Here is a 63,235-nt window from a genome sequence, read left to right on the forward strand (position 1 = left end):
AGACAAATCTGTGAGAAAATTGTCCCACGCGTAATTGTGTAGGATCAATTTGGTTATTTTTTTATCAGGAAATAACTCATTCATCTTAAATCAGTGCTGAATGCAAGTGAAAGTTCATGTTTACTAGAACCAGAAATATTGGGTTTAGTGGTTTGCTTACATTATATCCACTGCGCGTGGTTCTAGCATTGAGAGAGTCACCGGGTATAAATATGTTGGCATCTGGCTTGATTAGAAATTTACATTTAAATGCCATATAGACAACCTTGCCAGCTAGTTGCAACAGAAAATTGGCTTCTTGTACAGAAACAGAACCAGCTTTCCTTTGATTAGTAGGGAAAGAATAGTTGAAGCAGTTTTCTTGCCCTGATTTGTTACTGGTGACAGGTATGACACTCACCATTGTCTCCTGTTTGATAAGGTTAGTCGGTCTTCTCATGCAGAGAGGCAGATTCATCGTTGGTATTTGTTTATATACAAAGCCCTTATTGGAAGCTGCCACCTTACATCATAGGGTTGCTGGATTGCAACTTTGGGCCCTATCCGACTCACTCAAATGACTGGCTTCAGTGGCTTGTGTTTAAACTTCCTCAAGCTTGTTCTGAGCTTGGAAGGTCTGCCTTTTCTGTTGATGCTCCTGACTCAGGGAACATTCTTCAACACACTTTAAAGATCAATACTCTTCCAACCTATGCACACTGCACAGTTAAAAAAGAACATGATCACTAATCACTGTGTATCAATATGTAACTGTTGTAGCTGATTTTCTTTGTTTTGATCTTAGCTTTTAGCGAATTGTTTTAACTGATTACTTTTAACTGCTTATGTTTTATTGTTATATTCTGTCTGTTTTGTTTTTATAAATGAAAATGGTAATGAGAGCCACCCTCAATGATTTGAATAAATGTTGAATGAAAACAATTCAGCATGGAAATTAACTCACTGATAAACAAAACCCCGACCGATGAATAGACTAATAAGAGGCCGGGGGGGGGGGGGGGGGGGGGGGGGGGGCTGCCCTAGCAGGATCGGCCACTTCTGAGTCTCTCCTTCTTCCCCACTTTGATCTGTCTCCATGGCAGACAGGGGAGGATACGCCTCAGTTTCTGTTCATCATCCTCCCACCCCCACAGTTTTAGGCGATGACACCAATCTCATAGAGGAGCAGTCAATCTCTAGGATGGATGGACGGAGGGGGAATTAACTTTTTAAAAAATTCCATCAGGGTGCTCATAGGATTGGGGTGGAGTCCTCGTCTCACAGTCTCGGCCACGCTCGCTGCTGCCCGAAGGGGAGTGGCCATTTGAATACTGTGACACCAAACTAGTATTCCAGAGTTGGACTTTCATTTTGATGTACGAGATCTTTCTACTCAGCCATTGACATTAGTTGAGTAATTTGGATATTACATTATTCTATAATATAATATATCCTCTCCTAACACTCCGCAGAAAGACATCGGGGCGTCAGGAAGCCAAGAGGCAGAACTAAGGCAGCTGCTCTACATCAAGAGTTAAGCACTCCGCTCCAGATATCTAGCGGGCGGCGCTCCTCCTCATAAACCCACCGGACGACTCTCGAGTTAAAGAAAACCTCCTCGGTTTAACTGTGCGACTGTAAACACACAATTTAGTCTTTAATGACCCAACCACTACAGAAAAAAACCGCAGAGTCTACCAGGGGAATTACCAACAACGCACATCTGAACAACGCACTCCACGAGGGCAGCGGTGGGAGGGTTTTTAATAAGCACCTGCAACCGTTGCCGCTCTTTTGGCGAGTAAATGGCAAATGAGGCACAGGAGAAAGTAAAAGCGTTTGAGGCACACAGGTGGAATAAAATGAGCCATTCTCCACGGAGGCCTGATGAAGGAATGCACCCCACAAAGGAGACGGTGACGGAGGAGCCTGCACCTAATATGACAGGATCTGATCTGGACGCTTACCCATAGCTGTCTTGGGAGAAATGGATGGAATTAGTGTAGTTGAGAGTGGGGGGGGGGGGGGGGGGGGGGTAGTGCCAGTACCAGTGAAAATGGAGTGAGAATGGAGAAAGGAAAGAGAGGATAGAAAGACCAAGAACAGCGAGAAAAACTTGCTCACGAATACTCCTCCGCACCATCCTAAATCTGAGCATCACTGCGTCAACTTGAAAACAAAATGCCATGATTTGAAATTAATTAGGGGGGGGACTGCTTGAAAGTCCGCTGCTAGGAAATGTGGAGAACAGCAATGCAGCGAAAAAAAGCAGGACGTTTTCCAGTGGAACTAAAGAAGCCAACATCTCCTACCTGCATGTGCTCCGTCGAACTGCTGCTCAAGTCGTCCCCGGACTCCGAGTCGTTCCGCAGCTTCTCCGACCCCTCCTCCCCCGGCAGGTCGCTCGACGGAGGGGGTGTCGTCGCGTCCCCGTCCGGGCTAACGGCCGGTTTAGGCGGAGGAGAGTCCGCCCGGGTCCGCGGCAACGTGGAGTTGTTGCCTAGGTGATGGTTATTGTTGTTGTGGAGGAGGACCAGCTCAGCCACCACCTTACAGTGGTGGGGGCTCCCCAAGTTGTGGTTGGCGTCCTTGGACAGGGCGGGGGGCGTGATGCGGTCGGAGGACGGCGACGGGGTGGAGGAGGGCGACGGGCGGCCGAAGCTGGACATCTCCTGCTGGGGCCTGTTGAGGTTCTCATTGGACGCCCGGCAGATGTCCAGGACGGTGGGCTTGGTCCTCGGGGTGGGCTTCGGAGGGGGCATGAGCGCCCGGCGCACCTCCCTGACGTACTGCGCCGGCACGTAGAAGGCCTTGGTGCCCTCCTCCTTCCTCACTTGCCACCAGTCCTCGTTGGTCTTCCTCACCAGTGTGTAGCACTCTCCCTGGCGGATGGCCACCATCTTGTCCTTGGCCTTGTACTCATAGTCGTAGTCCACCTCGATGTAGACCTGGCCGGGGGCGACGGCCAGCACCTCCCTGTCAGCCATGGCTGCTGCTGCTGACCGCTTGGACTCCCGACGTCAAGACGCTCAGCGACCAGCGGCCGGACGGATCCTCATCTCCGACTGCTGAACTGCTACACTGTAAGAAACGAGAGGGAGAGAGACGGGGAGGGTTTTTTTTTTTTTTTAGACGTCGCCGGATATTCCTCAATATGTGACTCAGGCACAAGCCCTTGGGCTCAAACTCAAGAGACGCAAACGTAGACATACCGGTGCCAGACGACACAAACAACCCCCTTGTTGTGTGACTCAGCACTTCATCATCATCATTTATTTATTTATTCATACATGGAATTACCACAGTCCAACAGTACATATTAATATAATCCACCAAATTCCATGGCTTGGTGGTGTAGGAAGTCAATCCCTCATTACTCACCTACTGTACCACCAGTCCACCACTACAGCACGATCTGCTCTACCATCATACCCAGCCTCACATCATGTCATAAGCTGTTGCCAGAGCAGCCAGACATAAGTGAAGAAAAGAAAGAACAATCCACCACAACTCCTCCCTCTCATAATCGGATAACCACAACAGAGATTCGACGTGCAGGAGGTCGTGGTAAACCAATACAACCACAAAGGATACCGTGACTGTCCGATATAGCCACCAGTAGTAATCTGACCCACCCTCGCTAAGCCACCAGGTGAGGTGGCGACAACACTGCTCTCACACACACAGATCCCGCCTGCGATCCGATGACAATAGCAGAGAGATTTGACTCCAGCAAGAGGCTGTGTCCTAAATAAAAGTTTCCTCTTGCCATCCAAGTACTGCAGTTCTACACCATCACTCATTCGTCATGCAGTTATATTGTTTGTGTCGTGAATTTATATACCACTGCTGTGGGCTATGCATGGCAAATTGTGGTCACTTATCCACTTATCAGTCACTAGCTCAGTCAAGGACGATCTAGCACAGGTAGCGCCACGGTTCTGCATGGTTTCGAGCTCGTTCTCCCTCCTTGTCACTGAACCAAGGTCTATGCGTTGCGCCATTCTGTATGTCAATAACTTGCGTCCGAATTTTTGCTGTCTTTTTTGTAACGACAAACTCTTGTAAGTATCATGTTGTCGTTATTTCTCTCTACTCTTTTATAGATAAAACAAAACATAACTTTAAAAAAGGAACTCCCTTCTCCCCCCTTATACATTTCAATATTTTGGAATCAGCAAACAGCTGGGGTCTTCCCTATTCCCGTCGTGTTTGTTTTGGGACGAGGAGAGATGTGCTGGCCATTGATCTGTCAGAAAATAATACCCCCACCCCCCAACAGTGAGCCCTAAAAATACCCCTTCTTCATTCAGGATCTTCATTACCCCCCCCCCCCCTCACAGAGAAACTGCAGCCTCGCCGCGCGACTTGCTCATATCAAATTCTCTTTCGTCCTCCTTTAAATAGCAGCTCGACTCGGACCGACATCCTGCCAGCGGAGGCAGCGAAGGGCAGGTGCTTTTAGTGAGCAATGAGAACACGCTGCAGAATCTATAACGGTGTCCCTCCCTCCCCATGTAAAGAGATACGTACACACAGACACAACCACTCAGACGCTCCCGGGGCAGATAGACAGCTACCAGACCCCGAAGAGATTTATGGCTGTCCGGAGGAGACTCTGGGCCAGCGTGGTACGGGGGAGGCACCGAGGGAGGGAGGAGGGGGATTGGAGAGGAGATGGGGTGCATATGAATAATAGTCCAACATGGTTTCTATCCGTCCCAGCACTATAATAAGTAACAGACATGCACGACAACACTCACACATTGTGTGTGTGACAGGACTACTTACGTAATTCTAAGTGTGTGTGTGTGTATGTATACGTGTCTGACAGTACCTTGGGCCTGTCCCAACAGAAGCCTCAGCCATGATGTCAGCTCACACGTCCCATGTCTTTCTGAATGACTCTCTCAGTCATGGAGTGAGAGAACACTCATCCTCTCATCCGTCTGTGTGTGTGTGTGTGTGTGTGTAGGTGTGTGTGTGTGTGTGTGTGTGTGTGTGTGAATGTGTCTGCACTTTACGCACACCTGCAAGAATGTACACGTTTTGTATGACTGTAAAGAGGAAGTCCGTCAATCAGTCAAGCATCCTTATAAGCAGCCAGACACCCCCCCCCCCCACCCCCCCCCCCACCACCCTTTTTGTGCCCTGAAGGAGATTAATTATCCATCTTTAAAGATTACTTTAAAGATGAAAGTTACACCGCAGTTTCAGACAACACAGCTCCGTGTAGCGGCCATATTGTATCACCTGACCTGGATACTATGCGTCGATGCTACGCCGAGCTGTGCCATCTGAAATTGCAAGCGAATGCTGCGGAGCCGAGAGGATGACGTTACAAAACCTAAATAGTCAAAACAACAGATATAATACACTATTGGAATTATATACTCATGATTATTGGACTTGTTTGTTTGTAAATGCCGAATTTTTTTTTGTTTTATTGATGGCTAAAATGAAAACAAAGACGGCAGCGAATACCACGATGAGAAAGTCATGGGATACCGTCAGAGCAGTTGTGCAGCTCTTATGATTGGTCGAAAATTGGCGAGGCTCATCTTTGCTATTATGGGTATTGTAGTAGTTACCATGGAAACGAGTCAAGATTACGATATATTAATAAAAAAAAACATTTTCTCAATGATTTTGTTAAAACCGGTTGTAACAGTAAGAATTAAATAATCTATACCTCCGTCCAAGATTATGAAACTACACAATACGGTTTGGCTGTAATACTTAACAGTTTTGATTTTCAACGGGTGGCTCGTGGCTACAAACAATGGAGGGAAAACCACAGGTGGGTACAGCCTGCAGCGGACAAAGTTGCGGCGACAGTTGCTTGTTGAAGTCTATCTTGGCCTTTAGACTTCTTACACCATCAGGGCGGCACAGCCGGAGGTGTGAAGTAGGTGAGACCAGTGTCTGCTTGGGTTTCAGTCACGCAGCACATGAGAGGTCCAGTGTTACAAGCGAGTGGTGTGGCACGACAGCATAGCAACAGCCTCTACCTCGTCACGTGTCACCCGTGACCCCAGCAGTTCATAATGCTGTTCTGTTGTGAAGTTACAATGTGTCTTTCTGCTTTGACTATTGTGTGTTGAGATAAAGGACAAAGCCTGTCATTAAGTGACATCATGGTGCCAGTGTGTGCGTGTGTGTTGCTGATTGTCCCCTTGCGATCATAGGACTCTTGAGAACGACCGGAGAAACATTCAACTTGTGGGTGTCGTCCTCGAGGTCCTTGCTGTACCGACAGTCACAGGTGCACTTTGCAGTTTTGGGGGGGGGGGGGGTAATTATAGACCCTCATCTGCACCTTTGTTTACACCGTTTGTTTTTCTCATATTCATAGGTAATTATATTGTTTACACTGTTTATTTTATCTCATGTTTTTATATTCAGATCTAATTGTATTACATATGCATGTCTTTCTACTATTACCCTGCCCATACCTGTACCTCCCCTCCCCCATGGTGCTACTGCTATGACGCCCAAATTTCCCCTAGGGGATCAATAAAGGACCATCTTATCTTGTGTTTGCATTTTATAGAGCCTGCAATCAGTTTACAAAACAAACTGTATAACAAGTCGTTCTTTTAGAATTATTCATTATCTCATCATTCTCATGTCACCATGAATCAAAACAAAATCATTTTGAGGCACTGTGTACCAAATGTACAAACTCGAATCGCATCGGCGACCCAACTAATTCCATGTGTGCATGTTCCTGTGTGTGTGCCGCCCATTGCATGTGTGTCTGCATGCCGAATAAAGACTTCTCCAAAAGTCCATTTATTATTAATATCATATATACTGTACGCCTAGAAGATGCTTTGTAAACAATGCATTTCCATAAATTGCAGTAGGCTAGCTGCTTTCTAGTTTCAGAGATCCAGGCCCAGGGACATTCCCCTGAGGACAGCTTTTAAAAATTCAGTTATCAAATGTTTTCACATCTTTCTTTTTCAACGCCAACAATAACTAATTAGATAGACATATTAGACAACATCACACGCTAAGAATTAACCCTTTCACTACCACACTACAGAAGGTTAACCTTTCATGACTATACAGACAGTGTGGTAGTGAAAAGGTTAACCTTCTGTAGTGTGGTTGTTAACGGGTTAACCCTTTGTCGTGTGGCAGTGAAAGAAAGGGTTCACATTTAAAAGCACAGCTAACGTGGAATTAACCCTTTGCTCACTGGGGGCATATCATATTGACTTCATTTTAGAGTATGGCAAAAACATAATTGACATCCTGTTGTATCAAACAACACCAGAGAGGAGCTGCCTAAACCACACAGGAGGAGCAGTCATGTGGCTGGAGAGCAGTCTTAAACATAATTTATTTTGTCTGGGGCCCACTTGAGTCACCCCACTTCCACAAAACTACTGTTAACCATAAATGAAGACTGACTTCTTGGACATAATATAACTATGAGTTACACTCCCCCGGTCGGTGTCATTTACTTAGCTTGAAGGCTGGCAGAGTACCAGAAAGTGAATTCCATTGCAAAACGAATCCACTTCACAGTGCGTAGCCAGAACACAAGTGAAGAGTCTCGTAGGAGCAGCTCAGCAGACTTGTTGCTCTGTGGAAATCAACTGTGACACTTTTTAATCAAGTATTCTATAGAATGGCTGTTCAAACACACGCTGGCGTGGCTCAGCATTGCGGAGGATGACAACTATGTTGTGTTTTGTCAATTCCCCGTTGTTATTCATTAACATTCAAGATAATTACTCAAATGATATCCACCCACACAATTCAGATATTGTTGGAGCTAATCATGGTCAACATTTTAAAATATTGTCTACATTTTAGAACAGTGTACTTAAACGCTGCTGTAGGCTACGGGATGCCTGGGTAGAGAAATGTCCATTGTACGTTTTATGTTTCGTTTTCGCCACAATTGTTTAGAAAACAATGCTGTCTGTCATAATAGACGTCATGATGGATTATCACGAGAGGGGGGAGACACATTTCGTGCACACTACTGATTACTATTCAAAAGAAGCATTTATATGTCACAAATCAGCATGTGATTGTTGTAGCGAAACGGGGATCTGAGATAAATAAGGCTACTATCGTGTACGGAGCACGACCTGTGCTTTTGTCTCCATGCATCTGCTGGCCATGGCCACGCTGAGCACCAACACACTGAGCTTCTGAGTGCCTTTGTCCCAGTGGTTCATTCAAAACAGATGTCTGCAGGGCAGCAAGCCAAGCATCCATTCCAGCATGTGCTGCTGGCTGCTGCATTTCAACGGTTACCTATGCGGTGTGTGAGGATTCAGCCTACTGCTGGGCTCGATCTGTAGGCATATGTATGGTAGGTAGGTAGGTAGGGAGAAGATTATAGCCCAATTGAAATTATGTAATGCAAAGCCTGACAACAAGCGGCTTGCTTCAGGCTGAGCGGCCCAAGAATGCACAGGGTAGGGGCTGCCTGCTACCCTTTGGGGGGGTGGGACATAGGAGGGGGAGCAGCCAGGGTCCAGCTCGGCCAAGACTCTCTCAATAGAGACTGCTGAAATACAACAAAAGAGTTTAATCCATATTCATTTACAACAAAGGACTCCGATTCGACAGAATTCCCAGGATCGAAAAAAGCAGGACAGGAGGACACTGTCGGGAAAACACCTTACAACTGACTGAACACCCCCTAGCTGTTGTTGTGGGACAATTTGGAAAGCTCTCTAACTTAACATCAACTGCAAGAGAGAGAGGGAGAAAACACCACTCTACGTATGGAAACAAAGATAACAATCAAACACTGATCCTACCAAGTGGATCATTTAATCGGCTACCAAATTCTAAATTACCACCAGCCAACGACAGCAACATATTATTTCGCGGATGACTACAATCTACAAACACTCTCACGGGTATGCTTTACAGCGCCTGCATTTGCGTGAACAGTAGAGACAGCAGGTTCATTCGCGCTCTACTGAAATGACCACAGGCACCACAAACAAGGGTAGCCACCCGTTTTTGCAACACCATGCACGGCAACAAAGTAGTAACTCTGGAGGAAGAAGCCAATAGCCTCTCAGTGATCAAACGATGGGAAAACCCGTCAAAAAATTTCCAAATACAAACCTTCCGAACGGTATCCCTCCGTATGTCTCCAAAGTACTGCGACCTCCGAGGTAGCTATTGCGACGGAACTTTTCCTCCTATTTCAATATCGGTTGCGATCCAGGATAGCAGCAGTCTGCTGCAACCGCGGGGAGATTCAGTCAATAGTCTGTGTTCACAATCCCCCGCCTCGCCTCGTCTCTCCCACCAAACGTGGTGCTATTTGCAGGCAGCACTGCGCGCCACCCCACCCGTCTGTCTGTAGCGCCGCTGATACACCTCGTCCACGGCAGCACGGCCCACTCCCGGCGTGGCCCCCTCGTGGTTCAATACCTCATCATCACCCATGAATGGGAGTGGGACCCACTCCAAGGCTAGTTTCAAGTTTTGTTTAATTTGTCGCATGTAAGGTACATTGAAATGCTTGGTTCTGTATGAGCCCCCCCGAGAATGTGCTTCATACAGTAAAAAGAATAAAGTCCAAACACTGTACAAAATATACAATAAGATAAGATATTCCATTATTGAGCAGCATGGGGGGGGGGGGGGGGGTACAGGTAGTAAAAACAACACAAGCAGTGTAAACAAATAAGTCAATATAATTTACTATCTAACTAACTGAAATGTACAGTATTCACAGTATCACATAAGGATATACAGTATTCACAGTATCACATAAGGATACAATTATAATATACAAACTAAAGTACAAAATTAAATACAAAATGCAAACAATGAGGTACAAAATGCAAACCTTTAAAATGCAAAAATTAGGCAGGGATGTAGTGCAACTATGTTTGTAAGACATAGATACAAATATGGTGTATAGTGTTACAGTAAAAAGTGGCTACAAAATGTTCTGTTCACACAGTGAAATGAATAGCTTAATTAGGAGTGGACCTGACTTAAATTTTCATATATTTGCCATAACATATTCTATACAGTAATATATGTATTTAAACAATACAATTTAAACCTGTATATCTAAAACTCGAAGAGACCATTGAGGTTGCCCACATGTACAATGATGTCAAGTGTACAGAGGGAAAGAGTTACACACTGAAGCAGGGTGGTCTGTGATCATGGATTTAAACGGTCCGTATAGGTTAGGAGAGTATTGATACTTACAGTATGTTGAAGCTCGTTCCAGGGATTTGGAGTAATGAAATAGAAGCCTGACGTTCCAAATTTAGATGTGCTTGGGGGACTTCAAGTACAAGCCAATCATGTGAGTGGGTTAGATAGGGTCCAAAATTCCAATTCAGCATTATTGTGATTTAAGGTGGCAGCATTCCAATAAGGGCTTTATAGATAAACATGTACCAAATGTTTATCACGCCTCTCTGCCAGAGAAGACCAGCCCACCGTATCACCTTACAGCCAGGATATAGTACAATGCTGAGTACCATATATTACCAGTACATCTGAGGGAGGAATGATAGACAATATCGGGGCGACAGTGGCTCGGGAGGTAGAGTAGAGCAGTCGTCTGGTAATCCGGAGGTTCCCGGTTTGATTCCCACTCCTCCCGCGCAGTGTGTCAAAGTGTCCTTGAGCAAGACACTTAACCCCTAATTGCTCCTGATGAGCAGATACATGGGTAAAAATGTGAGCAACTAATTGTAAAGCACTTTGGATAAAAGCGCTATATAAATGCAGCCATTTGCCATTTATCTGCTTAACCCATTGCTCGCAATCATCTTTCTTTTTTTTAAAGATATTTTTATTGTTTTTTTTTCCCTTTTTACACAAACAACAAACGACAAAAATACATTGAAATTAAAAGATTGACATTGAAATATGAATAAGGAAAAATATATAATAATAATACAAATTACAAAAATATTGTGAGGTTCGCCTTTCCCTTGACCTTTAATTCCCTGTCTCCTCACCTCACTAGCCCCCACCCTCGCGTTCGTTTACTCTCGTTTGCTCTTCAGCAGCCACACCCTTGGACTACCTGTCATTTTGTGTTTGATTGGTCTGGTGCCGAACACACACTTCTAGTTTGAGTATCAATTACCATCACGCACCTGATGTGTATTCTAATTAGCGCCCCTGTTGGGCTTTAAGTACCTCGCTCTTCCCCTCAGTCCTGGTCGGGTCGTTCCGTATCATATCTCTATCACCAAACTCCTACGGGAGGTGCTCTGTCTGTAGGCTCCTACGGGAGTTTCTGTTTCTGTCTGTATGCTGTTTTATCACCGGCGTGAGACGAGGTGCAAGCCTTGGCCACCTGTCGCTGTTTGCCTGGAGGGAGACATTGTACTGCGCTCTCTAATCCTCTACGGGAGGTATTCCAGTGTTCCACTCCAGACCTCCGCGCAGCAGACGCGCACCACTCAGACCTCCGCGCCAGATGCGCTCTCCGTACCGGCGCATACTCGCAGCAGACGCGCATCCAGACCTCCGAGCCAGACGCGCTCTTCACTCCAGACGCGCATCCAGACCTCCGAGCCAGACGCGCTCTTCTCTCCAGACGCGCATCCAGACGCGCATCCAGACCTCCGAGCCAGACGCGCTCTTCACTCCAGACGCGCATCCAGACGCGCATCCAGACTCCGCGCCAGACGCGCTCTTCACTCCAGACGCGCATCCAGACTCCGCGCCAGATGCGCTCTCCGTACCGGCGCGTACTCCAAGCAGACGCGCACCACTCAGACCTCCGCGCCAGATGCGCTCTCCTCCAGACGTCTAGCCTGCGCCTTCCTACTCCTCCCTGTAAGCAGCTCCAGCCCTCGCCCTGTTCCAAGGCCTTACCCTGTTTTCTCTATCCCTGTCCCCAGCCCGCCTCCGCGGGCCTTTGTCCCTGTTTCCCCTCTCTAGTCCTCCTAGTCCTCCCTGTCCAGTCCTTCTAGTCCTCCTAGTCCTCCCTGTCCCCAGCCCGCCTCCGCGGGCCTCTGTTTCCCCTCTCTAGTCCTCCTAGTCCTCCCTGTCCAGTCCTTCTAGTCCTCCTAGTCCTCCTTGTCCAGTCCTCCTAGTCCTCCCTGTCCAGTCCTCCTAGTCCTCCCTGTTTTCCTGCCTTGTCCCTTGCCCTGGCCCAGTCCGTTAGCCTTCCCTTAGCCTTCCCCTTAGCCAGCTCGCCTCTTAAAGGCACTGTGCCTATTTTCCCAATTCATGTTTTCCTGTGAATTGTGTTCTCCCTTAAAGGGACGGTGCCGTTTTCTGTTGTTTTCAATAAATGCCCAGTTCTTGGCTTACTCTCATACCTGTCTTGTGTTGTGCGATTGGGGTCGGTTACAAACCATAACAAATATAAAGCAACACCAACAAGCACAAAGTGTTCTGTATAGAGGCCCAAGGCTTATTACAAAAATGCAAAAAGAAAAGAAATTAAATAAAAAATGTAATGAACAGGCATGACTTTGAATAAATGTAACTCACATCTTGGGTACGTAATACAGATACTCTAATTAAGTAAATGATAAATGAAATTACAATAAACAAACTGAGCCCTCCCAGTAACCCACCCCCCTACGCCCCCCCCCCCCCCCCCCCCTATACACACATTCACACACACAAGCTGCATCTACGTATTTAACTACTGGGAGTGGCTGGGTTGGGATCTAGCATCTAGTCAGTGTCTGCTCGACAGGTACAGGAGAGCTCCGATAGATCCAGCATGTCAGTTCACACAGGAAGGAGGGACCCCTTGGACACCAGGTCAGCTCATCCAAAAAGGAGAGGCCTGACAGACATAACAGTACAGTTCACCTGGGAAGGAGAAACCCAGCAACCCAGACTATATTTGAGAGAGCAGGTGAATATCGGGATCAGCCAGGAGGCAGACGCTGTAGTTCGTTAACATGGCTTAGAAAGGGCTGCCATATGTTGTACCATTTTGGGTAGCACTTTATAATAACACCCTGTTATAATACATTTATAAGGAATTTGTAGATAATGAACTAATCATGAACAAATCATTTATATACATTAGTAAATTATTATTAAATCATTTTATCATCATGAGCAGGTTAAACACCGTTTTTGTTGGTAAATCTATTCCATCATTTCCGACCTACAAACAGGGGCGTAGCTGGGGGGGGGGTAGTTTAGGATGATTCCAAGGGCCCAGCACTGGGGGGGGGCCCAAACATTTTTTTTTTTTTTTTTTTAATACTAGACATCACTCAGGTGTATTATTGATGCTCTCATTGATACTATGTTTGTTTCTAAGTGTGTGTGTGTGAGATATATAGAGAGAGAGGGGGGGGCTTTGGTAGACTATTGCATTGGTCCATTCATTGAAGATGAACGCAATGCGACATCCTTTACTAGGCTCACCCACCAACAGTGCAGGTGCTGAACTGCTGATCCGAATGTATAGGTAAAAACCATATTATGCATTTTCATCAATAAAAAAATGGCCAACAAAAATTCCGCTTGCGCACTTGCGCGCGCTCGCATTCACTTACATTCTTTCATGGGGCCCATAATCTGGAGCTACACCCCTGTGTGTAGACGTACTTGATGTGGTGGGCGCTAATTTGTTCCTAATGTGTGTTCAGTGCTCAGTATATTGCGGACCGCAATTTGCGGTATGTGATGAACACAAGGGTAATAATTATTTGTATTTTCAGACTGTATAGGCACAGATACAGCCTGAAAATACAAATAATTATTACTCTTGTGTGTCGTGTCATCATCACATACCGCAATATACTGAGCACTGAGCACACATTAGGAACAAATGTAACGTTAGCGCCCACCACATCAAGTACGTCTACACAACATAAAATAGTTGTTTGTAGGTCGGAAATGATGGAATAGATTTACCAACAAAAAAGGTGTTTAACCTGCTCATACCTTATTAAAAGCGTGGGGCAGGAGCAGCACGGATAACTTGGTTCTGCATGTATCGTGCTTCCATTCAAACAGACGGCAACACACGTGACGTCAAGTCTCACTCGCGTGAGACTTCCTCTCTAGATACTCAACCTGGCCAGGGTACTCCTGGGTCCTAGTGCCCCCCCACGTTACACTATATGTCATGCACATGTATTTTATATGTTAATAAAATTGCATTTATCTTTAGTCCTAATTCTGTCACTGTTTGATGTCACAAAGAAGGGTGTATCCGAAAGCTGTCTACAACATTTGTAACATGTGATGAAAAAGTAAACAAATAATTAACTGTATTAGACATTTGTTAATGATGAATAGGCTTCACTTCAGATTAGGGCACACAATAGCATCTGCAAATGATTTATAGATGTTTTATGAATGTCTTAACAAATCATTTGTTGAACATAAAAAATAAATGGAGATACAGTATAGTCGTTTTTTCATATCCATTTTTCAAAGCATCTACAAATGTGTTACTACACATTAAACAACATTATTTAATGATGAACAAATCAAGTACAAACAATGTTGATAATGAGTTATAAATAATGTAGAACTAATCTGTAAATGTTATGCAAATATAGTTATAAATGATTTAATAATAATTTATGAATGTATATAAATGGTTTGTTCATGATTAGTTCATTAATGCGTTACAACTACTTTGTAAATGTTATACAAATATAGTTATAAATGATTTAATAATCATTTATGAATGTATATAAATGGTTTCTTCATGATTAGTTCATTATCTACAAATACCTTATAAATGTATTATAACAGGGTGTTATTATAAAGTGCTACCAAATGTTGTACTTGAACCCCTGATAGTGTATTTTATTTTCTCAAGTTTGAGAAAGAACATGACACTATTGAGCCATTGTGCTATAGAAGGACTGTTGGCGGATTTCCAGTCTAACAATATAACGCGTCTCACTAAGAGAGATGTAAATGCGATAATTGTTTTTTGTTTAGAGTTAAGAGCTAGTGTCTCAGTAGGGGTTCCAAAGATTGCTATCAGTGGACATGGCAACAGATCTAAATTAAGTACTGTGGACAAAGTGTCGAAAATACCACTCCAGTAGGTGTGGAGTTCTGGACACGTAAATAACATGTGACTAAGATTGCAGGGTGTGTTATGACACCTGCTGCATTTATCTTCCACCTCCGGGTATATCTCGGAGAGCCTGGATTTGTAGAAATGAACATGTAGTACTTTGAGTTGTATGAGGCTGAGACGAGCACAGGACGTAGTGGTGTGTATTCTCTCTATGGCCCACCAGTCATTATTAAACTCCATCCCCAGCTCCCGTTCCCATTTGGTTCTAGCTTTGGTTGAATCACTGTTGTTGAATGACATAAGGGTATCATAGATCCTTGAGATATATGCTCTTTGGTGTGTATTTGAAGTGAGTAGGTCAGTCCAAGGCTGTTTGGGGGGGGGGGAGTAAAGGAAAGGGGGGGAAAATGGTAGCTGTACAGTGTCTCAGCTGAAAGTATCTAAAAAGATGGGATGGGGGGAGTCCAAAGGAGGATGACAAGTGAGAAAAGCTGCAGAACACCCCATCCACATATAGGTCCTTAAATGTCTTAATACCTTTATTGTGCCACTGAGAAAAAGTTGAGTCTGTAGAATGGGGGCGGGGGGCGGGGGGGACAGATGGTTATTACATTATGGGCCATTGTGGATGCAGAACAGAACTTAAAATGGCATCTATAAGTTGCTGCCAGATCCTTAAAGTGTTAAGAACAACTGGGCTATCTGTAAACTGGCTAGGTTTAAAAGGCAGAGAAGAATAGATAAGGGCAGGTAGGGAAGATGAAGAGCAGTAGCGAGACTCTAACCTACACCAGGGAGTGTTAGGAGACTCAAGCCAGTTGACCTTGTGAATGTGTGCAGACCAGTAGTACAGGCGAAAAATGGGCAGTGCAACTCCCCCACTTAGCTTGCATCTCTGAAGGAGAGCTTTGGAGATTCTGGGTGTTTTGTTGCCCCATAAAAAAGAGCCTATCATTTGGTCAAGTGTCTTAAAGAAGTTTTGGGACAGGAATAGAGGGATATTTTGAAACAAATAGAGAAATTTGGGTAGAATGTTCATTTGTATGCTGTTTACTCTGCCAATCAACGAGAGTGGGAGACTGTTCCATATCTGAAGGTCAGACAGTTCAGACTTGGTCTTGGAGACTAGGGCGGCAAAGTTAGCAGAGAACAAGCCAGATATTGAACGGGTGACGTTGATTCCAAGGTATTTAAAGCCGGACGTGCTAAATTTGAAGGGCAGGTCTGAGTGTTGCAAATTCAGGGCAGAGTTATTAATGGGGTAACATTCACTCTTTTGAAGATTTAATTTGTACCCTGAAAATGAGCTAAAATTGTCCAGGATGGATAAAAAGGCTGGGATACCAGAAGAAGGATTAGTTATGAACAATAGAAGATCATCCGCATATAGAAGAAGTTTGTGCTCAATTTCCCCACGTACCACACCCTCAAACAAAGAAGAGGACCTCAGTGTGATAGAGAGCAGTTCGATTGCCAGGGCGAACAGCAGGGGGGAAAGAGGGCAACCCTGGCGTGTCCCACGTGTGAGAGTGAAGTAGTCGGATCGGTTGTCGTTCATATGTACGCTAGCCTGAGGAAAAGTATACAAAAGACGAATCCATGCAATAAACCTGTCTCCGAAACCAAATTCTTCCAGTATTGCAAAAAGATACTCCCATTCAACCTGGTCGAATGCTTTTTCGGCATTGAGGGAGATTACGATTTCAGGTGAATCAGTCTGGCTTTTAGAGTATATCAAATCAAAGAGTGTACAAGTGTTAAAGAAGATGTGTCTGCCCTTAATAAAACCCGTTTGCTCCTCCGATATTATTCCCGGGAGCACCCCCTCCAAGCGAGAGGCCAGTAGTTTTGCCAGCACCTTTAAATCGACGTCGAGGAGTGACAGGGGTCTAAATGAACCACAGGAGGATGGATCCTTGTCCTTTTTCAGAAGCAGGATTATAGATGCTTGGGTTAAAGTGGGAGGTAAAGAACCACCCTTAAGTGATTCCTCATACATGGGCAATAGAAGTGGGGACCGTTTGTTGTGGAATTTCCTATAGAATTCAACACCAAACCCATCAGGGCCTGGAGCTTTGTTGGTCTGCATTGTCAAAATTGAACGTACTATCTCCTCAGTAGAGAGAGGTGCATCCAGGTCCAATACAGAGGCAGGGTCTTTGGGACTTCAAGCCCATCCATGAAAGCAGTCATTTTAGAGGTATCTGAAGGAAATTCTGATTTATAAAGAGAGGAGTAGTATGATTTAAAAACTTTATTAATGTGTACAGGGTCAGAGGTTAGGTTTCCAGAGGGGTCTTTAATTTTTTTAATTGAGCGGGAAGCTGCATTCCTTTTGAGTTGATGGGCGAGTAAACGTCCTGATTTGTCTCCATGTTCATAGTATGTGCTACGTGATTTCATTAAGAGCTGCTCCGCATCACAAGTTGAAATAAGGTCAAATTCCGCCTGTAAGTCCAGTCGCTGTTTAAAAAGTTCGGGGGAAGGGTTTGAAGAATAGTTATGGTCTATTTGAAGTATCTTAGATGTGAGCTCTTGGAGCTTAGCTTTGTGTACTTTGTTCGAGTGAGCCGAGTAAGATATGATTTGCCCTCTGAGAAACGCCTTCAATGTTTCCCATAGTAAGGAAAAGGAGGTGGAATCGTTCTGATTTGTAACAAGAAAATCATCAATAGATTTTGAAATAAATTCACAGAACTTTTTATCAGATAGAAGGAGGGGATTCAATCTCCAGAGCCGGGGGGTTCTGTTTTGAGAGGAAAATCTAATATCTAGGGTCAAAGGGGCGTGGTCTGAGATAACAATACTTAAATAGTCAGACGAGTTGACACAGGGAAGCAGTGAACTATCTATAAAAAAAATAATCAATTCTAGAATAAGAGTGGTGTACTTGGGAGAAAAGGGAAATTCTTTGGCTGTAGGGTTGCGGAATCTCCAAGGATCTATGAGACCATGTTGTGACATAAATTCTGAGAATGCTTTAGACATATTAGTTTGAGAGAGGTTGCGTGGGCTGGAGCGATCCAAAGCAGGGTTAATTGCACAGTTCAAATCTCCTCCAAAAATGGGAAGATGGGAATTTAAAAAAGGGAGATTGCCAAGTAGTGTGTGAACAAAGCTGGCATCATCGAAATTGGGGGCATACACATTGACCAGTAACACATGGTCTTTGGTACAAAAGGCCCACTATGACAATGTACCGGCCATTTCTATCAGCAATGATCTTGGTGGGGGAGAATTGAACATTTTCCCCAATAAGAATTGCCACACCTCTGGCATTTGAATTGAAATGGGAGACCTGATTAAACTGAGGACTGTGTAACCTGTGATGGTCTTTGTTCCTTAGGCGTGTCTCCTGTAAAAAAGCGATGTCAGCGTTTAATCGCTTAAGATGTGTATAAGAATCATCTTTCTACTAATCAAAGGGAAGCTGGTTCTGTTTCTGTAAAATAAGCCACTTTTTGTCGGTTTGCTGATTTTTTTTTATATATGGTATTTAAATGTAAATTTCTCATTAACAGATGCTAACATATTTATATTCAGTAAATATTTCAATGTTAGATCCATTCACAGTGGATATATGCATGTAAACTATTATTTCTGGCTCTAGTAAATAGGTGGAGGAATAGTGGTTTTGTTTTAGTTTGAGTTAGCTGCCTTCCAAATTTTTGCAAGGTTTGATTTGGAGCTAGTAATTAAGTCAAAATTATCATTTGATTTGGCGTTTCTCACAGATGATGTGCATTTGCTGTATTTATAAGGTGTCTAAATGTGGACCAATGGGATCGATCCCCAGTTCGACCTCTGGGATATCAGAAGAATAATAAATATCACTGTGATGGAGGTCTTTTATAAAGGCTTGTTCATTAAAGAAGTATAATAAATATCACTGTGATGGAGGTCATTTATAAAGGCTTGTTAAAGTTTCTTGAATTATATCTTGACAATAACAATTGTGTTCTTTTAAATGTTATCTTTCTAACACACGCTGTTGGGCAATGGTTGCTTACCCCCAGATCAAAAACAATTTTATCATTTCTATTGGAAAAGATTAAGTCTATTATAGCTGACTTTGTATAGTTTTTCAGATTTTATAGCTGACTTTGTAGTCTTTCAGATTATTGAGATTGTTCCATGTCATTCAAATGATCAGATACAGTGGTCAATCAATTTAGGTTAAAGTCACCTAAAATTGACATTTCTGACACATCGTATTGAGAAAGCAATTCAGTCAATTTGTAAATAGCAGTAGAATCAGCTGAAGGACACACCCCCACCACAAGGGTTGAATCACTGAACCCCAAATTAACCATCACTATTATATGCAATAAATTCAAAGCATTTTGGTAGTGAGCAGAACCGTGAGAGAATATTTTATATATATATATATACCACCACCTATATCAATTCAGTCTATTCTGTACACATTGTATTAATTTAATTCAGAATAACTTTTTTCTAGTTTCACAGAGGACCAATATAGCAGGGTTCGTTTGTGAAACCAACATATTTATCTATATTTGATCTAACGTTTGTTGCTGAAGCACACTTCTAACATTGAAATTAATTATTCTGTTTTTGAAGGTAAGTGGGTTAACTACAGTGTTTGGAATAGGATCAGAAGTAGTGATAGAAGGCTGTAATTAAATTAGAGACAGCAACAGTACAACATGGGATATGCTTCCATTGCTACGCTGATGACACCCAACTCTGTCATAATGTCTTATCCTCTCACTTATCTTGTTACACCAACAGGGTATGCCTTTATCCTGATTCATATCCATTCTTATAGTCATTGTCAATGTAATTAATTGACATTGATTTAATAAAAGCATACCCTGTTGGTGAGAGTGAGAGGATGAGACATTATGACAGCCAGCAGATGTTGTGGAATAGCCTATAGTAGGCATGATAAAATATTGTTTATTGTGCGGTGGGTTAAGTGCAACGCTATGAACTCCTATTCCAGCCTTTCTCGCTCCCTCCACGTAAAAACCCAGTCAACCAATTACGTGTGTATGCTCTCATGGTAGAAAATAAAAACAACCACAAGGTTTCTCTTTGAGACTTTATTGGTATCATCTAGGGTAGAAACCTGAGGAGCCAATAAGGCTACAGAAAGTACTTGATACACATTGCAATGCATTGATCTCTTTGGGGTTATGCAGCACACCCATGTTTGCATCATATACACGTACGCAGGCTTACATTTCTGTCACGACCTGAACGGACCATATGCAAACAATCAATTCATTGAGTTTTCAACCTAAGGACTGGACGAATACCTGGACTGGCTGAACATGGAGCGGGCAGCCTGCCTACTAGAGGACTTCAATAAGGGCCACTGAAACACTGTCCGCGGGCTCCTTGACAAAATCATGATGAGAGAACTGATTGTGTGGGATTGGGAATCCCAATTTGGGTTTTGGGTTGCTGCTTTGGGTTTTGGCCATCGCCCATTGCATCCCTTTGTGGAGTAGTTCACTTTTTAAAAGTTTTGTTGGTGAGAATAGCGCCACCATAAAGATGTTGTTCTCCAGATGTGACACAGAGAGGCTGGTGAGAATCAGGTGAACAGGCTAGGGGGAGTAGGCCAAAAAAGTGTTTTTCAATATGGCGAAAAATCCAATATGGCTGAGTTCATAGAAGCAGCCTCTCTTGATATAACTTTCATGACCGTATGACTAACAGATTGAACAGATAGAGGAAAGGTCATGGGGTCAGCAAAATCAATGGTACGATTCTGACAACAATACTAAGCAAGCCTGGTTAAACCGTACCCGGATACATGCCAGTGGGGATTTATTTATGTTTGTTAATTATGATTATTGTGTAATACCTGTGTATACCGTCTACACTCGTACACACATGGTATACAGTGGTCCTCCATGTATGCACTGACTACAGCGTCCAGCTTGTTAGTGCATCGCTGTTGTGGTAATGTTGGGGGGCTATAGGCTGCTACCAGTGGCTAGCAAAGATTAAGGTGCCACCAATCCACCACACAACCACTAGAAGCAACCCCTGTGTGCTTTGCTGCTAGACAAAGTAAAGATACAAAAGAAAACAAAGTTATAAAATTGACGATGAATTGATCTGTGAATGCGTGTGCTTGTGTCACAGAATCCCCATGTCTGCTGGTGGTAATGTTAGCAGCTAGCACCCACCAGCGCTAACATTAAGCTAAGCTAAACTATGATATTTAAAATAGGTGTTATATTTATATGATGATATAAATACATTTCAAGAGACCAAGAAAGGCCATCACATTCATCCTGACGTAACAGTGTATAAATTAGGAGAACCTAACTGAAAGGTCCCCATATTGTAAAATCTGACATTTATATACCTCTGTGGTGCGACTGATAGTCTACCCCCAGTAGGCTACATGTTTTCTACAGGAATAACATGACCTGCTGGGAGCAGGCGTTGCATTCCAAGAGTGTGCAATTTGCATAAATATTCTGATAGCAAGTATATGATTAGGTGACTGACAGTGCACCCCATTGTGTTGTTATACAGTACATTCGTCTTATTCACTTTGCCACCATATTGGTCATGTTTGACGCAATGTAAGGTATGGATGCACCGAAGTACCCGTTCACTTCAGTGTTAAAACTTAGCTATGAAAATGCCACTTCAAGAACCAAAATAGTCAAAACAAGTCAGAATACACTACTGGAATTATAAACTCATGATGATCTGACTCAAGATAGTTTTTCACCACCATATGTTTCGTCTTTTGAAATACACAGATGTGTATTTGTCATCAGCTCATTGAAATGCATTCATAGCAATCTACAGAAATAAAGATGGCAGTGAAGTAAATAAGGCGAATTGGCGGAGATCATAATGAAGCAGCTTTTTTGTGTTGTAAAAAAATCTATGAAAAATAACCAGTCTCAGTTTGTACACGATCTACCAGTGCACTGTTGAAGGGTTGTGCAACGTTAAAAAGAGAGGGGGGGGGGGTTCAGTGCTCAGTCTAATAGAATACATTAACTAGCATCTCTGGATAGTGGATACCCATCTGCTGCAGCTTGGTGGAAATCTCTACGTGCGTCTTTCCAGTTTCAGATAAGTCTTTCATCAAATTACCGTATGGTTCCAGTGCAGCCATGGTGTCGATACCAAATGACTCAAAAATAAATACTGATTCACTGACTTACAATCACTGCATGATTCTGTTTTTTCAGGCCTTCATTCAGACTGAACTGTTGCCATATTTGCTGCAAGCTTATCAAGTGCAACACAGGAAGAAGTCAGTAACTTTCAGGTCACATAAATCAGAAATATCAAAATCAAGTTCAGTCCGTGGCCCGTTTTTTCATTTCCTATTTTTGAGTTGAGCATAAAAATCATAGAACAAACCGTTATTTGTTTTTTGGTATCAGATTCATAAACAAATAATGAAACAACAAAATATTTTGGATTCTCAATTGAATGTGAAAAGAACCAATGATACACTGATTTAAATCCCTTCAATATCTTCACTCCTTTCGGTCGTCTTATCTTTTCGGGTTATCTGAACATTTGTAACATACATTCAACGTGGCAAGGTGCAGACTAAGATCTTAGGAGGACATTACTGACGGCTGTGTGTGGTGAAAGCGGCAACGCGTTGATTTGGCGTTCAATCTCAGATACAGTAGATGCCAGGGAAGTAACTTCTTGCTGGTCTGGTTTGTTCTCTTTTTGTCCATGTTTTGTGATGAAAATTTAATCTCATACTGAATAAAACCAAATTAAGCTGAAGGCCTAGATCGATCCAGTTCTTAAAATACATATTTTGGTAAATAGACATGGTAAATGGTGCCAGGATAATTGGAAAGCAAGCTTCTCTGTGTCATCCCGGCTCCGTCTTTGTGTGAATATGGTCCATGTTCAGGAGCTGAGACTAGGAGACATTAGATAAAGAGTGAAACAAAAGAAAACAGTGGTTAGTATTTCTTCATAGTTAGTATTTTTTCATACAGCTCTCGGCTTGTTGAGGAAACGCTGTGTCCCTGGTACAAAAACAAAGTGAGGCGTCTCATCAAAGAGTTATCCTGAATCAAGAGTTCCCCCCTATCGGCGTCAACCACATCATCATCATGCATACTGTGTCCCCAATGGACCATATTTACATGGCGGACAGTTTGCTCTTATGTCGTGCTCATGTTGGGATTCCTTTCCACCAAGGTGGGAGCCGGTTGGAAAGGAATCCCAACCTGAGCATGACATAAGAGCAAAATTCCCGCCGTGCTACTACGGTCAATTGATTGATTGATTGATTGAAAATTGTATTAACAGATTGCAGAATGGGTACAGTACAGTACAGCTCAATACATACAATTGTTAAGGGGATGCAGACCAGAGAAAGACTTTCATCTTGTTTACATCAGGGTCCCCCATTTTCAATTAATCATAACATATACCTCGATATGCTCGATAAGTGTAGTCTACTACCAGACACGTCACATTATGAAGAAAAAGTTTCTGCATTAGCTGTTCGGCTATCCTAAAAGTGGCTTGTTTAAGATTCTTAGCATTTCTCATTGAAACCTCCATAAACAAATAGCTTGCCTGCAAAAATGGTACCTGCGCATACCCATAGTGCTATCTATCCATCCAGGTAATTTTGGTGTGATTCGCCCTTCTTTTGGAGATATCTGCTGTCACTCCAATACAATGGAGCTGAATGGCACTCGGTTTGGGACGCTCAAAGCACCCTAAGAAATACATTTGAAAGTGTCTCTTTCCAGAAATTATGATCCGGTAGGAACTATTTTCTACCGAAGTACACCCTCATTGATTATCACACGTTTTTCAAATGTATTTTTTTGGTACTTCGAGCGCCACAAACCGAGGCAGAAATCTCCCAAAAATATGTTTTGTTTTGTTTTGTTTTAGTTTTTATTTTGGGGCGAACTGCCCCTTTTAAAGAGAACACCATAGGAAGTGTCAACAGTACTCATCATCCTCCTCCTGCTTGATGGCACCTTGTCCCCTCATGCTTTGGAAGAAGTTGGAGCGCTTGACGCCGAGGAGGATGGGAGACGCCCCACCAGGCAGCTGGCCCGGCCGGATGGGCTTAGCTGCGGGGGGGAGAAAGGGACACGTGGGTTACATGTAGCAAGATGGTTTATGATCTTATGATTTTATTAGGATCCCCATTAGCTGATGCAGAACATCAGCTACTCTTCCTGGTGTCAAACACACAACATAGAAACATAACAACAGATAGGACATTTTACAGACAAACAACCAAGAGGTATTCAAATCAGAAAGTGACAATATCCTTTCTCTCAAACATATTACTATACACACCACATTCTTTAATCATATGTAATCATACATAGTACAATATATATTACATAATACAGTATATTAATATTCACTAAATTCAGAAGCAGTGAGAAACCATGAACATACATACATATACTACAGTCTTTTACCCAGATTCATAGGCACTGGATATACATACAAAGTAAACTTGTATCACCTATTTGTATAGGCTATTGATATTCCAATCACTCAAATAAAATGAGAATAAAAGTAACTATAGGTGTGTGTGTGTGTGTGTGTGTGTGTGTGTGTGTGTGTGTGTGTGTGTGTGTGTGTGTGTGTGTGTGTGTGTGTGCGTGCGCGTGTGCGTGTGTGTGTGTGTGTGTATATATGAGGTCAGGTTACAAGCACCAAATGAAGACGCCATCATCTCACCTCACCTCTCAGTGTGTCAAAGTTAGTATCAAAGTAAGGTACAGTAATATGGTATCCGATTTTCATTTTCATAGGCTATTTCACTTGATCGAAAACCAGAGGAGGGGGCTTTTGTTCCCGTTTTGATCCTAATACGATTCGATAATATTGAATTTGATTTCTATACATAAAATATTGATTGTTTTGTGAGAGAAAAACATATATACCATAGTGTGTGTGTGTGTGTGTCTCCCACTGACCAATCTGAGCTGAGTTTCTCCTGCCCATGTTAGCCTTGACCTTCACGGTTTCCTTGATGCGGTCCACTTCCTGCTCGTAGCGCTTCTTTTCCTTCATGCCGTTTTCCTTGGCCTCCTTCAGAGCCGTTTCCAGGCCCAGGACCCGCTCTGCCGTGGCCCGCAGACGCTTCTCCATCTTAGGAAGCTCACACCGCAGGTCGGAGTTGTCTCGCACCAGCTACAGTAGGTGGTTAAGGGGAGAGAGAGGGAGGGGGAGAGAGAGAGGGGAGAAGATATACTCTGGTACATCCAAAGCTATTGAAACATTCAGACCTTGAGCTAAGCTACATTGTGTACTAAATAATGATTGCATCTGCCAACAACACATGTGTAAAGTGTGTGTGTGTGTGTGTGTGTGTGTGTGTGTATTGGGGAAGCTGGGCTTGTTTTTCTATCCACACAGCCACATATCCCGTTGTTTTTGTTAATTTGTTAATTGTTACCGTTTCATCCAATTGGACAGCATCTTCCTTATTTGTTTAATTTTTTCCTGTTGTTACTATACACATATATTCATTTTTTTACCCTTTCTTTTATATAGCTTATCTCTCCTTGTACAGTGTCCTTGAGTCTGAGAAAGGCGCTTCTCTTTAAATCCAATTTATTATTATTATTATTATCCTTGTGAGGCCCAAATGTCCCCACAAAGATAGAGAGATGAATTGGGTGTGTGCGTGCGTGCCCACTCATGCATGTATGTGTATGTGTGTATGTGTGTGTGTGTGTGTGTGTGTGTGTGTTTACCTGCTTGTGAACCTTAGTAAGCTGCTCCAGGTTGTTCTCCAGGAAGACAATCTTCCGTTTCTGAGCGGTGCTGCCTCCAGTGCCATCAGAGTCTATGTCAGCGTTCTGTTAGGGCAACACACACATAAATAACACACACTTAAACAAAACACACATAAATAACACGCTTCATCTGTTAGGACAACACACACATACTGTAAACAACACATAAATAACATGCTTCATCTGTTAGGACAACACACATAAATAACACACACATAAACAACACACACATAAATAACATGCTTCGTCTGTTAGGACGACACACACATAAACAACACACACACATAAATAACATGCTTCATCTGTTAGGACGACACACATAAACAACACACACATATAAATAACATGCTTCATCTGTTAGGACGACACACAAACAACACACGCATATAAATAACATGCTTCATCTGTTAGGACAACACACACATAAATAACACACACAAACAACACACACATAAATAACACGCTTCATCTGTTAAGACAACACACACATAAATAACACACACATAAACACACATAAACAACATGCTTCATTTGTTAGGACAACACACATAAACAACACGCTTCATCTGTTAGAAACATCCATCTGTTAGGACAACACACAAACAACATGCTTCATCTGTTAGAACATCACACATAAATAACACACTTCATCTCTTAGAAACATATATATGTTAGGACAAGACACACATAAACAACACACTTCATCTCTTTGGAACATCTATCTAATATGCATCCATGTTTAAACCAATGTGAATTTATTACATATTTATCAATCGCCTATTTTATTCCCAGTGGCAGGGAGTAGTTAACTACAGTATGTGTAGTTAAATTACTAGTTTAACTACAGTTTGCAGTAGTTGGGTGGTAACAACAATCACATCTCAGCAGCTTTCTCAGTAGTTAACTACTTTGGGTCATGTAGTTTAGGTAGTTCATTACAACATACATCGCTACATGTTTCCCTAAAAAAATTGATTTTCCTGATTCCACCTCACACAAAACACACCATTGGGTGTATGTTGCCTGTCCTAGTCTCTAAATCAAACACACCCACACTACTCAGAGTGTCAGTTCAGTTGTTGCTCGGTAACAATATGAGATCCCAGACTCATACTGTGATGCGTTTCCACCATGTAGTTTGGATGTAGTTGAACAACTTATTCAAAGTAGTTTAAATTTGACAAACTTTTTTTTTTACATTTAGAGTAGTTCAGATCTACTATTTAGATTTAGTAGCTAATAGTTTGGTAAACTACAGTGCGCTGTCAGCAGTTTCCCCAACACTGTTTATTTCACTATATTCAGCTTGTATCTGTGTGAACAAGACCCACCCAGGATCTGAAGAGAGGGTCTAATAATGTGATCCCATTTGTGTCTACATGTGTAATTTGTGTAAGCAGTGAATTTGGATGGGTATGACTCTGAGTTATCCTCTTCTAGATCCAGGAAAAACCTGTTTTGCCATGTAGCTCACCCCAACAAGCCCAAGCCTGGGGTGGGTGAGGGTGCGTCTGTCATTGAGGGTTTGAATCCCCTTATTTACAGCTGTACCTTTGAAGAATCGCACGGCCTACTTATCACAGCAGCTTTTTTGTGGTCCTCCCCTGATGCATTAAACATGCAATACGACACAAAGTAAGTGGGGCGGGGCCGGCGGTTGATGGAAACATGTGGCGAAGGCAGGGCGGGAGAGGGGCGGGGCTTAAGGCAGAAGGATTCAACAAACAATAATATTACCACCTTCAGGGCCCACTGCCTGGTATGGAAACAGCACGGCACAGGACAAGAAGGCCCTACAGAGAGTGGTACGCTCAGCCGAGCGTACCACGGGTATTGCACTACCACCCCTGCAGGTCCTATACAACAAGAGGTGCAAATCCAGAGGCTGCAGAATAATGAAGGACCCTCACCACCCCAACAACAGCCTGTTCAAGCTGCTGCGGTCAGGCAAACGCCTGCGAACACCAGCAACTAGGACAGAGAGACTTCGGCTCAGCTTCTTCCCCCAGGCCATCAGAGCCCTGAACACTGAACTCTCCACACACAAGCACACACACAACACACACACTGTACACGCTCACACACTAGCAGCCACTTTAACATGAGCACACATACACTCATGCTGCACACGCTCACACTTATGGTCACTTTACAAAAGGAAAGGTCACTTTAAGAATAGTATAGTATAACTTGAGATTGTATAATATAGCATTGTATAGCAGTGTACATAAAGACCCAGTGCCTCATCCGTAGCTAACAGTGTATTGCACTACCACAGGTCAAATGTATATACACTCTTTTTCTGGACACTTTTGTATCACAAACAGTACTGTATTTGCTAATCTGATATGTCATAAATGTATAGATGTAGCAGTACTGTCTATCTGTATGTCATGTATGTCATATATGTTATGATGAATTGAAAATGGGGGACCCTGATGTAAACAAGACGAAAGTCTTTCTCTGGTCTGCATCCCCTTAACAATTGTATGTATTGAGCTGTACTATACTGTACCCATTCTGCAATCTGTTAATAAACTTTTCAATCAATTTCAATCAACCTAGCATGTCCTACCATGCTCTGTAAATAACTCATGTACATATACCGATATGCCCTACTTTGATTACTTGTATTATTGCACAATGTCGTTCTATTGGATTCTTATTATATTATTATATATTATTATTGTATTATGCACAATTGTTGCGGGCAAGACCCCCCGCATTTCATTGTATACTTGTATGCCGTGACAAATAAAACTCTTGACTTGACTCTTTCATTATAACCAGTACTAGAAAACTAGTCTACTTTTATAAGAGATAACTAAACCAGGGATCAGCACCCGTATCTAGACCTGAGTTTGAGAAACACTGACATAAGAGATACACACAAACAAATGAGGTGGTCATTGGAGACTGATTGGGTGGTGGTAGTGGTGAAGAAGAAGAAGAAGAAGAAGAAGAAGAAGAAGAAGAAGAAGAAGAAGAAGAAGAAGAAGAAGAAGAAGAAGAAGAAGAAGAAGAAGAAGAAGAAGAAGAAGAAGAAGAAGAAGAAGAAGAAGAAGAAGAAGAAGAAGAAGAAGATCCCTCCTAGTTACACATAATGTACACAGTCCTAATCTCCCTCCTAGTGACACATACACAGTCCTCATATCCCTCCTAGTTACACATACACACAGTCCTCATATCCCTCCTAGTTACACATACACACAGTCCTCATATCCCTCCTAGTTACACATACAGTCCTCATATCCCTCCTAGTTACACACACAGTCCTCATATCCCTCCTAGTTACACACAGTCCTCATATCCCTCCTAGTTACACCTACACACAGTCCTCATATCCCTCATAGTTACACACACAGTCCTCATATCCCTCCTAGTTACACCTACACACAGTCCTCATATCCCTCATAGTTACACATAATGTACACAGTCCTCATATCCCTCCTAGTTACACATACAGTCCTCATATCCCTCCTAGTTACACACACAGTCCTCATATCCCTCCTAGTTACACACACAGTCCTCATATCCCTCCTAGTTACACACACAGTCCTCATATCCCTCCTAGTTACACATACACGCAGTCCTCATATCCCTTCTAGTGACACATACACAAAGTCCTCCTAGTGACACATACACACAGTCCTCCTAGTGACACATAGACACACTCATCCTAGTGACACATACACACAGTCATCCTAGTGACACATACACACCGTCCTCCTAGTGACACATACACACAGTCCTCCTAGTGACACATTCACACCGTCCTCCTAGTGACACATACACACCGTCCTCCTAGTGACACATACACACCGTCCTCCTAGTGACACATACACACAGTCCTCCTAGTGACACATACACACCGTCCTCCTAGTGACACATACACACAGTCCTCCTAGTTACACATTCACACACAGTCCCCCACACATTATGCATTTCATCAGAGGTCAGAGTGCAGGGTCGTCTGCAGTGCAGCACCCCTGGAGTGATTTTGGGGTTCAGTGCCTTGCTCAAGAGCACTTAGGCAGGATGTATGGCACTGTATATGTAATACCAGCCACCCGTGCGTGTGTGCGTGCGTGTGGTTTACCTTCTTGACTCTAGTGGCCAGGTCCCGCACAAATAGTCTCCTCAGGTTGTGGAGGGTCTGCAGCTCCCTGACCTGTGAGAGAGACGGGACATTTGGCTCAGAGACCCACGTACAGTATGTAGTCAGTAAATCCCATATTGATCCGTCTACACACTGACAGTAACTCACCACCGTCTCCTCCAGGCCCTTGAGGTCCTGTCTGGCCTGCTCTCTCCTGTCCTGCATCACCCTGGCCAAACATAAAAAAGAAATGCTCATGATTGGAAGGTCACAGGTTCGAGCCCCAACCAGGGCACTATTGGAATGTATTGTTGTTCAGTAGGGAGCAAGCACCCTGTCCTCTGGACCTGGCAGTAACTGTGACAGGGACACCCATACAGTCGTGAGTGAGTGCCGTCCTTCAGATGAGTCATTAGACGGAGATCTCGACTTGATAAGGTTGTTAAAGAACCCAGGGCATCGATCGTAAAGGGTAGCGGGTTCCCCCGATGTTCCAGACAGACCGACTTGTACTAGCTGCTAAAAAATACACCAACATGATTTGCTTTATTCAACTGCAAACAAAAAAACGGATTAATCTTCACTATTTTTTCCTGTTGCAGGGTGAATTTAGGGCTGAGAGATATCATCTTTTATCTTTCCGATATCTATATGGATGACGATATCTGTTCACAAATGCAAAATTACACGATAGATAATCCAATTGCTGTTCATCGCATTTAATTGCATTATAATGTAAAGTGTAATATCAAAACTGGCATTTTCAAATAACATCCCCTCAAAGACTGACATTTTAGTTATGGTTATTGTCATTAATTTAGATGAGAATTGTTTCGCAACAACCTCCTCATCATCGTCATCATAATTTCATCACAATATCTGTAGATCATGTTTTTTCCATAGCCATCTATACCACTTTTTCACAGCTGATACCAATTCCCAACCTGAAGTACCAACAATGAATAGCAATCCATTTATTTAGCTAGACAGTATAGACTAAGAATCAAGGTTATTATAGTTCACTTAAACCAAACTAAAAACTAAAACTAGGTGTGATTTCCCTCCTTAATTTTAGTTGACTGAAATAGAAATAAAAACTAAAACTGAAACTAATAAAAACTAAACAAAAATTAAACCATTTTAAACAACAAAAACTAAACTGAAACTAGCCAGCCCTTGTGGGTGGTGGGGGGTGTCAGTGCAGAACCCACCCTTGTGGGTGGTGGGGGGTGTCAGTGCAGAACATGGGTCACCCTTGTGGGTGGTGGGGGGTGTCAGTACAGAACATGGGGATGTGTCATTCAAGTGGGCATGTCCCATCGTGGATGTTTTGTTGAGTCAGGACTAGGGATGTCTGATATTATCGGCCGATATTGGCATTCAAATGTGATATCGGAAATTATCGGTAGGCCTATCGGTTTTCAAAAAAAAGAAAAAAAAGTTCTTTTTACATTTATTTAACCTTTATTTACCCAGGCAAGCAAGTAAGAACTAATTCTGATTTTATTTATTGTCAAAATTATGCATAATGTTGTGTTAATTCCACGACAAGAGATATGTAAGGGATAATGTATAGCTACGAGGTCATTGTCGCAAAATAACCGACACAGAGTTTAAAATACCGAGCCGCCTCGGCGAGGTGTTTTAAACGTCAGTGAAGGTCAATTATTTTGCGACAATGATCGAGTATAGCTATACATTATCCCGCTTATTACATGGCTAACTTACTAACAATATACCTAATTCATTTTACATCGACTCGCAACAGTAACACTGGTTCTGGCTCCGCTAAGTGCTCGTCGCTCCGCCCCCCAGCAGCTTCCCCGGCAGCCGGCAGTTTGCACTGATGTCAGTGGGCTTGATTGCGCACAGCTGCGCACAGCGGTCATTATTGTGGGCTTGATTGCGAACAGCTGCGCACAGCGGTCATTATTGTCCCACAGCGGTCATTATTGTCTGATAACTGACCTCTGACGCGCGCTATTGACCAATCACAAGCAAGCATTTCGGCGAATGTGAAAACGCCATGTAATAAGTAATGTTAATTACCTGAAATTATTCAGTTTTTGGGGGGGGGGGGGGGGGGGGGGAACCCTGCATATATCGGTATCGGTTGATATCGGTATCCGAAATTAAGAGTTGGACAATATTGGTATATCGGTATCGGTAAAAAAGCCAATATCGAACATCCCTAGTCAGGACCTACGGCGTCTCCAGAAGACTCAGAGGCGTACGGCCAGCCTGTGTGTTCATACTGCTGCCTGCTAGTCTATATACCCATACGTACGTGAGCTCGTTGAGCTTGCGGCTCTTCTCATGGTCCGTGGCCTTGAGCTTTTCATGCTCCACTTTCAGCCTCTCCTGTTCCAACATGATCCTCTGGTTCAGACTGGATGCACAGAGAAGATGAGAGGGAGACAGACAGTACATTACATACGTGTCAATAAGGTGTATGTGTGTGTGTGTGTGTGTGGTGTGCAAGATTTACCAACCGATTTTCTCGCCATGTAATCCAATCGGTCGAGGTTTTGAACCTTCTAAGCTCTGTGAAACTTTGATCTCTCTCTCTCTCTCTCTCCTCTCTCTCTCTCTCTCTCTCTCTCTCTCTCTCTCTCTCTCTCTCTCTCTCTCTCTCTCTCTCTCTCTCTCTCTCTCTCTCTCTCTCTCTCTCTCTCTCTCTATGTGTCATGGTTTTTTGCTTTATTTCACCTTTCTGTGAGTGAGGGACAGCTGTCAATCACTAGCCTCTGTGGTTAATTGCCTCATGGTAGGGCAGGTGTGTGGGCTTGATTGCACCTGATTCAGTGCAGCTGTGCCTATGGAAAAGCTGAGTCTATTTAAGTTTGAAATATCGCAGGGTTAGCTGCTTTCTCATTTCCTTTCGTGTTGGCTACCCTTCCGGCCAGGCTTTGCTATATTAAAGTGTAGTGCTGCTGATCTCTGCCCTATTCAGCATTTAGCCTTTTTCTGTAGCCATCCTGGTTTTAGGCTACTGGCTTATTTTAGCACTTTATTTTCTAGTAGCTGAGCCTTTTATTGTAGTGTGTTTCTTTTTCCACTAAACATAAACTCCCTTAGTGGAGGTTTATTGTTATTTAGGTTATTTGTATGAACTCTGTTATTAGGAGGTGCCTTTGTGGCTTATTTTAGTTATTTCTATAATACCTCTTTATTGAGTGTTGTCCTGTTCTTTGGACTTGATTTATTTTCTTAAAATACGCATGTTGAGGCTTCCACCTGTAAAGATTGTTTACTTTTCCCCTTCTCCTTAATGTCTGCTTAGCAGTTTAGTGCTTATCATTACACAAATAACTTAAAGAGTCTCTATTATCTGCTCGTGACCCAAACACCGCAGCCCTCACAATATGTATATATTGTACCTAACATTATAATGAAAGGAAGCTAATAAGATAAGCTAGCCGTCTGTGAGTGTGAGCGTCTCACTCCTGCAGCTGGGTGATGAGCTTCTCCTTGGTGTCCAGCTCGTCCCTCAGGCTGCAGAGCTGCTTCTGGTGGCTCTCCCTGAGGGACTGGATCTTCTCTACCGGCTCCTGACCACAGGGACACACGGACACATGGCTCTTAACCGCGACAACCAGTCACAGAGTTTCTCACGTCACGTACAGTAATGATATCAAGCTAGTATCCCTGACGGAGATGAGCGATGACGAAACGGTGTCGACCTGTAATTAACACAACACAAGGATTCATTCCCCTGATGACGTCACTGGAGGACATCATTCAAACTCAATAACTGCTCATGGAATGAACTCCAACAATCCCTAAATATTTAGATTATCTCCTCTATTGCAGAATTGAAGACCTTGATCACTAATCATTGTCAATCAAGTACGTGTTTTAATTTATTTGTTATCCTTGCTTTTGTCCACCATCGTCTTGTTGTCTTATTGTTGTGATTTTATATGCTGTGATTTATATGCTGTATTTATGGTGTAAACTTGACATAAATGTAAATGAGGGAAGCCTCAGCTGCCTTTCAAGAATAAATAAAAGTTTGAAATGAAATTAAACTGTCAAACTAAATGAATGTGTGCAAAACCTTTTTGATTATTTTTGTCATAATAAATCTGCGTTATTTGTGCCCCTTTTAAAAGGTTTTCAGGTGTTTCAGCTGTCCCCCAACTGAAGAAATCCTTAGTGGGCCGATAGTTATAAATGTTCAACTAATTGGGCGGCTAGGTGGCGCAGTGGGCAAGGCGCTCGCCACCAACACAGGAGATGCTGGGTTCAAGCCCAGCTCTCGGCGTTGCTACCAGCTTGGCTGGTCGTTCATACTAATACAATTGGCAGTATTAGGGGGTGGGAAGCTGGTGGGTGGGGATCGGACGTTGTGGACAGCGACTCCTACAGGTCGGTTGGTGCGCCTGTGCAGTAGAATCAGGAAGCGCCGGGGGCGGCGTGCCCTCCAAACGCAGACCCTCGCCGCTGAGGGATCGCGCTGTGCAGGTGAAAAGATGCAACGGCTGCCTACTCGAGTACCGGAGGGGACACGTGATGCAAGGCTTCGTCCACATTGCAGCCGGCTTGTGGGAGGCATGGCCTAACAACGTTCGAGACAGGGGAGGGTAGAATTGGACAATGCGAAATTGGGGACGGGAGAAAAATAGAAAAATGGGGAGAAAAAGTAGATCAAAAAAATATTTAACTAATTGAATAGTCCATAATATAATTGAAAAGGAATTACAAAGTACAAATGTATTTAACAAACAAACTGTTGACTAATTAAAGGTGCTGTAAGTGAAGTGGTATTTCATTGTTCAACATGGGTCTCCCTCTCCCAGTCCCTCCGCTCTGTCTGCAGTAAACACAAAATACATTTTATGGTATCCCTTCCCACTTTATCCAATCAGGAGAGAGAACCCTAGATATTTTAACTTATTTCAGGAAATCTTGCCAAGCCAAATTTGCTTACTGCACTGGCAGATTATTTTACTTGTTTCAAGGACACATTTGCTTAAAATTAGTTTTTATTTCTTATTTTTGTCAGACCATTTTGTAGTATGGAGTTCTCTCTCCTGATAGGATAAAGATAGAACGGGATACCAGAACATTTATTTTGTGTTTACTACAGAGCGGAGGGACTGGAAGACCAAACACTCAGTGATGGCTGTCGGAATGTAGAGCTATTATTTTAACATGTAGTAGACCACTTATTTTAACAAACAAAAAATACCACTGACAGCACCTTTAACCACGAAGAGACAGTGACATGAGTAGATAAGAGAGGTGCTTGACTGCTTGGCTGTACCTTGATTTCATTGGCAGACTGCATCTCATTCTCCTTCTCTACAGCCCGGACTGTGTCTGGAAGGGGAGAGAAAGCGACTGTTAATTCATTTCGCCACTAGGTGGCGCCAGCAGGCAGAGAAAGAGCTTGTCTCAGCCTGTGGGAACCTGCAAAACAGAATCAATTTGTGCTCATGTGAATCACGTCAGTTTTCAGTTATAAGCTTGTATCAAGGTTGGGATCAAATCATTCATTCATTAATTCAATCTTTATTTCAACTCGAGAATTTATTGAGGGCAAGCAAAAAAATACAAGACATATACAATATAAGTATATATAATCAATTAAAACAATTGCAGATTATGGTGGTGATTTAAACTGACCAAGGGATACCAAAGTATTGCGTTTTAGAGTTTGTTGTATGATGTTCCATGTGTCAGGAGCACAGAAAAAGCAGATCAGTGCAGACTGGTAGATGCTTTCAGTGTTGAGCCAATCATTGGACCAATAGTGAAGCGAGATCATTTGGGCCAATCTCCAATTATGGTTTTATATAGAAACAGATGCCAATGTAACTCTCACCTCTCTCACCACCAAGGGAGGACCATCCAACTCTACTATACGGGTCATAATGGTGAGTACCATAACCATCACCGGTGATAAATCTAATGGCTGAATGATATGCAGAATCTAAGGGCATAAGAATGGAAGCCGCCGCAAGTCTGTAGATTACATAGTAGTCCAACACAGACAAGAAAACTGCTTCAACGACCCTCTGCTAATCATAGGGAAGCTGGCTCTATTCAATTATCCAATCTTTTGCTGCTGTTTACTGGCAAGAACGCCCACATGATATTTAAATGTAAATTTTTCATCAAGTCAAATACCAAAGTATTTATATTCTGAGACTATCAGGCCCATTCACAGTAGATATATGCAAGTCCTTGTAAACAACATATTTGGCGTCACACCAAGAACACTCACAATCATTTCGCTTTAATTAATGAATAAATCAACCATTCTTTTTGGAGCCTGGAAAAGTGCCTATGCTGCCCAGAATATACTTTGTTTTCCTTTTTCCCTTTTGGGTGTGGGGTAGCTAGGCAAGGAAGGGAAGGATGAATTTAAGATGTGATGTGTGCCTGTCCCACCAAAACCTAATACAAGGGATGGAAGACACGCTGGATTTTTCTTTATTGTTTTATCTTTTTCTATTTCCAGAAAGAAAACTTGAAAAGTACTAAATATGATACCTGTAGTTTTTGAGCTGTGTTCACCCTGGTTGATCGTGGCAGCGACCAGCTCGTCATTTAGAGAGTCCACCTTGTCCTCCAGCTGTCTCTTCTTGTGCTCCACGTTCTGCACATGCTCAGTCAGGGACTTGATCTTAGCCTCGTGCTGCACAGAGAGACGGGAAGGTTGGACAGAAAGAAAGAAAGAAAGAAAGAAAGAAAGAAAGAAAGAAAGAAAGAAAGAAAGAAAGAAAGAAAGAAAGAAAGAAAGAAAGAAAGAAAGAAAGAAAGAAAGAAAGAAAGAAAGAAAGAAAGAAAGAAAGAAAGAAAGAAAGAAAGAAAGAAAGAACATAAGTATACACATAAGTATAATTATGAGAGTAAAATGTCTGTGATCTAGTAAACAGGGTTTACAAGAGCAAACACTTGGAAAATCAAGAAGTTTTGTCAAGGATCAAGGATTTATCAAGTTTTTTTCAAGGATCAAGTTTAATAAAACTTATCTCAAACTATTGGAGGATTGGAGGATCAACAAAAGAGGGCAGAGTTTCACATTGGATGAAAAATGGTACGAGTAAAAGCAACGCATTGCATTTATAAAAACTATTTTTTGTTCATCCAGAATGGACAGTCATAATCATGCCAATATTAAACTTGCCAATGGATGGCAAATTATCTTTCTTTATTCTTAAAGCAAGCAACATCAACACTAGCAGCTAGATCATATGAACTCGCCGGCGCCTCCACTGTGAACGACGGCCATGTGATCGACAGCCACACCCATCGCTAGTGTGGGGACAACAGCAGCAGCAGCAGCGAGATGGTTACCTGGGAGATGGACAGCTGGCAGGCAGCCAGCTCCTGCTCGTTCTCCTCCGTCCTCTGGCTGCTCTCGGCCTGGCTGCTCTCCAGCTGCTTGTTGCGCTTCACCAGGCTCTTTACCTCCGACTTCATCTTGCTGATGTAGAGGCGGGCTACTGTGAACTCCTCATCAATCTGACCGCCGCCCTCTTGTTGCTAAGGAAAGCAATGCAAAGGTGATACGAGGAGTAATGTAACGCGTTACTGCAATGCACGAGTGATCATGCAACGTAATCATACTAATTGGAAGTGATGTGTAGTACCGCTGTATTACATTTTGTAAGTAACTTCCCCCCGACACTGATAAGGGGGAGAGGCCACGTTTCAAGTTCAAGAACATGTTTTTATTTTTCAAGATTTATTTAAGTTTTTGCGTTATAACAACTACAGAGAGGCAAAACACAGTTAAAGAGATCTACCTGACCACATTGCCATCAGGGAAAACCCCTCCCACCCACTATACACAGACTTGGCTGACAGGAGGAGCATGTTCAGTGCTACAGTAGGCTCACACTACCTAAATGGAGCACTGAACGGCACAGCCATCAGACTATACAATGCATCACTGTGCCTCACTGCATCACTGAGCACAGAGTGACAGTTACCATCTTCCTGGACTCTTACTTTTGAATCAGCACTGTGCAATACTACACCTACTGTAGACCTCAGTATATTTGTATTGTATTTATTTACTGTATATTTTATTCTACTCTTATCTTAGGCAATTTGATTTGACCTGTTCTGTCTAAATGTTTAATGTTGAGCGATTTGCAGTGTCAAATTTCCCTCGGGATAATAAAAGTATTTCTATTCTATTCTATTCTATTCTATTCTATTCTATTCTATTCTATTCTATTCTATTCTATTCTATTCTTTTCTATTCTATTCTATTATAAACCAGGGCTAGAAAGTCAGCTTCCAAAAGATGGGATTTTCAAGGGGGAATTCTACAGTCCATCCTTTTTTTCGCAGAATGTACATGGAGGCAATTGGGAGGTTCAATATCTTCAGATGATACATGTTTTTAGTGAAGCACCACATTTAATTTCACAACAGAAAAGCCCTGACTGGTACCTTGATATCCTTGCTCCCCACAGTGAGGCCAATCTCTGCGATGTCTTTGAGCAGCGACGACATCATCTCAGTCACCCTCTTCTTCTGGTGGTTGGTCATTTCCTTCAGCTTCTGGAGCTCAGAGTCGATGGAGGCCAAAGAACTCTGGTGGTGAAATAACATAGAAGGAACATTTCTGCTAGTTCATACAGGATGCTGTTACACACTGCAGTAGTTCATCTATACACTGACTGCAATAGTTAATCTATACACTGCAGTAGTTCATATATACACTGCAGTAGTTCATCTATACACTGCAGTAGTTCATCTATACACTGCAGTAGTTCATCTATACACTGCAGTAGTTCATCTATACACTGCAGTAGTTCATCTATACACTGCAATAGTGCATCTATACACTGCAGTAGTTCATCTATACACTGCAGTAGTTCATATATACACTGCAGTAGTTCATCTATACACTGCAGTAGTTCATCTATACACTGCAATAGCTCATCTATACACTGCAGTAGTTAAACTATACACTGCAGTAGTTCATATATACACTGCAGTAGTTCATCTACACACTGCAGTCGTTCATCTATACACTGCAGTAGTTCATATATACACTGCAGTAGTTCATCTACACACTGCAGTAGTTCATCTATACACTGCAGTAGTTCATCTATACACTGCAATAGTTCATATATACACTGCAGTAGTTCATATATACACTGCAGTAGTTCATCTATACACTGCAATAGTTAATCTATACACTGCAGTAGTTCATCTATACACTGCAATAGTGCATCTATACACTGCAGTAGTTCATCTATACACTGCAGTAGTTCATCTATACACTGCAGTAGTTCATCTATACACTGCAATAGTTCATATATACACTGCAGTAGTTCATATATACACTGCAGTAGTTCATCTATACACTGCAATAGCTCATATATACACTGCAGTAGTTCATATATACACTGCAGTAGTTCATCTATACACTGCAGTAGTTCATATATACACTGCAGTAGTTCATCTATACACTGACTGCAGTAGTTCATATATACACTGACTGCAGTAGTTCATATATACACTGACTGCAGTAGTTCATATATACACTGACTGCAGTAGTTCATATATACACTGACTGCAGTAGTTCATATATACACTGACTGCAGTAGTTCATATATACACTGCAGTAGTTCATATATACACTGACTGCAGTAGTTCATATATACACTGCAGTAGTTCATATATACACTGCAGTAGTTCATATATACACTGCAGTAGTTCATCTATACACTGCAGTAGTTCATCTTTACATTCTGGAACACAAATTCCTCGGGCTCAATGTGATCGTAGAGCCGGAGTTCTTAAGATTCTCCTGCCCAGGACTGATATAGAGTTAATTCAACCCTGCCTGGGACCTAGACTAGGCTAGATAAAACACACTAGTGCTCTCTAGTCATGTGAGGAGTGGACCTATCAGAGTCAGGCCCTCCTCAACCCATTATGGGCCCTGACCCACAGTTCAAGAGACACAATACCATAGAGCCCCTCCCTCCCCAACACTGACCGACTTCTCGTTGAGTTCCTCGCTGAGAGCCTCAAACTCCCCGGTCTTGATCTCCACCTCCTGGCTCTTCTGGTCATAGTTGACGGCCAGCTCCTCCAGGGCCTGCAGCACCTCCTTCACCTCCTCCTTGGAGGCCTCGTTCTCCGACAGCAGCCGGTTCAGCTCCTTCTGCAGGGTGTCGTGGTCCTGGCGCGAGGCGGTCAGGAGCTACAGGGGGTGTAGTATCAAGTGGATGGAAGGAGGGAGTGGGTGAGATGTTGTGCGACACCTGAAAGCTATAAGACGCAAAGATCTTTCACTTGCTGTGTTTTGTGTGACGCACTACAGAGTCACTGGACCAAACACCACAATGTAGTTGTGTTTCTGTGGACTTTGTGTCATCCTTCATGTCAAATATAAAAAGTGTCAAATAATAGACAAACTAACTAATAAAATATACTAATAAAAATATATTTTTTTATTATATTCTCTCTTGTAATTAAGATAAGATAAGATGTATACTGTTTACTTTACTTACTCACAGTACATATTCAGATTATTTACAATTACAATTTTAATTCAATCAATCACCGCACAGATTGATTGATTGAATGAACATTTTATTAACAGATTGCAGAATGGGTACAATACAGTACGGCTCAATACACACAATTGTTAAGGGGATGCAGACCAGAGAAAGACTTTAGTCTTGTTTACATCAGGGTCCCCCATCTTCAATTCATAATGAATTGTAAGTAAGGGTGCAACTTGCTCCGTGCAATCCATTCTTTGTGGATCTAGCCCATTATGTGTTTTATTGCCCATATTTATTGTAACGTACAATATAACTGATACATACAGAATACAGACCCTCATCCGCGACCTTTGATTACGCTGTTTACTTGCTCATATTCTTATATTCAGAGTATTATTGTTTACACTGCTTTTTTTGCTTTTTTAATTGCCTATATTTAGGCCTATGTCTTCTACTATTACCATGCCCATATCTGTAACCCCCCCCCCCACACCCTACAACATGCTGCTATGACGCAAATTTCCCCATGGGGATCAATAAAGGAATATCTTATCTTAATTCTCTTTTTGGAATTCTTTTTTTGATCTACTTTTTCTCCCATTTTCTATTTTTCTCCCATCCCAATTTCGTATCATCCAATTCTACCCTCCCCTGTCTCGAACGTTGCTAGACCATGCCTCCCACAAGCCGGCTGCAATGTGGACGAAGCCTTGCATCACGTGTCCCCTCTGGTAATCGAGGAAGCAGCCGTCGCATCTTTTCACCTGCACAGCGCAATCTCTCAGCGTCGGGGGTCTGCGTGGGAGGGACACGCCACCCCCGTCGCTTCCTGATTCTGCTGCGCAGGCGCACCAACCGACCTGTAGGAGTCGCTGTCCACAACGTCCGATCCCCACCCATCAGCTTCCCACCCCCTAATACTGCCAATTGTATTAGTATGAACGACCAGCCAAGCTGATAGCAATGCGGAGAGCTGGGCTCGAACCCAGCGTCTCCTGCATTGGTGGCGAGCGCCTTGCCCACTACACCACCTAGCCGCCCTCTTTTTGGAATTCTATAACTTTATAACTTTCAGGCCAGTAGCTGTTGTCATCATTAGAATGTTTAGTTCTCAAAGGAATTCCAATCTCCCATATGGGATTGCACACCTGAACGCCTAGCCTACAATATCATGACTGTATCCACACACGACCGTAATCAAGATCCCTAAAAGTCTTTAGCGGTACAGTAATGCGGTTCCGTCATTAAGCATGCTATGTGAGGCTAACAGCTTGACCCGTCCTGCGGGGACCCTAATGGTCTGTTAACAGCCTGGACTGTTAGGCCTGTGCTCATAGATGGGCTGAAAGGGAGAGAGGGAGGGAGAGAGAGAGAGAGAGAGAGAGAGAGAGAGAGAGAGAGAGAGAGAGAGAGAGAGAGAGAGAGAGAGAGAGGGGGGGGGGGTCACCTCATCCTGGTCAAGCATCTGCTCGTTCAGCTTCTCTACCAGCTGACTCTGCTGGTTGATCTCTTCGTCCTGGAGAAAAGGGAAAGCATGGGCAAGAAAGAGACAGTCAGGAATAAAGAGAGAGAGAGAGAGAGAGAGAGAGAGAGAGAGAGAGAGAGAGAGAGAGAGAGAGAGAGAGAGAGAGAGAGAGAGAGAGAGAGAGAGAGATTAGGGCTGATAAATGAGGCCTTGGCGTTATAATTGACAAGGATTAATGAGGGACAGTTTGGCAATGCGCCAAACTTGACTTGGACATTAACTTCTTAAGGTCTTATATCATTTTCTGTTCTATTATCTATCACATGGTTGCTCTAAGCTGTGGGACTCTGGAAGATATGGACAATTAAACACCATTTCCATTCTAATTATTTGTATGTCCCTAGCACCCTAGGCAGCCTAGACAAACGACAACGTTAAACACATGGATCACTTTGAGGTTGTTTATTGAATTGAAGGAACAATTCAAAACACATGGATCCATGTGTTTTGAATTGTTCCTTCAATTCAATAAACAACCTCAAAGTGATCCATGTGTTTGACGTTGTCGTTGTTTATTGAATTGAAGGAACAATTCAATGTGCAATGTCCTTGTGTGATATCATGGTAACTGAAAGGTAATGTAAAGGTATTATCTATACAAGTTGGGTAAAAGCAATTAAATATAAATTCTATTCATTAGTGATGTTACGCTTGGTAACGGAGCTTTGAAGTGTGTGTGGACTGTAGGATGCTACACGCTGAAGCTCCGTATTGATACTTGTATAAACTACTAACGAGTCGGTCGCAGTCAACCAGCACCTGCTAACGGGACCCTTTAGCTCAGCTGTCTGTGGATCCTATGATCCTATGATCTCTAGAGAAGTCTTGTTTTTTATCTGCAGCTCTTCAGCATTCTGAGAGGAAGGTCGGGAGAGAGGAGAGTGCATAATTCAACCCTCGAGACGAAGAACTATATAAGTCTGTTATATGTTTTCACATTAGCAATGTTTTCAAACCTAATACTAGTAAGTTGGGGTTTTGTGTACGTTCATAGTTTTAAAAGACAGTCGAGGTTGAGCACTTTCGTGTGACGTATAACATTCACAAGTTGATGTGGGCTGACTTTACAACTGCAAATACGTGGGCTGTCCCCAAAAACAAAACTAAACTAAAATATATCTATATCTATAACTATATAATTACTCAAGGGTTCGATTGACCTATCTCAAGCCAAGCCCACCTTTCCTAATCCTCCAATCACGGCTGTTGCTTGTGCATCAATAAAAGAGGGCAGGGCTTTTGAGGGTTCCTTTACCGTAACAAGGCTTCTTGTTTCACACACTCTTCCAAACATATACTCTGGTGAAGATGACTATACTCCCCATGTTTGATTATGGTTATCATGGATATGCTCATCCATAAAATGGCTTCCAAGTGTGCCCTTAACAGGCTTGATGTTCTCCACCACTCAGCCATCCGTTTTGCCACTGACGCTCCTTTTTCCACCTGCACCTTTCCCATCACAACTACCACCTGAGGCATTGCTTTATCAATTCCCAATTACCTTATCATCCAGCTCTTTGTACATCTTGGCCAGCTCCGCCTCACACTTCACCCCGGTGAGGGTGCTGAGGGCCGGCGTGGACTTAGGCTTGTCAGTGTTGACCACATTGACCACCTCGGCCTGGACCTGGACCTCAGCCGGGACCTCAGCGGGGACCTCTCCGTTAGCCTTGTCCTTGCTGCACTGCTCCTCCACTGGTACGCTTTCACCTGCAGGGGGCAGTAGAGATATATATATATATAGAGAGAGAGAGAGAGAGAGAGAGAGAGAGAGAGAGAGAGAGAGAGAGAGAGAGAGAGAGAGAGAGAGAGAGAGAGAGAGAGAGAGAGAGAGAGAGAGAGAGAGAGAGAGAGAGATTATTAGACAATAATGACATTCTTCTCCATCGGAGAGATCTATGGCCAAAAAGGTTGCCTTTGCTTTGATTTATTACATAATGGCTCTTGGTATCAGATTTTATTAGAGACATTTGATTTCTGTTTTTAGCCTGGTATCAGAATCGGTGCATCATTAGAACATTTTAACAGATCTTGTCATGGTTAGATTTAGAAAGATAGAAGATAAAGAAAAACGTCAGTATCTAAACTGAGGGCTCGTGACAAACAGTATAATGATGGTGTGTCCGAATAAACACGCAGGAGTCCAGTCCCATCACAAGCCCAGACACCCTCCAGCAATGTATACCAAGTGATCCTTTTCCCTTTGCCAACAGGAGAACAATGACAATATTCTTTACTGCATGGCCAACATGAATACAGTAGGCCTTTAAAGAAAACAAACAATGGTGTCTTTGTTTGGCGTCCATGCAACAAGCAGACCATATTCTGGTGAAGCTGAAAATAGGAGCCATGTGATTCGGTCCTGATGAAGTGTGACAGGAACACTGCGGCTGGGCTGAGAAATGTGACTTCTCATCAGTGCGACTTGGCAGGTCACACACAAGTCTTTCAGTGAAGTAATTGAATTTAATTGAAGTGATTTATACTTCAAAAGTAACTATTACGGTTGTTCTTCAAAGGGAGATATTAGGGAGACATTAGTCTGTTGTGTTCCTTTCATAGGGTGCTGTGCAGTTTGTAACTTGTTTGTGTTACTGAATAGGGCTCTTATTGGTTTTGGTGACAGGCTACTTCACACCAAGCCCGACCGATACTGGATTTTGAGGGCGATGCCGATATTAGAAGGAAAATAATTGATACATCGGCCGATATTTACACAAAATGTTTGCAAAGATCCCTCAAAAGTTGTCAAAGAATTGTGACAAAAATACTGGACTGTACTGGACAAACACGGGACGACGACCCATTTATACCAACAGGTTATTCCTTTGTGTTGAAGGAAACGGGTGTTTTTGGGTGTTTTTCAATGTATGTGATGTATAGATTGGGGGGAGATGAGAGCATCTAAAGGGGGCCGGGTCAGGGAGGTCGAAATGTGCAGGCTGACGGTGGTGGGAGCAGGAGACGGTGGTTCAGAGCGAGCAGGGTATTAGTGTGAGCACCACACTGAGCAGGGCCGAATGTTGACATTCCGATCTGGAACACATTGATAACAGCATGCACAGGGCACAGACAGCAGAGCGGAGAGAGGTTCGATCATTAATGGAACAGTAATGAAACGTTTAGAATGTGTGTGAAAGGTTATTAGCAGTTGTCATGACAGCGCGTCGCATGACAACCAGAAGAGGGGCGGGGCCGTCGTTGCTATGACGAAGATCATATAAATCGAGCAGTAGTTCCGGGTAAGGGCAGACCAAGAGCGGCTAAGGGCAGACTACAATCTGACTGAGACTAAGAGGGAAGAAACCATCAGAGACTCTCATCCCTCTCACCCTTGCCGGTGGGGGGGGGGGGAATGACACATCATCATTAGCTTCGGCTAACGGGAGAAGGGTTCTGGCTAGACAAGGCCTGAGCCACCATTGGACTGAATAACAGCAGAGACGATAGCAATGAGAATACAATCTGATAACATCTGGGCTGAGGCTCCTGTTTATATCAATAAACAACGCTCTTTCAAGAAAGGTATGCTGTCAAGGTGTCGAATTCTTACGAAGGTGGTGAAACATTATGGTGGCGGTTTGCACTAACAGGGAGAGATAAGGATTGTACAGCCAGTATATGAGACGTCGGGATCATTAAAAGTACACAACGCAGAGGGACCATGGAGAGGTGATAACACAAGAAGACGTGATACTGGCACAGTGTGAAAAGGAGAAAATGTGAGCCTGTCTATTCAGCTGTGTGTGAACTACACCCATTCTCTCAGTGATTGGACAAACGTGTGACTGCCCAATTCACACATCTTGATTCAGCCTTTGACCCTCTGCGTCTCCTCTTGACCCTTCCATGTTGCAAAGCTTCCTTGTTGAAAAGATTCATCTTGACTCATCTTTTCTTCCAGCAACTGCCACAAAGGATGAACGTATGATATAATTCCTGACCCAGATTAACACTGTGTGTCCCACACTAACTTGTGTCTGGTCAATAGAAGAGTTCCCATACAAATTTTCAATGTAAATTCCAAAATTGGAATAATTACGTTGTAATGAAACTTTACTTTAACTGTTGTGAACTTTATGGAAGCTTTACTGTGCACATGGGTTGTAATCATGACCTACCTTCACCTTACAGCTCCCGTCATTTATCAAATTTACACTCCACCTAATGTACAAAAATTATACTCTCATGAACGAAGATCTTCCATGACTTTTCCCCAAAATATTATGGGTATTTCATGACCCCCCCCCCAAAAAACAAAATGTCTAGACATACAGTATGTGCCATTATCTGTCCGAACAATGGTAAAAAGGTTGTTTTGTAGGTATTCTTAATGATATTTTAGAGTTTGTAATTTCCTGAAAAACTATTTAAAAATATATATTTTGATGAGTCATCCTGCACACAGGGGCGTATACTAGTAATTTTGCGTCCAATTAAATGCTTTCTAGAATGACATTTACAGCACATTGTAACTAAGCTAGCACTCGGCATCTTTAACAAAATTGAACAAATGTTCAATGTTAGCTTGCTACCTAAATGTTGTGTAACATTGCCAACGTATGTTGCTGACATTAGCTTGTTAGCTAATGGATCAACCGTAATCATTCACATTCAGCGCTATTGGCTACTGTAAACACCAATCAATGTGGAATCAAATAGCATTCTGCTAGCCGTTTCATGGGGACTTTAAGTTCTCACCGCTCCTCCAACGGTTGATCTCGGCCTCCAGCACAGTGACAGTGTTCTTCAGGGTCTTGTTCCGGTCCTTCTCCTTCTCCCACTTCTTCTTCCACTGCTCCGCCGTCAGCTCCATGTTCAGAGAGACCTGGTTCTTGATGGTCTTGGCTCTGACCAAAAGAAAAGGAGTTTGATAAACACAATATAACAGGATCCTCTTGGACTGCATTCATGTAGCTCTTTTATCCAAAGTGCTTTACGACTTGTGCCTCACATTCGCCCTTTCACTCACACATTCACACACAGATGGCTGGAGGTGACCATGCAAGGTGCCAACCTGCTCATCGGGAGCAGTTAGGGAGTTAAGTGTCTTGCTCAAGGACACTTCAACACGCTGCCGGGAGGAGCCAAAATCGATCCGGGAACCTTCCGATTACCAGACGACTACCTCCTGAGCCACTGTCGGCCTGGATAGAGTCTTTAGCCTGCCTCCAATTTTTCTTTTTGGTAAATATGTTTTGTGAACTAATTGCACACCAAAAAAACTGCATAGTGCACATTTAATATATATATTTTTTGTGGCTATATGGTTCAGATGTTTAATATTGGGATTCCTTCACAACCCGTGGCCTGTTGATATTTTCTCACGCGAGCTGACATACTGCGTTACGGGACACACTAAGGGTAGACCTGGGCCTGCAGGAAAGATTTTGTGTGTGTGTGTGTGTGTGTGTGTGTTTGTCGTGTACCTCTGTCCAAACTGGAGAGTGGTCTTGGTCTCTGCTTCGTTGAAGTTGGAGGGGGAGCAGCAGATGACCATGGTGGTGCGACAGTTACCGCCCAGGGAGTCCTGGAGGATACGGGTCATCTTACTGTCTCTGTACGGCACATAAGCCTGTGGAAAAGTGGCAGGAAAAGTGGCACGATTTAGTCCTGAGCCCCAATATAGAACCCTGTTCATCGTCTTGACCTACAAGGCTATTATGGTGGTCAAACCCGGGTCCCCTGCATTTCAAAGGAAATATTAGTAGTATAAGTACAGTAGCATAGTAGAACGGTAATAGTAAAAAGACAGTAAGAAGGTTAGTTTTTTAATTGTTATACAGGGGCCCCCAAAATGGCCATTTTAATTTTCGTTTTTGAGGACTGCATACTTCTTTTGCAAACCAAAATACTATACTTTATACTTATAGCACATGCATGAGCCTGGTCTCTTTTGAAAGATGGCATTCTGAAGGTTCCGGTACAATAAAGAAAACTCAAGTTTTTTGGTAGTAGTTAGTAGTCCAGAAGTAGTATTTCCAGAAACATTGGTATGGCTGAAAAGACACCCTGGGTCCATAGCCTGAAATTTCATAAAAATTCGTTCAGAAATGAGTGATTAGAAGCGGTTTCGGTAAAAGGTGAGAGGGCTCAGAAAACGATTTTCTCATAGACTTCAATGCATTTGACGGAGAATTCTCTTCCTGTTTTGGCTCGTGACTTTTCACCTAGATCCCTGATTCGCTCATTCCCACCTGGGGTACCATTGGAAAGCCCTACTCATTGGTTACAACCCTGTCCAATAATAATAATTTGCCAGTATCTGCCTGTGATACTGTGATACTGAGTATTGGATCAGCGCATCCCTGCACAACCAATCTGCAGACACATTTTCCCACATGGGAGATTGTCCCCCTGTCCCGTTTGTCACAGGGTCTGTGGACAAGGAGAAAGCGAGTCTCACCGAACCCTCGGCCAGAGCGGAGATGACCAGGCCCAGCGACGACAGAGACTTGTTGATGTTCTTCGCTTCGTCCAGAACCATACCCTCCGCTCCAGTTTTACCCACCTGAAAATACACACACACACACACACACACACACACACACACACACACACACACACACACACACACACACACACACACACACACACACACACACACACACACACACACACGCGCACACACACACACATGGACACACAGACACAGACACACAGACATGGACACACACACACACACACACAGACATGGACACATAGACACACACACACAGACATAGACACACGCACTCAGACACAAAAACACACACACACAGACATGGACACACACACAGACATGGACACACACATACGGACACAGACATGGACACACACACACATGGACAGTGACATAGACACACACACATATGGACACACACACAGACACACACACACACAGCGATATGGACACACACACAGACACACACACACAGACACACAGAGACACACACACAGACATGGACACACAAACACACACACACAGACATGGACAAACACACAGACATGGACACACACACACACGGACACAGTCATGGGCACACACACACACACACACACACACACACACACATGGACACACACACATACATAAGACACACACACATATGGACACACACACACAGACATGGAAACACAGACACAGACACACATACACAGATATGGACACACACAGACACATACACACACAGACACATACACACTCACACACAGAGAGACACACACAGACATGGATACACAGATACACACACACAGATATGGACACACACACAGACATATGGACACAGACAGACACAGACACACACACACACACAGACACACACAGACATGGACACACAGACACAGACACACACACACAGATATGGACACAGACACACACACACATGGACACACACACAGACCACAAGTATCTCAAATAAAATAAATAAAAGGTTTTATTGAGAATCTATTAAATATCCATGCAAAGGTTCATGTAGGAAACTACACAACTACGGTTGAACACTTAAATTCTTCCTTTAGTGCAACATGAAAGAACGCAATATCTATAGCAGAAAGGCTGCAATATGGGAATTTATATTATATGTATATATATATATGCTATCAAAGGGTAGTAGATAGATACACTTCCCTCAAACGCACTTAGAAATGTACATTTTAAAATGATAAGAATAAAAAAAATTATACTGCAATTACAGATTAATAATCACATTGATATTTCACCCATATAGTGCAGCCTTATACAGTGAGCTTTTAAAGCACGAATCAGCCGTAAAGAAAAGACGTGGACAGTGAAGAGTGATGACAGACGACAGGTGGAGTGGAGGAGTGAGAGAGGGAAGTGTGAGGTACTTTTTCACTGCCAGCCAGATCAACGAGGTAGAGCTTGCCAGTGAGTTTCTGTTCGGTCTGCGAGTTCTCCTGCTTGATGTTGATCAGGAAGAGGCTGTGGCTTCTCGAGCTGTCCGCATTCATGTCTAAGATGTGCACACGAATGGATATAAACACACACACACACACACACACACACACACACACACACGGAGGCACACACACACACACACGGAGGCACACACACACACACACACACGCACGCACGCGCACACACACACACACACACACACACACACACACACACACACACACACACACACACACACACACACACATCATCATAGTTAGTCATCATAAAGAAGGAAGCTAATGAGAGCCTATTGAGAACAGGTGAATTATTACTATTTAGCCAACATCGATGACATTGAAGTGACTTTCTTCAATGGCTGCTGCTTGAAAGTAATCAATCAGTATTTAACAAAAAAGTGTTTTTGGCTGTGGAATAGAGATGTTTCTCACAATTCCAACACCTTTCGCACAAATGAGAGGCTAATATGCAGCGTAAAATGTTTTGTGTTCAAATCCAAGAAATAATCAGGAGATGCTCCATGAACTAATTACAACAAAATAATTATTATTATTATTAATTGCATTTATATAGTGCTTTTCTAGACACGAAAATTACATTCTTCAAGCAACATTGGGCATTGTTTTACATTTGTGCCGTTATGTTCTGCTCTAGAAATGGATCATAGCCTTTACGCATTTTGCAACACTGGTCATTAGTCATGCCCAACCTGAAGAGCTCATGTGGGTCATCTCACTGTGTTTCATGCCCTGCTGTTGGGAGCAGTCATAGAAAGTCTATATTTTAGTTAATCTCTGTGTCAGTGCTTTATGGTCGGAAGAAAGGGCTTTAAAGCCCAGACCAAGGCGCCATGTTGCCTTGCTGCTTCAGGTGCAGGAAGCTCCGCTGGCTACAGTCAGGAGACCCAGCGAGGCTGAACCCATGAGGGGCTGCAGGACTCACTTGTGGAGGCCACGTGTCGGTTGTTTTTCCCTTCGTCTATGGCGTCCATGACTTCCTCCGGGCTGCATACGAAGCGCTCAGTACACCCCTGAGGAGACACAGCACTCACACATCACAAGGAGCCAGTGTTTCCAGTACGGAGCAGAACCTAGGAGAGTCTAACCTTGAATCATATCGTTCTTCTGTAGTGAGGAGGACATGTGATAATCTAGTCATAAATCTTAACCGACGTGTTTTGTGTCTCGGGAGCAGTGAGAAATCAGACCTCTGGTGAACTGCAGACAGTATTTCCTCAACTATTTCTTCCACCTTCCTCAAATAGGGCCTCAAATACTACGCCAGTTGAAAATAGTTAGGGAAATAACATCTGCAGTTCACTAGAGGTATTCTCTCTGTCGAGCTAACAACTTGTATCAAGTGTCAGTCCTTGTATCAAGAGCCTCCGATGCGCAAGTACTTTAGGATGTCAATCCAACGTCAATCAAATTGCCCTCCCGCCTCCTGCCCACCCCGAAGGTCTGTTGCATTTGGAAATACGGCAAATTGCAAGAGCTTGCGATGCCGTAAACGCTGTCTCCGTGGATCTTTAAGGTTGAAAGAACCAAACTTACACTGCACCTAAAATAATTTGGGGATGTTTTTTTTGTTTTTTGTTTGGCAATTAATCGAGCTGCGCACCTACTAACAACGATCAGTTTATTCTCATCCTCTTCAAGTTCAAGTTCAAGTTCTTTAATAGTTGTCATACAGAAGTACAGAATACTTTCATACAAAATGCTTCTTACTGTTACGCTCCAGAGACTGTGCTAGACAAGATAGTATCAAATAACATAATAACATAATATAGCATGAATTTAGAAGAAGAGAATGAGGTCACAGTGTTCGGTATAGACATATGTACAATGTTCTGAGTTACCATATAATATACAATACACAATACTATGCAGTGTACTAATGTACAGTACTATCTAGTGCAAAGCAGAAATGGGATGAGGTACAATTTTAGGTACAATTTACAGTAAGGTGTACGAGTTGTAGTGCAATCCTTCGTCCATAAATATAAAGTGTGGGGAGTGGGTGCTACAGTGTGTTTGTTTAAAGTGGGTGTGTGCTATAAAGTGTGTGGAGTGGGTGCTACAGTGTGTTTGTTTAAAGTGAGTGTGTGCGTGTGGATGTGTGTGCTATGTGCGTTTGGTGGTTGTTGTTGTGTAGTGTTCATTCATTGTTCGTTTAGCAGCCTGATGGCCTGGGGATAGAAGCTACTTCTGAGTCTTTCTGTGCTCGCCTTGAGACTCCGGTATCGCTTGCCTGACCGCAGCAGTTCAAAGAGGCAGTTGTTCGGGTGACTGGAGTCTTTAATGATTCTCTTAGCCTTGCCCTTGCAACGCTTGTAGTAAATGTTCTGGAGGGTGGGGAGCCCCCCTCCAATTGTGCGTTCGGCTGCACGTGTCACTCTTTGTAGTCTGCTTCGGTCTTTTGCAGTGCTATTCCCAAACCAGGAGGTGATGTTGCCGGTCAAGATGCTCTCTATTGTACATGAGTAGAAGTTCTTAAGGATCTTCTGGCTGACTTGGAACTTCCTTAGGCGCCTGAGGAAGTAGAGGCGTTGTCGTGCCTTCTTCACCACACTGTTAATGTGTGTGGTCCATGTCAAGTCCTCGGATATGTAGGCTCCGAGGTACTTGAAGCTGTTGACTCTCTCAACCGGTGCCCCGTCGATGCTGAGGGGGCTGTAGTCCTTGACCCCCGACCTCCTGAAGTCCACAATCATCTCCTTTGTTTTGCTGACGTTCAGGGAGAGGCTGTTTTCCTGGCACCATCCCGCCAGGACCTTGACCTCTTCCAGGTAGGCCCTCTCGTCGTTGGCAGAGATCAGGCCCACCACCACTGTGTCGTCAGCAAATTTGACGATTGTATTGCTACTCCGCTGAGCCACACAGTCGTGTGTGTACAGGGAGTAGAGGAGGGGACTCAGAACACAGCCCTGGGGGGCCCCTATGTTGAGGGTGATGGATGAGGAGGTGCAGTTGCCTGCTCTCACCACCTGGGGTCTGCCAGTCAGGAAGTCCAAGACCCACTGGCAGAGGTCATAGCCCAAGCCCAGGTCCCTGAGCTTGGCTATGAGTATGGAGGGGACTATGGTATTGAATGCCGAGCTGTAGTCGATGAATAGCATTCTCACATAGTTCCCCTGCCTCTTGTCCAGGTGTGATGCTGCTGTGTGCAGCACATGGGATATGGCGTCCTCCGTGGACCTGTTGGGGCGGTATGCAAATTGCAGGGGGTCCATGTTGATGGGGAGGGAGGAGCAGATGTAGCCCTTTACTAGCTTCTCGAAGCACTTCATGGCTATGGAGGTGAGAGCTACAGGGCGGTAGTCGTTGAGGCAAGCAGGCTTGGATTTTTTGGGTACAGGGATAATAGTGGACTTCTTCAGGCAGGTGGGGATGACAGCCTGTTCTAAGGACAGGTTAAATATGTCAGTGAATACTGGGGCCAGTTGGTCGGTACAGACTTTTAGGACGCGGCCGGGGATGCCGTCTGGACCTGCTGCCTTCCTGATATTCACTTTTTTAAAGGTCCGCCTCACCTCATGCTCTGTTACCCTGAACACTGCGCCTCCATCAGCAGCCGACCCCCCCCCCCCCCATTGCCGAGGCTTGTGAGCTGGTGTTGTTATTACCAGCATCAAACCTCGCATAGAAGGTATTGAGGTCATTTGCTAAGGAGATGTCACTGTTCAGTTTGAGGGAGGCGCCTTTGTAGTCTGTCATCGTTTTGAGCCCCTGCCACATAGCTCTAGAGTCAGCTTGTTCAAACTGGAGTTCAATTTTATCCCTGTAGCGTCGTTTGGCCTCTGACACAGTCCTCCTTACGTTGTATCGCGCCACCTTGTGGTCATTCATGTTGCCTGCCTCTAGGCCGTCGTTGTATGCTTTGGTGCGCTCTCTCAGAGCTTCACGGACGGATTTGTCTACCCAGGGTTTTTGTTCTCTTATTGATCAAGGTAACAGTGTGAGTTCATGTTTACAGTTTCTAAATGTTCTACTTCACCATGAGCCTCACCTTGACAAAGGGCACCCTGTTTTTGTCCTCGTGAACAGACAGGTTCGTCTTTGTTACTGTGGAGGAATGAGGTGAATTAGGTGAGTTAGTCTGAAATACATCATTCTGGTTGTGATCTCCACAAATTCAGTATTAACTGCCCATCCGATGATCGTGTGAGTTTCTGTTTTAAACTGGGTGTATTTGGCCAGTTAGCCCTAGATGTTAACACTATTAATAACCGAAAGAGTTACTTAGTGGCTGCATACATACCATCCAATAAGTCCTTGACCTTGTCCAAATATATTTCAATATATGAGACCTACAAAGGAGAATTTGACAATTACTGAGTAAATCAGATATGGCCTACTTTATGATTTGTATTCGTTAGCAGTCAAAAGCACTTGAGCGCAGGATCAAGAGAAGGGCTATCGAACTGAATACCTTGATGTGAAACTCCAGGTTCTGGTCCATGGAATATATGTAGTTGAAGATGTCCTGAACTATTCTGGGAATGACCCCCATCATATCTAGGTCATGGAGTTTACCCTTTATGAGTCAACGATAGAAGAAGAAGAAGAAGAAGAAGAAGAAGAAGAAGAAGAAGAAGAAGAAGAAGAAGAAGAAGAAGAAGAAGAAGAAGAAGAAGAAGAAGAAGAAGAAGAAGAAGAAGAAGAAGAAGAAGAAGAAGAAGAAGAAGAAGAAGAAGAAGAAGAAATAAATCTCACAACAAGGTTAGTACAGGATGCTAGGTTTTTCATTCATGGCACCTTTAATCCATGGATAACTTTGAGAACATCACCACACTCACAACAAATGAATACACTAAGGTGCCAGAAGACAGAAGAGCAGTATTAGGAAAGAAGGTTCTGCATGCTTAGGTCCATGCTAGTTTCTTTAATTCCACAAAAGCCTACTGTAGCTTTCAGTCATAAGAGCCCTGATGAAGGTATTTTGTGGCTTTTGTGTAATTAAAGAAACTAGCATGGACCTAAGCGTGCAGAACCTTCTTTCCTACGCCTTCTGAACGTTCACTTATCTCACCTCCATGGTGTGCGTTTTGCCCGAGGACGTCTGCCCGTAGGCAAATATGGTCCCATTATAGCCCTCCAGCACATCTGCACAAGGTAATAACAAGGTGGAGAAATCAGTGCACATGATCTGGGTCTAGACGTTGTTGTTGTTGTTGTTGTTGTTGTTGTTGTTGTTGTTGTTGTTGTTGTTGTTGTTGTTGTTGTTGTTGTGACATATTCAGAACACACCTGTAATCCCCCTGCTTACCTTTGACAATCTGCTGTGCAGCAGCATTGTAGAATTCAACCTGTGTGGTGTTGGACCCGAACACACGATCAAAGTAGTATGGTTTACCCTGCAGGGAGGAATCACACGTCAGCCAATGTTTGGAAGGTATGTAGGCCTATATACCAAGGCATTTAGAGTCATGTGAGGGAAACAGCACATCTTTACACCAAAAGGCAACTCATGAACTGCCATATAGTCCAATGGCCTCCCTCCTTAGGGCTCATTCAGATCAAATCATATCACGACATGGCCAAAGAAAACAAAAAAAAAAAGAACACAAGTTGATTTGGTAATACTCACATTTTGAGTAAAAGAAATGGCTTTTAACGTGTGCAATGTTCAATGAAATAGAAAAATAAATAATTAAATGTGTTGATTAATCCCACTGGTCACAATGGTGACCGTAATAATGTTTTTGTTATAAGGCTCTGCAAATGTTACTGAATGATGTAGCAATGTATTTCCAGCTAAATTGAAATAATAAACAAATAAAGGGTCTCAATTAAATATGTGGTAGTAAAAAGGACCTGTGGTAGGATTTCAACAAGATAAATGCAAAATATTTCACTATAATATTTCAAAGCAAAAAAATAAATAAAAAAATTACAAGGTTTGCCTACCCCTGACTTAGAGGAACACGCCAACATTATGGGAAATGTGCTTACCGTCTTCTCCAGACCAGACTAACCCCATTTGAATGTAAACTTGCCAGAGGGATCGGACAAGGGCAGGACTCCTTACTGACACTGAAAACCATTTACTTATTCAACGAGTTCAGTCAACTCGAGAAACCCTTTTCAATGTCTCCTATAGGGGTAAACAATCGGTTAGGTCCATCTCCACCAAGTGACTCATCATATTGGCCGAGGGCTCTAATGGCTGCACACTGTTGGAGCAGGCAGGGCAAGAATCTGTATTGACAGTTGCTTGCGGCAAATTAAGCTAACCTTTTATTAATTTATTCATGAATTTTTTAATAGCATAACCCCAGGCAATGAACATTTTAAAGTGTTAAAGGACCATACCAGTCTAATCTCGCCATTACCATGTAAATGGTAAATGGCTGCAATTATACATTATAGCGCTTTTATGCAAAGCGCTTTACAATTTGTTCCTCACATTTGACCCATTCACTCACACATTCACACACCGACGGCGGAGGCAACCATGCAAGGTGCCAACCTGCTCATCAGGAGCAATTAGGGTAAGTGTCTTGCTCAAGGACACTTCGACACGCTGCCCAGGAGGAGCGGGAATCTAACCGGGAACCTCTGGATTACCAGACGACTGCTCTACCTCCCGAGCCACTGTCGCCCCTGTCTTTAACTCATTTCATGTTCATAGGTGTATACAGTGTATGTTCTGGGAGATCTCAGCCTAACTTTCACCCTGCCATTGATGTTGAAAAGGGTTACAAATACACTCCATGAAAGTTGAAAGTCAGCAGCATATGTTATTTATTTTCGCTAACACTACTGTATTTATTACTCGACTACAAGCTGTTCTAATTCTAAATCACGCAGCAACCCGGGAGCACTCTGGAGTTAATAAGAAGCGCACACAATACATTCCCTCAGCCCCCTCTCACCCCAGTGAATCAGTGTTTTTTGGATGAGAGGGACATAGGATGAGTTTAAGAAAGTGCCCGCTACATAGATATATATAAAGACTAGATGGCGCAAGGCGGAGTCTCACCGGCGGCCATCTTGCTACTATTAAGGTGAGTGATCTGCACAAACAAAGATACTCTTAACTCACTGAAACGGTTTGGTTTATTACAAACGTTATTAACGTGGTTAGGATTCTTACTTAGAAGAATTTTTATTTAATTTATTTTTATTTTCATATGAAAGTCCATTATGCAGTATGATAACTACATCTCTGACGTTTTTAACAAACCAAACAGTTGATAATTTAGCAAACTATGGTTATTTCAATAGTACATGCACACACACACGCACGCCGCGCGCGCGCACACACACACACACACGCGCACACGCACACGCACACGCACAGGCACACACACACACACACACACACACACACACACACACACACACACACACACACACACACACACACACACACACACACACACACACACACACACACACACACACACACACACACACACACACACACACACACACACACACACACACACACACACACACACACACACACACACACACACACACACACACACACAGTGAGTCAGCAGTGTCTGATACCACCCAGAGCTTGAGATCACACTGTGTGTCTATGATGTGAGCGTTCTTATGTTAATGGCCCAACACTGAGCCACAGCAGGAAAAGGACAATCCGATTCACACTCCTCTCCATCTCTTGGGTCTCATTCGGTGACGGGAAGATAAGCCAAGCATGAGGACTTCTATCGAAAGACAAAACTCTGGATAAAATATTGTTTAACACCTCTAGCATTCCCTGCCTAGTGCCTACTCTGACCGTGATGCCTACTGAGACGATGCCTGCCACCCTCTCTAGCTCCCATCATGCACCACATCTGTCAAGTGACTTTCACAATGATAGGCTAGAGAGGCTGACAGGACCAGGATGTGGCCACTGCATACTTGTCTTGCCTTTACTAATGTGTCATTTTCAGACTCCTGGCCCTATGTAATATACTTACAATGAGTGCTTCAATCGGGAGAGTCCTTTCTCAGCACAACCCATGCTGTTTCTTCATACTGAATGAATACCTGCAGCCAGTGGTGCAGTCGTAATATGGGAACTGCCTAGACGCCACATGCACGCGCGCTCCCGTGCACGCGCATACATGTTCCCTCGCTTGCGCACAGAACAGATGATTATTATGCATAACAATGTTTTAAATGTAATTGTAGTTACAATTTCTTTAATTGAATTAACTTAAACTAGAAAAGTAAATACAAACTAAATTAACAATGTAACTTAGTTTACAGAAGGACAGTTTCCTTCTGAAGCACAAATTAATGTCTCATCCTTCCAGTCGGGACCACAGATCAAGCAAACCCCCACCAATTGGTACAGGGCTTGTATTTTGGTTTGGCTCTTCTCTTCTTTGTTATGCTATCGGTATCCTATTATTATGCAAAGTCTAGGTGATAAGTGCCGGCCGGGTACTTGGCGCACGGCGCGACAAGTCCAGTGACAATTGTGAACGCATTTTTGTGTGCACGCGTGCACATCCGATTGCGCGTACCGGGCGTACTTCTGCCTCAGTGAACTACTAGGACGGTGTCTTACCCCGTCCTACCACCACTGCAAGCCTGCCTGCAGCTTTAGCCATGCATGCAAAGTAAACATTTTAAATAAATCGAATGCAATCTAATGGGGCCATGCACGCATCACTATAGTCTGTACAAACCCAGACATAAATAAATGCTGAAACCTACTCTGCGGTGCATGTAAAGGAGGTTTCAGTGTTTATTTCCGGGCTTGTGCAGACTGGAGCGTGGCCCCTTGACCTTGCATTATAGTCTTTTGGCTAACTAGAGCTATGGGTATGAAGAACGACATGGGATTGTGCTGAGAAAGGCCTAGGATCAACAACACCATTAGGTAGGAAATACTCTTAAGAACATGAAGCAGCCATACATAACAAAATGCAAAACCTACAAGCTAATTAAGATATGCCACAGCCTGATACATCCACCCATTAATGTGCATTAACACATTGGACGCCAAAAACGAGTATAATCGTCATTGCCCACCATGCGTTGTGCGCCAGAAACTAGTTAATTCGTTTTTGGGATCAATATTTAATTTTTTCACCATGGCATTCATAATTCATCCAGCCTCCCTCCGGGAATACAGCTGGACCCTGTCTGATATTGCAACGCCTCAATACCGCCACCTGGTGGATGTCAGGCGAGTTACAATCCAAGCCAAACCGGAAGTGGCGCTCTGTGCATAGAGGAAATTCCTCCGGCAGTAATATCTTGTAGCGTGGATCTAGATACACACTTGAGTGCATTGGGATCGCTTTCGAAACGCAATCATCAATATGATTTCTGTGTTTATTGCGTCATACAAACGGGAAATGGATCTAGCAGATCGACGTCAAATAATTGGAATATTTTTCCTCCAGTCTCATCGGCGAACGGTAAGAGGAATATAACGTTATTTTCAGCCTGATTGTTTATTCATTTCACGGCAATCCATCTGATCAACGTATCAACCCATAGTAAGAAAATACGCTACTGAGGATCAAGGAATTATAAATGACCCCCACCCCCCCCTTTCCTTCACGCATGATGAAGCATAATGTATACCGATCATATACATTTGAATTTTTTTATATAGCGTGGAAAGAAACGCCAATCGATAATCTATCATATACTCGCGTTTTAGGAATTACTGCAGAAAACCTTAAAAACATACTTATATTCTCGACGGTACTAACACGACAATGTATGAATAAAAAAATATAACGTTCCCACATCCAGAACGATAGATACCCAATGTTGAATGGGCCATAGTAATGTCGATATAGCTATAATATTTAAAAGTTATAGCCCTGCAAAGAAGGTAAACATCTCCATAGGGTTACAGCGCTGGCAGACTCGGCATAAGGATGGGTACAATGCATGGCGGACAATGTGTTAAACAACTAGGCCTATATGTAATAATAATAATACACTTTATTTGTATAGCACCTTTCATACAGAAACTGCAGCTCAAAGTACAATAACTGCTACAGTAGTTAATTTTCTTAAAGGGAGAAATAGCCTAATTGTGCTTTTTTAGATGTCCAGTCGGAATGAGCAGGTGTTGCCACCAGTTAAGTTAAAGCACAACTTTAGTTTTAGCTATCATCTTTAGATTTTTTTCAGTTTTGTTACAAAACATTCTATTGACTGGGAGCAAAAAACGTAAATATTGTCCGACCTCTAATAACAAAATGTACTTTGTTGAAGTTTAGAAATAGCTTAGTTTTAGTCCCCTAAAACACGGTGTTGTATCCACTGCATTTAGGCTATGGGCATATTTCAAATTAGAACTAAAGTCATTTAACATCAATCACGCTCCGAACAACTAGTGTAAGAAAAGACACAGAACAGTTTAGACGTCCGATCCCCCCCCTCCACCCCCCCTCACCCACACAACCCCACCCCACCTGCCCAACCTCCTCCAATGTACAGTCCCCCCCCCACCCACCCAACCCCACCCAACCTACCCAACCTCCTCCAATGTACAGTTTCTACGTCAAATGTATATACTCTCTTTTCTGGACTATTTTTGTATCACAAACACAATATATTTGCAAATCTGGTATGTCATAAATAAATGTATAGATGTAGCAGTAGGCCTACTGTCTATCTGTATGTCGTATGTGTCATATGTTATGATGAATTGCAAATGGGGGACCCTGATGTTGTACTGTACTGTACCCCATTCTGCAATCTGTTAATAAAGTTTTCAATCAATCAATCAATAAATCAATCAATCAATCAATCAATCAATCAATCAATCAATCAATCAATCAAACGTGTGGATGAAAAGTAGCAACTGTCGTTTCAACTCTACGTGCAAGGATGAGTGGACAGAACATACCCCAACCAACACGCAGTCTTCCCCTTGAAACTTCGGGATGATTTTGTCTCCTCGAGCTTTTTCTGAACTGTTCAATGGCCTGAAACGGCACATCACTTTGATGGTCTGCACCGCCGCCGCCGGGTCCGCCATCTCCGCCGCTGTGGATGGATGGAGGAGTCAGACGGTCCGGGTCGCGTCCGGGTCCTGAGTCCTGACCTTTGGGAGGAAGAGGGGAGAGGGACCGGGGCGTCTCCTGTGGGAGGAAGAGGGACCGGGGCGCGGGGCGTCTCCTGTGGGAGGAAGAGGGGAGAGGGACCGGGGCGTCTCCTGTGGGAGGAAGAGGGACCGGGGAGCGGGGCGTCTCCTGTGGGAGGAAGAGGGGAGACCGACCGGGGCGTCCTGTGAGTCCCCTTTGAGTTGGTGCACAGTTTGTCGTCCTTGACTCGAGCGAATAATCCCCCAACCCAAAGTTATGATGATTCAAATGAGTTATTCCGAAGTGAAAGCACAAGACTGTGATGTGACAGTCATGCTGGTCTGACTCTGGTGCACCTGCACCGTCCGGTTCTGGAAGAGTGGGGAGATCATGCAGCGCATCGGACGTTCATCCCCTGTCAGTCAGCCTACTGTACGCGGGTGCGGTGACGTCGGCTCCGCTGTATGACTAGACAATAGACACCTTCCAAGACCCTCGACACCGACTGGGACGACGTGTGTACAGTATACCCCTGCAGCCCTGCTGGCCTATATCGAATCTCACACGAGTCCCTCTGTCTCCTTCTTCTCAGCCGTAGCTCCTAGTCCTATCTCGAGAAAAAGACACAGCAAGGGCCGTGCCCACTCTCCTAAAAAAATAATAATAAAATAAATAATGGGTGAATACAATTTCCCACAATCCTCTCAAGTGATGCTGTTGTGCATGCAGGTCATACCATAATCTGTACGGATATCAGCTAAATGTAAATGTAAATGGATGACCTGGGCCAGTGTCACAACTGTGGGCTGTGGCAAGGTTAAATAACTGCAGAGGATTAAGAGATAGAATTTGGAGGGACAAAACTGATTTATTCTGCCTATAATCTCAGACATATCCCAAAACTCATTTGATTTGAGAATTATTGAGTGAAAGAGTTCAGTGACAATGGAATTATGACAATGAAAATATATCAAGACCTTAGTGAATAATTTTAAAGCCATATGTAAATGTGTGTGTGTGTGTGTGTGTGTGTGTGTGTGTGTGTGTGTGTGTGTGTGTGTGTGTGTGTGTGTGTGTGTGTGTGTGTGTGTGTGTGTGTGTGTGTGCGTGTGTATAAATATATATTTTTTTTATTTGTTTATTTAGACGGGACAGAGCATATTACTGGACACTACAAATAATGCAGTGTAAATACACCGGATTTAGCAAGGATGCTAATTTTCATCCGCAGTCCCCACACAAAGCATAAATATATATATTTGATGTATATAAGCAATTATATATATATATATAGAGAGAGAGAGAGAGAGAGAGAGAGAGAGAGAGAGAGAGAGAGAGAGAGAGAGAGAGAGAGAGAGAGAGAGAGAGAGAGAGAGAGAGAGAGAGAGAGAGAGAGAGAGAGAGAGAGAGAGAGAGAGTGTATATATAACTATATACAGCCTATTGTGAATCGGGTCATACAAATTCATCTTACCTGACTTGGTGACTTGGGTTACCACAAGGCAGTGACACTACCACGCACTATGGGACATCCCACTTGGCAGACCCTACTTATCTACTAAATAAGTAGAGCGCAGCACATTCTAGGGAGGCACTTAGGAAGACAAAGGACATGGGACTCAAGGTTCGATGCGGTTCGGGAGCTGCATGTGGTAGAACTGAACGTCTCATGACTATAATGTCTTGTCTGAACCGATTTCCATAAGGAATGTTGGATTATTATCTCGATAGATGATACATTTCTGGAGTGGTAAAAAACAAAACAAGAAAAACTAAATATTTGAATAGTGATTTGGCATTGGTTACCATGGCAGTGGTCGAAGCTTCAAGCATTGAGTCAGCTCTCTTTGATTGATTGATTGAAAAGTTTATTAACAGATTGCAGAATGGTACAGTACAGTACAGCTCAATACATACAATTGTAAGGGATGCAGACCAGGGAAAAGACTTTTAACACATGACTGTGTTACTTTCTTCCATGATACTTGAATTACTTTGGGGCCAGGTCAGGTGACACAAACAACACAGTTCATTCATTACATGCAAGCAACCACCTAATTATAAGCATTAGGAGTTAGGAGATCAGACACAAAAACACACAATAAAAATGTATTGGAATGAGTCTTGCAACCTTGAATTCTGTTGATCCCCACTCCATGGTTACCTGTTGTGTTTGTGTGTGTGTGTGTGTGTGTGTTTGTGTGTATGTATATGTCTGTGTGTATGTGTGTATGTGTGTCTGTGTGTATACATATGTGTGTGTATGCGCACGCGTGTGTCTGTGTGTGTGTGTACGTATATGTATGCACGTGCGCGTGTGTGTGTATGTGTGCGTCTGTGTGTGTATGTGTGTGTGTGCGTGCGTGCGTGCCTGTCTGACTGTTCTGCCTGCCTTCTTATCTCAGTGTGTTACAGCTTTCCCACTGTGCACCACATGTTCCTGTCTGTCCCCTGCTCT

At 43.2% G+C, this 63,235-nt stretch overlaps 2 protein-coding genes across 2 annotated transcripts in view; both read right to left on the reverse strand.

Moving 5' to 3' along the window:
• Window positions 1–9,114, reverse strand: part of LOC311238186 (rho GTPase-activating protein 12-like) — a 100,440-nt gene extending 91,326 nt beyond the window's left edge. Inside the window, exons 1-2 of the mRNA XM_084326202.1 lie at window positions 9,088–9,114; window positions 2,292–3,055 (exon numbers count right to left, since the gene is read on the reverse strand). Coding sequence (XP_084182328.1) covers window positions 2,292–2,966 — 675 coding nt within the window. The 5' untranslated portion in view covers window positions 2,967–3,055; window positions 9,088–9,114. The remainder of the gene's footprint in view (window positions 1–2,291; window positions 3,056–9,087) is intronic.
• A 13,297-nt stretch (window positions 9,115–22,411) lies between these two features.
• On the reverse strand, window positions 22,412–60,731 carry LOC311238429 (kinesin-1 heavy chain-like; the record flags this gene model as incomplete). The annotated part of the gene is made up of 26 exons (XM_084326489.1): window positions 22,412–22,868; window positions 23,925–24,048; window positions 24,913–25,129; window positions 25,696–25,800; window positions 29,837–29,908; window positions 30,005–30,065; window positions 32,124–32,225; window positions 33,281–33,387; window positions 35,106–35,161; window positions 36,338–36,482; window positions 37,145–37,333; window positions 38,252–38,395; window positions 39,813–40,019; window positions 41,774–41,842; window positions 43,356–43,564; window positions 46,556–46,704; window positions 47,284–47,429; window positions 48,261–48,365; window positions 49,685–49,809; window positions 50,697–50,784; window positions 53,763–53,818; window positions 54,015–54,063; window positions 54,186–54,290; window positions 54,786–54,859; window positions 55,023–55,110; window positions 60,600–60,731. The coding sequence occupies 26 exons, from the start codon at window positions 60,729–60,731 to the stop codon at window positions 22,856–22,858; spliced, it is 2,937 nt and encodes a 978-aa protein (XP_084182615.1). The 3' UTR covers window positions 22,412–22,855.
• Between the last annotated feature and the right edge of the window lie 2,504 nt (window positions 60,732–63,235).

Source organism: Notolepis coatsorum (assembly GCF_963971535.1).
Source record: "Notolepis coatsorum genome assembly, chromosome: 12".
Lineage (NCBI taxonomy): Eukaryota > Metazoa > Chordata > Actinopteri > Aulopiformes > Paralepididae > Notolepis > Notolepis coatsorum.